This window comes from Molossus molossus, unplaced genomic scaffold (genome assembly GCF_014108415.1).
Source record: "Molossus molossus isolate mMolMol1 unplaced genomic scaffold, mMolMol1.p scaffold_m16_p_18, whole genome shotgun sequence".
NCBI lineage: Eukaryota > Metazoa > Chordata > Mammalia > Chiroptera > Molossidae > Molossus > Molossus molossus.
The window spans coordinates 39956082-40019433 of NW_023425353.1; the positions used below are offsets into that span (position 1 = coordinate 39956082).

The 63352-nt window shown below is 43.6% G+C and overlaps 2 protein-coding genes across 3 annotated transcripts; one reads left to right on the plus strand and one right to left on the minus strand.

Annotated features, from left to right (window-relative positions):
* Positions 1–10237: 10237 nt before the first annotated feature.
* DPH3 (diphthamide biosynthesis 3) lies at positions 10238–20813 on the minus strand. The gene is made up of 3 exons (XM_036267147.1): positions 20615–20813; positions 19998–20072; positions 10238–10711 (listed from the first exon to the last, which is right to left on the minus strand). The coding sequence occupies exons 1-3, from the start codon at positions 20720–20722 to the stop codon at positions 10646–10648; spliced, it is 249 nt and encodes an 82-aa protein (XP_036123040.1). The 5' UTR covers positions 20723–20813; the 3' UTR covers positions 10238–10645.
* Positions 20814–21109: 296 nt separating this feature from the next.
* OXNAD1 (oxidoreductase NAD binding domain containing 1) lies at positions 21110–59144 on the plus strand. 2 transcript variants are annotated; one of them, XM_036267504.1, is made up of 9 exons: positions 21110–21399; positions 27180–27335; positions 29350–29483; positions 29754–29817; positions 42642–42748; positions 50095–50236; positions 56832–57074; positions 57819–57927; positions 58610–59144. In XM_036267504.1, exons 3-9 carry the CDS (start codon positions 29374–29376, stop codon positions 58762–58764), a joined length of 930 nt encoding a protein of 309 aa, XP_036123397.1. In that variant the 5' UTR covers positions 21110–21399; positions 27180–27335; positions 29350–29373; the 3' UTR covers positions 58765–59144. The 2 variants fall into 2 exon arrangements, with proteins under 2 accessions (XP_036123397.1, XP_036123395.1); XM_036267502.1 differs by having other exon boundaries at positions 29366–29483.
* The last annotated feature ends 4208 nt before the right edge of the window (positions 59145–63352 follow it).

The window sequence follows — 63352 nt, forward strand, 5'->3', positions numbered from 1 at the left end:
CAGGAATGTCGGATCTCAAGGCCCTTGTCCTGCACATCCAGCGGCTGCTGCCCTGAGACGTAAACCTGGCGCCATCTAGCGGCAGAGCCGCAGCGGGCACCAGGTCCGCGCACAGCGATGTTACAGCTTGTGCAACCTGACCTAGCAAGCAGGCTTGTCTGTGATCCACCCTTTCTCACGACCCACGACCAACAAAAGGCAGCAAAAGCTAATGGTACCGTAGATACAAAAGAAGAACATAGTGCCAGGAAGTTTCAGGAAACTTCGGGGAGGGGGGGGTCAACGGAGGATAAAGGGGCGGGGTGGGGTGGGGGTGGGGCATCTGTAATACTTCAACAATAGAGATAAATTAAAAAAACAAAACAAAACAGTGGACTGGACTGCTGGGCCGCCTGATGGGGTGAAGTGATTCAGACAGAGGAAACTCCTGTTCCATTTTAAGCACCACCAAACTTGAGTGTCACCACACACCTACTGAAGGTTCCAGCGACCACTTTAAACACCCCTTGTATGAAAGATGAGGTGGGCATAGGCATCAACGTGGAGCTGTTCGTAGCATCTAATCTCTAATTCGGAAACCTCTATTATGGGGCTTATCACGTTTCATTGCAATTGTTGATTTAAGAAACAAACACACTTTCTCTGGCTACAGGTGTGAGTTCTTGGAGATCAGTGTCTGCTTCCATGTCCCCTAACATCAGTCTCGTATGGCGCCAGGCACAAGGCAAGAGTGTGGGGAATAAGAGCGTGCAGGGTCCACAGTTTCATGGGGAGAGCTGGGGGCAGCATCATGCAGACTCCACCACAAGCCGGCAACCAGACGGTTGGTGTACATTTTTCAGAAAGTTATAAACTATGACTCTCATTCAAATTATAGTGAGCATGCGCCAAGGATTTATTTAACTCATTAAAGAGGGAATCAGCAGAATGGTAAAGCCATTTTAAGGAAGAATAGGAGAGACTGGAACATACAGTTAGTGAAAGAAAGGATGTTGCCTTCCAACAAAGAAAAATAAATAAATAGCCTTGGCTGGTTTTGCTCAGCGGTTAGAGCATCGGCCTGCGGTCCACAGAGACCCGGGTTCGGTTCCCACTAAGGGCGCGTACCTCAGTTGCAGTTTGTCCCCGGCCCTGGATGGTCATGTGGATGGCAGCCACTCGATGTGTCCCTTTCACATCGATGTTTCTCTCTCTCTCCCCCTCCCACTCTATCTGAACAAAAAATGGAAAAATGTCCTCGGGTGAGGATAAATAAATAAATAAAGTACCTCTTGCTCCCCAAAGGAAGAAATAATGTTGAAATAAGGTTGCAAAATTATAGGTCTTACAGGACAATGAAAACTTTGGAAACTATATTTCCTGGTGGATAGAAACTGTTTGCTTTGGTAGCAGGCTAAAATCACCTGGAACATATTATTCTTCTATAAATTAAAGTCTAACTGCATAGAGTCTGAGGCCTAATCAATAATAAACTGTAAGCCAAACAGAGACACATTTCTCTAGAGATTGAGAGTGTCCTTGGGCAGTCCTGCAGGACAATGATCTAGTGTGATATTGAAAGGACATGTTGCCATCCTTTTGCCATATTTCCTGGTTTTCGATTATTTTTCTTAGCAGTGCCATTGCTGGATGAGTCCTGAGATGTTTCCAGAACAACCTGAAATCCTCATGCTGCAGAAAGCACCTGAGACCTTCAGTGTTGTATATGAGGGATCTGAGGATGAGACCGTTGTCATCAGAGAATTGGAACTGTGCTAGGGGACTCGGTTTAGAGCTCCTCTCCCTCAGCACAAGAGTCCCCGGGCATTCAGTCCAGTCCCCTCCAAATTCCCAGGAGTGTCCCCCCACCCAGTCTTTTCCTCATTTCCTACCCCCACTCTACCCTCCCTCATACTCTGCCCCTCCACACACGCTTGGTGCCCTGGCTCCTTCACTGACTTCCCTACACGTCCAGGGGTGTCTAAGTAGCTCACCCCCTCCCCTGCCTCACCTGCCAGCTGCCCCCCTCAACCCTGGGAAGACCACCAAAGGTTAATTCTCGAGAATTTAAAAGCTACATGTAGCTAGTGGCTACCACGTTGGACAATACAGCTCCAGAACGCAAACGCCCCACTAGGTGCATTTCACGATGTCATCGAGGCCAGTAACCAGGGGTCCATGTTTGCCTCAGACCTCAGAGTGAAGGTCCTGCACATGTCAGCTGTCCGGGCATTCGCATTAAGTAGGCTGCCCCCTTGGGAAAGAGAAAAAGGGGCCCAGAGAGGTTTGGGCTACACATGCCCTTCTGCGAGCTGGCATGCACTGAGGCTGCCAACACCGCCTAGTGGGGCTCTGGCTCCCCCTACAGGCCCTGGCGCTGTCAGTTCACAACCATCCTAGAGAGTGGTCCCTTCTCTTCCTCCTCCCAGCCCAGAGCACAGCAGCCTATCCAGTCTCTCCTTCAGGCAAGCCGGGGCAGCTTCATAGAATAGAAACAGTCATTGCCTGCTCCAGGTCACGCCAGAAAGGAGCTGAGAGAGACCTTCGAAATTATTTCTTCAAACCCTCCTGCTTTACAGTGGAGAGACCAAGGCCTGGAGAGGTGACCAGCAGCGTCCTTGGCCTCTTTGTGCAGGGCCCGGACCCACTGAGCCCACAGATGGCGCAGGAGCACGTGTGCAGGAGACGAAAATCAGAGCCATCTGGCCGAGGTCAGGTACTCCTTCTGCCTCGTTATGTCCATGCAGTAATTCCTTAAAATTAATGATGAGGAAAGGGTACGTTTGGCAAAGGGAACAAAGTTTCCAATCATTTCACTGCCAACGCATACATTTGGGTCACTTATGGGTAAAAGAAAAAAAAAAATCCATCCCGTTCTTAAAGATTCTCTGTAATAGAATTCTATATTTTTATATCGTCCCTTGCACAGAGATCAGCCCCAACTCTCATAAACAAATATTCTTGGAGCATATTTACTGATTGAATGACACTGCTTATTCATCTTTGGGTGAGAGTATACAAATAATCTTAATAATTTTCCAAGCAGAAAGTCCTTCTTCATGTCTAACTTTCCTGATCCCCCTCCCCTAACACAGCATGGTGTGGAGAGGGCTCAGCTATGCCAGATGGACAAGTCAGGAGTAGGCCACATTTTGCTAGGAATATAGAAGCTATATTTGGCAGACTTATTCAAGGTGCAAAGTTCCAAGTTTCAGCTATGGCCATGCAGATCCCATCAGACTTGAAGTGAGAGCGCTCCCCTGATTTGAAACAGTCTAGCTATAAACTGCTGGGTACCACTGAAATGTATCAGCACATTAGATGCAATAAAAACACCCAGAATGAATCCTCTCAAAGTTTCAGCCACCTGGAAACAGACATGTCAGAAAGGTGGGTAGTCGAGGCTTCATGGGCATTACACCTCACTTTTAATGACACCGTCTGAGCATCTGGCCCCATTTCTTTCTATAATTAGAGCTAATACATATCCTCAAGTCGATATTTTTGACAGATTTTGGAAATATTAACATATTATTACTAGAGTTACGTGGTTCTGAATTTGAATACGAAAAACATAGCCAAAACCTTGCTCATCTCAAAAAAGCAAAGGTAGCAAAAATGAATCCATGGGACTGTTGCCTGCTGTTTGGCCAGCAAGATGAGAGTGGCCGACGTGTTTTAATGTTTCACCTTTTTTTTTATCACTTGGAAAGTTTTTCAGTTATTCGAACACTGCCACAGAAGGGAAAAAAGGGATTTGGAGTCAAGAGTATTGGATTGAGATGCCACGCGTGCCACTTCGTGACTGGGGCGGTGAGATTACTTTTCGGAAACATTCACCCCTTTCCTCCCCACGATAGGAGAACTGTATTTCCCTGCCCTGTTGATGCTGGGCTCAGCCACGTGACTCGTTTCGGCCAAGGGGAGGTCGGCAGACATGATGCCAGCACAGACTTGACAAGTGCCTGCTCAGTGGGAAACTGGTTCTCGCACTTTTGTCCTGGCTAGTCCTGTGGTCTGAGAAGGAAGGGAGACATGGGGCCAGACCCAGACCCAGCCACCCAGTCAAACCCAGCCAGGATCGGCCAGCCCCTGCTGAACCCCACACACATAAGAGAATTTTTAAACGACTGCTGTTTTCAGTTTCGGGGTAGTTTGTGATGAAATGCCACCTGATTGACACATTGACAGAGACTGGGTTTCAGTTAACACGGGGGCTAAGAATAGCAGCATTAACAGTGCGATCTAAATGATGCCATGCTATTATCCCTTTACCTGTTTAAGAACAAGTAGAGTGTCCAACCCCTGCCTTGGTGACAATTTAGTTAAGCTCGGACTACAGAATATTTTCCAGAATTCCTTTCCCTGTGTGGTTCTGGGTTAGCTTTGACCACCAGACCACCAGAGGAATTTTTTGCGAGATTTGGAAGACAGAAGCAAAGCAGCATTTTATATGCTCTGAAGGTTGGAGCAGGACACTAGGAACAGCAGTGCCTACCCACATTGTTGCTGATCTGCTGGCTTGCCTTGTTCCGGGCCATGTACTTATTTATGCACCTCCGAGGGGAAGAGCACCATCTTTTCCTGGAAGTCACCCACAGCTTCAAGGTTGGAGGTGGTGAGAGACAGAGGTAGGTTTCAGTTTGTATTTTCTCTTGTTCACACCAAGCTTTCCTGTCCAACTACCAGTTCGGCTGCCCTATGGCTACTTTAGGCTCAACGTCAGATACAGAGATAATAGCCTCGCCCTAATGCCACCAGTGGCTCCCACAACCGTGCAACATTTAGTCCTTAAAACAAACCCTTCATTCTCTATCACTCATGGTTCTTCTCTGGACTGGACTCCGACACATATGGCTGGGTCCATTGTTGTCTTAACCTTTAAATTCAGGCAAGTTCCCCAGACCATAATCTTGAGGCATTTCTGATGGAGCAAGAAATATGTAAGATTAAGTTATTGTTCATTGAGTCTTTATTATGTGCAAACACTCTTCTGCTTTAATGTGTTATCTCACTTAATCTTATTAAATGGTCCAATTCCCCATCCAGGCCGGTTCACTCTTGCCATCATTACCAATTGGTAGTTCAGAGACACCTGCTAGCTATATAATATTCCAAGTTCTTCCATTTGGGATTGTGGACTTGGACGCAATGCCCTCTGGGGTTTCTCTGGGTGGCCTATGTTGCCCTCATATAAAGAGCCTGAATCACAGATAGTGCCTGTTAAGAGTTTCTTTCTCCTTCTTCCCCACCCTCAACCTTGGCATTCATCTTTGTCCAAAGGTACATCCTTTGACCCTACCCAAGAACTCAGTTCCCCTCTAAGGCTGAAGTCTGGCCCTAAATCTTTGCCTAGTGACTGGGTCCTGCTGCCATGGTTAGGTCTCAGATAGGAACTGCTTGTCCACCTCAGGCCCAAGTGTTGACCCTCCTGGACTAAAGCAGTGCCACCTATGGGGATGCCCCCCCCTTACTAGACATTCACCCCTAACTGAGAGCCACTTCATGTCGAACCTCTTGCCCCATCCAATACCCTTCATTTGCCATTTAGGACTGATGTAGCTGCCCACCTGTGCCCCTGCACCCTGCACTGTTAGCCAGGTCAGTTTTCCAGCGTTTATCCTGGTCTCCAGAAGCAGGTGCTATAACAGGCCTTGCCAGGTTGTGCAACGATTAAATTTGCTGGGGCATCTAACCAAAATCCTCAAGTGGATTTGGAGGTTTTTCAGTATCAATAACTGGTAATTTTGTGCTCCATCAACTTGGCTAAGCTGGAACGGTGTTTCCCAGCATGCTCTTCCCTACATGGTTCTGGGTTACAGTTGGCTAAGAGAGAGAGAGCTGTGCAACATTTGGAAGGCAGAAAGGAAGCAGCAGCTGTGACTCTGAAGGTCACTGAGGTTAGAGGTGGTGAGACAGAGGGGGTGGTGCCAGTTGTTAACGTCTCCTCTCTTTCCTGCTGCAAGGCCAGTTCTACGGCCAACAGCAAACGCTGCTCCTCACCAGTGCTTGGCTGTGAACCTTCCAGGCCTCTCCCCGGGCCGCTCCCTGGTTTGCACTCCCGCAGCTGGATGTGCCCAGCTCCGCTTGCCCAGCTCGAACTCCTGCACCAGCACCAGGGCTTGGAGAAGACTGGTTAGCAGTGTTTCTTCCCTAATTTTAGGGGCGACCAGCTTTCTTTTGAAAATGCTAACACGTTTTCCTAGAATTAGACCAGTATCAAATCAGAATTCTACCAGGAATTGTTTCTTTTTCTGAGTCCTAGGTCTCTTCTGCAAGTCCGTGGAGAAGGGTGGGGGTCCGCTGCCCCTCCTCTGTGAGCTGGGGATAGTATTTTGGACTGATTTCTTTTTATATGTCCTGTGTTTCAAACCCTTAACAAGGAAGAGTTGGGAAAATAGTTTCCAACTCAAATACGTAATGAGCAATTTGTTTGGTAGGAAGTAGGGAATGGCAGGCATCCTCAAACGGAGTTAGAGAAATCCTAATTACTTACACCTGCAGAAGCTGTCCCTTTCGCGAGGTGTGTAATTAGCAGTCAGAGTGAGCTGGAGAAGTATGATTGCATTTAAATACGGGGCGCAGCCCAGAGGCTGCCCATAGCGGAGCTCTCCCACTGTGTTCATTAGCCCAGTTCTCCGGTCCCTTTAAGGCTGACTGCATGACTGAACACAAAGTGTGTGGCCAACAGAGCCCACACACTGTCCTCCAGGCAAAGCAGGTGTGACTACTTAAAAAAAAAAAAAAAAGTCCTTTTCATTTTGTAATTATGAATTTTGTTTTTCTAGCCCCGTTGTTCTCAGCTTTGGCTGCACATTAGAATCACCAGGGAGATTCTTTTCAAATCCCGATGCCCAAGCTGTACCTAGACCAATTAAATTAGACTCTCTCTGGGGTAGCAACAGTTTCAAAGTTCCCCCAGGTGATTCCAGCGTGCTGCCAACTTTGAAAACCAGTTCTAGACCAGTGGTTCCAAACTATAGTTGCATCGGAATCATCTGGCTTGTTAAAACCCACCCCCAGAGATACTCAGTAAGGTGTGTGTGTGGGGGGGTGTCCAATACTTTCCACTTCTCATACTTATTCTAAGAATGCGATCAATGCTCAAAACAATGTTGAATTCCTTTTGATATTAATCTTTTTCTGCACATATGACAGGCATTGTGCTGAGTTTTTTATAGCCATTGCCTCATTTAATCATTTTCACAAAGCTTTCCTTCTCATCCTTCAGGTGTCAGAAACAGTGCCAACCTGGGACCTCTTCTGTCGACCCTTTACAAAGGTACCTGCCGCAGTCACCAGCACATCACCTGGTTTGTTTTCGTCCAGGCTCTTACCACAGTCTGTGATCTCATTTCTTTCCTCCGCCAGTTGCACGTAAGCTCCAGGAAGGCAGAAACCCTGCTCACCTGCACCTTGTGCCTAGAGGACAACAGGCACTCAGCAAACACTTGCTGAATGAATGAATCCAGAGCCACCCTAGGAAAGTGGTACCTGGTATTTCACAGACCAGGACATAGAAATACAAAGACTAAGTGACTTGTCCAAGAGCATAGTGGAGGAACTGACTCAAACCATCCAGGCTGGGCTTTCAAACCACTGCAAGAATTGAGTAAAAGATTAAGTCTTACTCCCCAGCAATAAACTGAATTACCTAACAATATCATCTTTGCCTTACTGTCACATGATTCAAAATTGTATTTTCTTTTTCAAATAACAGTAAAAATCCAGAGCCCAAATCCATGTGGGGCTGTAGAAACAGTGGCAATTTCTTTCCTATTTAAAAACTTTGCTGTTTATACCAGAAACCTTACAATGCCCCAAAGCAGGTTAAAAATTTCCCCCTCATAAAGATTACATCAAAACCTTTTAATACAAAATATTGGTATTTAGTGGAAGAAAAACAACATGAAAACAAAGGGATTTGAATGATCTGACTTTATTGAATATGCCAATACAATTATTCTGGTAATAAATTAATATATACAGTTACAAAAATGTTGAGTTTCTCAGAAAATGCTTCTGAATGTGTAAATGAATTAGAATCATTTACACAGTTGACTTTATAATTTTCAAACTCAGAAGTGTGGAAACATCAATTACTGAAGCAGAATGGAATCTCCTTCTCTTACAATCATGATTTAGTTTTGAGTTTATTAAGGTTTCAGTGATCATTCAGCTCCTGCAAGAAGCCTGATGTTCCAGTTTAAAATGCACCTGACCCAGTCTCCTAAGCGTACAGTTCAAGGATCCACTGGCCTGGCCAAAGACTACACAGCTCGTAAAAGACAGAGGCTGAATTACAAATCGGTTCTCAGAGGTGCTCCAGAAATGTCTGTTGAATTAAATAAGGCACATTTATCACACAGAACTCTCATCATGTCTGATAGACCCTAGTTTTACTTTCTGCTTAACAGAAATTTAAATTAAATCCTGATGTGTTCTTTTGTAGTTAACAAATTTAGTGACTCGGTTGCTTTGGAAACAAAATCGTTCCCATGATTGCAGCTTATCACTAATCACTGATTGCCATTTATGCTTCTTTTCCCCTGAAACGTTTGGACTCGGGCCACTTTTCTCCCCGCTCGTCAGCGCTCCCAGACCTGTATCGAGGGTCTCTGTCCTTGTTTGAAATTCACCATGAACCGAGGGAGCTAATATCATCGATATCTACAAAGCCATCAACATTTGCACGTGGGGCAGCCTTTCTTTGCAGCTCATTTCTAATCAAGTCAGCACCTGCTCTGTTCATCTGAGCCATCACTGATTCCAAAGCAAGTGTGGATGACTTCTGGGGTGTCAGTGTCCCAAACAGCAATGAGATTTCTCATCACATCAAGAATATGTCATATAATACTTCATGTAATGTACCAAGTACTTCCGGCACACATTTTTGATGATTTATGTCTCAGCTAATGGCTGCACATAGCCATTCTGCTGGCAGGCAAAAAAAAAAAAAAAAAAAAGCCCACTGTTTTAATTTAAATAGCAATGAGTGTGTGCTGCACGTTTATCAATCAGTAATAGAAATGTTCACATTTTGGCAGGAATTTTTCTCTTTCCTTGTAGGAGCCATTCCCCAAGCAACCTGCCAGACAGTGTTTTTGTTTTTGTTGGGAAAACAAAAAACAAAAAACAACCGTATACACAGAGCAAAACTGTGTATATAAAGGGAATTTTTGAATTTGCATGTGATTTTAATTTCTTGCTACTCTCAGATGCAGCAAAGGAAGACTGATAGCATATCTTTACACATTTCTTTTTCTCCAGGGCAACATTTCTCTGTAAGAGTGAATGTTTGGCTTGCCTGCAACTTATAGAGGCTTATTAGATGTGCTCTCGGGGGCATATTTATTTAGAACAGGCATCTCATTTTCAAGTTCTTCCTCAGCAAATACAAGACTTGTAAAAGCTTTATCTTTAGGAGCAGTGAGTTGATTTCATGGGAATGCCGACAGCTCTGCCGCTGGCTATGAAGACGTGACATTAACCCCCACCTAGAATAGTTTTATTAGTCATGTGTACAAGTAATAGACAAGAACCTAGATACAGAAATACTATTTGCTCTGATCTGGCAACAATCAAGCATTTAATTTACTAAGCTGCCACGTTTTTCTATCATTCTGTTGCCCATTTCACTTCCTTGGGCTGTTTTTCTTTTTGTCTTGTCCAATTTACAAGGAACATGCAGAATATTGATAAGGGAACTCCACATTCTCTGACCATTTCACTTTTTGATTTTTCTTTCTTTCTCACTAACTTGTAGCTCTGGAAAAAACTGTGAGCTCAGTGTATTTTCTCTCTAATACCATGACCAGAACTGAAAGCATGAAGTACAATGGAAAACACATGCTTAACGAAACAGGACATTCTAACAACGGCCAGACCCAGAAGATGGGCTGGAAGTAGGGACTGAACATGCAGTAATAACAAGGCAACTCATTTTCTTAAGTTCAGAATAGCAAAGCTGATGTCAAATGTCAACAAGGGCTAATTTTAATCATCTTAATAACCAATTAAAAAAGAAAATCTTTTTTATTTTATTTAAAAATTTTTCTTATTCCTCACCTGAGGACATTTTTCTATTTATTATCAGACAGAGTAGGAAGGAGGGAGAGAGGGACAGAGAGAAACATAGATGTGATAGAGCCACATCGACTGGTTGCCTCCCACACAACCCAACCAGGGCCAGGGATGAACTGCAACCGAGGTACATGCCCTTGACCAGTATTGAACCCGAGACTCACTGGTCCGCAGGCCAATGCTCTAACCGCTGAGCCAAACTGGCCAGGGCAAAAATCTCTTTTTTAAATATAGGAATCCTAATGACTTTGAGGTAGATGATGCTGTTATCAGATAATAAAGTAATTAGGCATAAGACATAAAAATAACAAAACTGGAGGAATTAAAGCACTGATGAAAAGGTCTTTAAATTCACAAGGAAAATTAAGAACACTTTTTCCAATGCAAAGTTCTAAGCACAAAATGCAGGTACGTCATGTCATGGACTTGCTTCTTTAACTGGAGAACTCGGAGCCGATGGGAAGAATCCAGAGCAACAAACTACAAGATGGTTGTCCCCATGAGGAAGCCAGTAACTGTGCCTCTGATCTTTCCAGCTTAGCTCAGCCCCAAATATTCAGGATTTGGAGTCAGAAAGTCTCTCCTAGCATTTAACTAATTCTTTGTTGGTGGAAGGGGCTGGGACTGTTTCTCCACACATAAACTGCTCCTACGAAAGAAGAGAAAATCACATTAACCACTGAGTGTGTCACAAATGCATCAGTATCAAACTTTCATCTTGTTACAGAATCAATCCAGCTGTTTTTCCATTGCTATACCACTTCATCCTTGTTCAGAGAGTCAAGGACAGCATCAGAATTATAAACTTAAAAATATATCCGTTTTTAGTCACAGATTCATATTTAATATAGAGCACTTTATCTTATAAACAAACATGCCTATCTTCACTACAGAGCACCTACCTCTCAGAAATCACATTTACAAAGACACTGTCACATCTTTTAAGTTTCTGTATTAATTACTGTTTACACTAAAATTTCTCTACTTCAGTATCTGGCCATTCAAATGCCTGTCACCTTCAAAATTATTTCTTCTTCCAACTAAAAGGGATAGTTCTTTATGTGTTCCCCAACAGAGATAATCTGCAATGTTAGCTACTCTGTAAATAAAGTTCAATCTCGGATTATTTATCCTGGCTTACGTCAGCTACCACAAGAAATTTCTGCCTCCTAGGTTGCTCTCACCCCCTGCAATCTGACCCCATGAGGATCAGCCTATTATGTCCCGTTCCCGTCCTTCTCTCACTCCTGCCAGCACCTGGAATCCTCCCACTGTGCTCCTTGGAATTTACGGTCCATCAGCAGCAGCACCATGCCCCACATTCTTTTCTTGAGAAGAAAATGGTTCTCAAAGTGAAGGGGTGGTGGGCAGTGGTGTTGATTTTGTCTCCAGGGGACATTTAGCAAGGTCTGGAGACATGCTGGATTGACACAGCTGGGGTGTGGGGTGCTAATGCACAGAACAGCCGTGTACAACAAAGAGTTATTCAGCCTCAAATGTCCACAATGCTGAGGTTGACAAGGGGATGCCCTAGGGTCACCATTTCTCACGTAACCCCCCCCCCCCCCCCCGTGATGCTGTGTTCTTTCGGAGCCCCAGCACCACTGAGGCTAGAGGAGGGGCTGGTTGCTCCTTTCTGCCACTGCTCTCCTTCCCTCTCAAAAACCCACCAATCTGATTCTTATGACATGAGGCTATGTCATCACTACTCCTCTCTGTTGCTGTCATCTACTCCCCTTGGGTCCCTCATCCGAACCCTTCTGGGATCTCCAGTGTATCTACCTACCACTTTTTCACTGCCCCTCACTCCCTTAATGTTTTCTTTACCTAATTTAAATTCCATAGTAAATAAATTACACAGTCAATTACATAATCACTCTTCTCTCCTTCCTATTCACTTGGCAAGAACAGAACCTGGTTAAATCTAACCATCTGTGTCTACATTCACCCACGTAGTTGAAGGTCTACCATCTACACCCTCTTTCGATCCTCTATCACAACCAGTCACTACTCCATGTCTCCGCTCCCCTTTGCAACAAACTCGCTGAAAAAACCGTCTACGCTTATTGCCTCCTATTCTTCTCTCATTCTCTCCAGCAAGTTTTCCACCAATCAGGCCCTATCTCCATTACTCCACTAAAACTGCTCTCATCACCATCACAAGTAGCCTCCTTGTTAAAGCCAACAAATTTCCAGTTATCTTTCTATGGGTGGCACCCCACAAGGTGGATCATTTCCTCCACCTTTTCTCATCTGGCTTCCAGGAAAGGACACTGATGGTTTTCCTCCTCCCTCTGCGGTTGCCCCTTTTCACCCAGCTTTGCTGATTCCTTGCTTCCCTCCCTGACATTTTAATGTTGGAGTGGTCCAGGGCTCAGTCCTTTCTTTTGTCCATCTCTGCTACATTCAGTCCTGGTGACCTCACCCAATCTCTCGGCTCTAAATGCTGACTATCTGCTGATAACTCTCACATTTATAGCACCAACTGATCACTCTTTGAACTCTGTACCTGCATCTCCAAGTGCCTTCTCACCAGCTCCACTTGGATGAAAATCAACCTCTTGCCTATCTGGCTCAGCGGTCGTCAGCTCGTGGACCAGAGAGGCCCGAGTTCGGTTCCTGCTAAGGACATGTACCTCAGTTGCAGTTTGTCCCCGGCCCCAATTGGGGTCATGTGGGTGGCAACCAGTTGATGTGTCTCTCTCATGTTGATGCTTCTCTCTCTCTTCCTCCCTCCCGCTCTATCTGAAGACAAATGCAAAAATGGCCTTGGGTGAGAATAAAAATGAAAAAAGAAAATCGACCTCTTAACTATAGTATGTCCAACTCCTGCTCCTGTACCTGTAGTCACCTTCCCCTCAGGTGAATCCTTAAAGTTATGTAGGCCACAAATGTTAAAATCATCCTTGACTCTTCTCGTAGCCTATATCCAATCAGTAAGAAATCTTTATCCTTTAAAGTATATCCAGAATCCAACCACTTACCATCTCCACTGCTGCAGCTTAGTCCAAGCTACCCATCCCTTCTTTTGATTAGTCTGACAGCCTCCTTCCTGGTTTTCCTATCTCTATCCTTGCTCCTTCGTAGTCTACTCTAAATATAGCAACCAGAACCCTCTTTTAAAACCTGAGTTGCATCATGGCACTCCTTTGTTCTAGAATCCTCCAATGGTTCTCTATATCACTCCCAGGAAAAGCTGAAGTCCTTAGTGTGGCCCACAAACACCTCTGTGATCTGCCCCACTCCACTAATTCATTTTTGACAATTCTCACCCTCATTGACTCTGCTCTGGTCACACTGGTCTCCTTGCTGTTCCTTGATAAAACCAAGCATGTTTCTGCCTTGAGGCTTCTTCACTGAACGTTCCCTTTGCCAGACTGCTCTTACCTCTAATATGTACAGGTTCACTCCCTCACCTCACTCAATCTTGGCTCAGTAAGGCCTGTCATGATCACTCTATTTAAAATATTAACCTCTTAGATTCCAAAATGGTGGTGGAGTGAATGGAAGCTACACAGACCATCACCCAGGACCAAACTGGAATTACAACGAAAATAAAGACAAATCGTTGGAAAAAGCAACAGAAAAGGAGCTTGCGAGGACCATATAACCAGGGACACGGAACTGATCCTGGTAGAATTGTGGAGGGACGAGAGGGGGGCTGGGAGCCCCAGACAGCAGCAGTCTTAGCTGTGAGCAGCGCTCTTAGCTGTGAGCAGCGCTCTTGGGGTTAAAATTCCAAGCCCGCTCCACAGTGCAGAGGGCTGGGTCAGAAGCTAAAATAGCCACAGCCACTCACCTTGGGCTCTGGCAGAGGGAGGGTGGACTGGACTGGAACTGTGCAGGGACACTCGGGATTTGGAGGGCGCTCAGAACTTTTGCTGAGGTCGGTGGCCATTTACTTCTTCCCAGGGCTCTGGGGAGAGGCAGCTTTGGAGATTCAACCCCACCAGGCGGGCCATTGAAATGCAAACTGAGGCTCATTAACAACCAGCATCTGCCCCACCCTTGAGAAATCCTCTTACACTGGACACCTGAGGGAGTTTTGCATTTAAGTGAGAACTCAAGGCTCTTCAAGTACCCAGACTAATAACCTCTAGGCAAAAAACTGAGGGATAAAAGAACTGTTCCTGGGCTTGCAAATCTACCCAGGAAAGAACCCAAACAGGCCCACACCAAGACACATAGTAATTAAAATGCCAAAAGTTAAAGACAAAGAGAGAATCCTAAAGGCTACAACAGATAAGCAACAGGTTACCTACCAAAGGAACCCCTATATGGCTATCAGCTAACTTCTCAACAGAAACACTACAGGCCAGAAGGGAATGGCATGAAGTAATCAAGGTCATGAAAAACAAGGATCTGAATCCAAGACTACTCTATCCAGCAAAGCTGTCATTCAAAATAGAAGGTCAAATAAAGAGCTTCCCAGACAAAAGAAGGCCAAGGGAATACATTAGCACCAAACCAGCACTGCAATAAATGTTAAAAGGACTGCTGTAATTAGAAGAAATAGGAAGAAAAATATAACCACACTAAACAAAAAATGGCAATAAATAAGTACATATCAATAATCACCTTAAATGTAAATGGACTGAATGCTCCAATAAAAAGACATAGAGTAGCTGATTGAATAAGAAAGTATGACTCACATATATGTTGTTTACAAGAGACCCACCTCACAACAAAAGACTCAAATAGGTTGAAAGTGAAGGGATGGAAAAAAATCTTCCAAGCAAACAGAAAGGAAAAAAAAGCTGGGGTAGCAATGCTCATATCTGATAAAACAGATTTCAAAATGAAGGCCATGACTAGTGACAAAGAAGGTCAATAGATAATATTGAAAGCATTTATCCAACAGAAAGATATAACCTTGGCAAACATATATGTACCCAATATAAGAGCACCAAAATATATTAAAAATCTTCTGGAGGACTTCAAAGGAGAAATCAACAGTAATACAATCATAGCAGGGGACTTCAATACCCCGTTGACATCACTGGATAGATCCTCTAGAGAAAAAATTAACAAGGAAACAGAGACTCTAAATGAAGCACTAGACCAAATGCATTTAATTGATATCTACAGAGAATTATACCCCAAAACTACAGAATTCACATTCTTCTCAAGTGCACACGGGACATTCTCAAAGACAGACCACATGTTAGGACACAAACTAAATCTCTACAAGTTCAAGAAGACTGAAATCAGCCCTGGCCGGTTTGGCTCAGTGGTTAGAGCGTCGGCCTGCGATCCTGAGAGACTCGGGTTCGGTTCCCGCTAAGGGCGCGTACCTTGGTTGCAGTTTGTCCCCGGCCCTGGTCGGTTGTACGGGTGGCAGCCACTCGATGTGTTCCTTTCACGTCGATGTTTCTCTCTCTCTCTGTTCCTCTCTCTCCCTCCCACTCTACCTGAACAAAAAATGGAAAAATGTCCTCGGGTGAGGATAAAAAAAAAAAGAAGACTGAAATCATATCAAGCATCTTCTCAGATCACAATGGCATGAAACTAGAAATCGATTGCAACAAGAACATGCAAAGACATTGGAACACATGGAGGCTGAATAGCATGTTATTAAACAATGAATGGGTTACTGAGGAGATCAAGGAAAAAATTAAAAACTTCCTGGAAACCAATGAAAATGAACACACAACAACACAAAATCTATGGGATGCAGCAAAAGCAGTTCTGAGAGGGAAGTTCATAGCACTACAGGCTTACCTCATGAAACAAGAACAATTTCTAATAGATTATCTAACCTCACAACTGAAAAAACTAGAAAGCAAACAAAAAGAAAACCCCAGAACAAATAGAAGGAAGGAAATAGTAAAGATCAGAGCAGAAATAAATGACATAGAGACCAAGAAACAATTTAAAGGATCAATGAAACAAAGAGCTGGTTTTTCAAAATGATAAACAAGTTTGATGGACCCTTAGCTAGACTCACTAGGAAACAAAGACAGAGAACACAAATACACAAAATCAGAAATGAAAGAGAAATAATAACTCATACCACAGAAATACAAAGGATCGTTAACAAATACTATGAACAATTATATGGCAACAAATTGGACAATCTAAGCGAAATAGACAAATTTCTAGAAACACACAGTCTCCCAAAACTGGACTGGGAAGAGAGAAAACTTGAACAGACCAATAATAACTAAGGAAATTGAAGATGTAATCAAGACTCTCCCAGCAAACAAAAGCCCAGGACCAGATGGCTTCATGGGGGAGTTTCACCGAACATTCAAAAAAGAACTAACACCCATTCTCCTCAAACTATTTCAAAAAATTCAAGAAGAAGGAAGACTTCCAAACTCATTTTTATGAGGCCAGCATAATTCTAATTCCAAAACTAGAAAAAGACCCTACAAAGAAAGAAAACTACAGGCCAATATCCCTGATGAACATAGATGTCAAAATCCTGAACAAAATACTAGCAAATTGGATCCAGCAATACATCAAAAAAATTATTCACCATGACCAAGTGGGATTCATCCCAGGGATGCAAAGCTGGTACAATATTCGCAAATCAATAAATGTGATACACCACATAAACAAAATGAAAGATAAAAACCACATGATCATATCAATAGACACTGAAAAAGCATTCAACAAAATCCAGCACCTATTTCTGATAAAAACGTTCAGCAATGTGGGAATAGAGGGATAGATAATAAAAGCCATATATGAAAGACCTACAGCCAACATCATACTCAATGGGCAAAAACGAAAAGCATTTCCCTTAAGAACAGGAACAAACCCTGGCCAGTTTAGCTCAGTGGTTGGCGCGTCGGACAGCGGTCCAGAGGGACCCAGGTTCGGTTCCTGCTAAGGGCATGTACCTCGGTTGCGGTTTGTCCCCTGCCCTGGTTGGGTCGTGAGGGTGGCGGCCACTCAGTGTGTCTCTCTCACATCAATGTTTCTTTCTCTCTTCCACTCTCTCTCTCTCTCTCCCCCTCCCACTCTATGTGAACAAAAGGTGGAAAAATGTCCTCGGGTGAGGATTACAAAAAAAAAAAAAGAACAGGAACAAGACAGGGATGCCCACTTTCCGCCACTCTTATTTTACATAGTACTGGAAGCCTTAGCCACAGCAATCAGACATGAAGAAAAAATAAAAGGAATCCAAATTGAAAAAGAGGAAGTGACACTGTCATTATTCGCAGATGACATGATATTACACGTAGAAAACCCTAAAGACTCCATCAAAAATCTACTAGACTTAATAAATGAATTTGGCAAAGTAGCAGGATACAAAATTAATGTCAGGAAATCGACAGCATTCTTATACACCAATGATGAACTCACAGAAAGAGAAACTGAAAAAACAATCCCATTTACCATCGTGGCAAAAAAACTAAGATACCCAGTAATAAACTTAACCAAAGAAGTAAAGGACCTATTTGCAGAAAACTACAGGGCATTGAAAAAAGAAATAGAGGAAGATATAAAAAAGTGGAAGCACATATCTCGTTCATGGATTGGAAGAATTAACATCATTAAAATGTCCATACTACCCAAAGCAATCTATAGATTCAATGCAATCCCCATCAAAATACCAACGACATACTTCACAGAACTAGAACAAATACTTCAAAAGTTCATATGGAACCAAAAAAGACCCCGAATAGCCAAAGCAATCTTGAAAAAGAAGGACAAAGTAGGTGGGATCACAATACCGGATAGCAGGTCATACTACAAAGCTACTGTAAATCAAAACAGCCTGGTACTGGCACAAGAACAGGCATATAGACCAGTGGAACAGAACAGAGAACCTGGAAATTGACCCAAGATATTATGCTCAATTAATATTTGACAAAGGTGGCAAGAGCATACAGTGGAGTAAGGACAGCCTCTTTAATAAATGGTGTTAGAAAATTGGACAGCTACATGCAAAAAAATGAAACTAGATCATCAACTTACACCATACACAAAAATAAACTCAAAATGGATAAAAGACTTAAATGTGACTTGTCAATCCATAAAAATCCTAGAAGAAAATGTAGGCAACAAAATTTCAGACATCATACTCAGCAGAATTTCCACTGATACATCACCTAAGGCCAGAGAAACAAAGGAAAAAATGAACACATGGGACTACATCAAACTAAAAAGCTTCTGCACAGCAAAAGAAACAACCATCAAAATGGAAAGGGATTCCACTATATGGGAGACCATACTTGCAAATGATGCACCAGATAAGGGGTTCATTTCCAAAATATACAGAATGCTCATACAACTCAACAAAAGGAAGACAAAGAACCCAATTAAAAAATGGGTAGAGGAACTAAATAGACACATCTCCAAACAGGACATACAAATGGCTAAGAGACATATGAAGAAATGCTCAACACCACTAATCATCAGAGAGATGCAAATTAAAACAACAATGAGGTATCACCTGTCAGATTGGCCTCCATCAACAAATCTTCTAACAAGTGCTGGCAAGGGTGTGGAGAAAAGGGGGCTGTAGTACACTGCTGGTGGGAATGCAGACGGGTGCAGCCACTATGGAAAACACTATGATGTTACCTCAAAAAATTAAAAATTGAACTTCCATTTGACCCAGTGATCCCACTTCTAGGAATATACCCTAGGAAGCCTGAAACACCAATCGGAAAGAATATATGTATCCCCACGTTCATAGCAGCACTATTTACAATAGCTAAGATCTGGAAACAGCACAAGTGTTCATTAGTAGACGAGTGGATAAAAAAGCTGTGGTACATATACACAATGGAGTACTATGCAGCTATAAGAAAGAAAGATCTCTTATCCTTTGAGACGATATGCAGGGACCTGGAGAGTATTATCCTAAGTGAAACAAGCCAAACAGAGAAAGAGAAATATCACATGATCTCACTTATTTGTGGACTATAATGAATATAACAGTCTGAGTAACAAGGTAGACCCAGAGACGTGGATGTAGGGTACAGACTGCCAACCCTCAGAAGAGGGGGTGGGGGGGAGATAAACCACAGAACTCATATGCATATATGCATAACCGATGGACATCGACAAAGCTGGGGATGGGGTGGGGGGGAACGGGGAGGAGGGTGTCAATGGGGAAAAAAGGAGAAACATTCATAACAAAAGTAAATTAATAAAAATAAATAAAAACATTAACCTCTTCCCATACCAGCATTCCTGATCTTCCTTACCATTCTTTTTTGTTCCAGAACACACTTTAATACAATAATCAGCAAACTTCTACAGTATAGTCTAAATTATCACCTGCTTCTCTCATGAGGCTAAGTGCCTTGTTCCCTCCTTCCCTATAATCATTTTATCGAGGTCATCCTTAAAAATGTCAAACAGTTTTATGTCAATTATATCTCAAAAAGAAAAAAGAATGTTAAGCTTCTTACTTAAGACTATTCTAAGTAGTGACCAAGAGCTGGGATAGACAGTAATAACATTTATTTAGTTTTCTATTTTCAATATCCCTGCGGGGAAAATAACAGGGGTTCAACTAAAGACTAAAATAAAATTGTAAAGTCACAACTATGATTATATCTCAAATAAAATGCAGAATTCTATATATAAGCCAGGTGAGAAATACTATACAATTGTTCCCTTCAAAATACATCTAGGTGCTCAGAACAATTTTAATCACTTAGTAAATAAAGGAGGAATATCATCTAAGTAGCCTTTGTGATTATTTCTTTTATTTAATAAGTAATTAATAATTTTCATTAGAGAGCAATTTTCTTTATTGCCCTGTCTAAAGCTAAAATCAGTTAATTTGAGCTTTAAAACTTTTAATTACAACACGGCTGTTTATTAACGGTTTTTAAAAGTAGTTTTAAAAAAACAGTATTTACCTAACACAGTTAGAAAACATTCTCCTGCACTCACATATTATAGACAGACTGCTCTAGGTTCTTGCACCACAACCCTTCCCCACCTTTTAAAATTGGACCCCTTACTTTGTCATAAATCACTTTTATAATGAGAGAGCAGCTTGGACACGTTGCCACGTCTTCCCCATTCTCCAGATCTTCCTATAACAAAATCAAACACCGTGAAATCAGCATTGCCTTCCCTTTGCAAACGCCTCCTCCCAAGCCCTCCCACCCCTACGGGCAAGCTCCTTTGTGGCTGGCCTCCCCACAAGGTATGTGAGGGCCAAAGGGGCCTTCCCATACAAGTGCCAACCCCAATTTTCCCTGGGAGTGTCACTTGGGGGAAATACCCTGAAAGATCAGTCAAGGTTCAGTCTCCTCAAAACCTCTGGGAAGACAAAAACGGGTCCCTTCCTTCAAAGAAGTATCCCAGGGAGGTGGACCCGAAGGGGGACGCTAAGTAGGGGAGGGTGGCAAGAAGTCCGATGCACCCACTCCCTGCTTCCCCACGCCCAGGCCTGACTGAAGGCCGGAACGGAATGCCCACTGAGAGCTGAGAATATCAAATTTGGGGGGATTCACAAACAGGATAAAAAGGGCGTGGATGACTTGAGCGGCGTGGGCTACGGAACGGCGGAAGGAACACGCCAGAGCGAAACGCGCCAGCTCCAGCGAGCAGCCGGGCGGGACACTGAAGTTACCTTGGTGATGCAGAAGTTATCGCCACAAGGGCAGGGGTAGAAATACGACTCCAGGTCCTCGTCATATTGGAAGTCCTCGATTTCCACCTCATCGTGAAACACCGCCATGGTACTGGGGCCCGACGAGAGCCTCCACCGGCCGAAACCGACCGGGTCGGTCTAACTTCGCGGACGCCGGCTCCAGCTGGGTGTTGTCACCACGCACCGGCGCAGGAACTTCCGCTTCCGGCGCCTCGACTATGACGCTACTGCAGGCTTGGAGGCCAAATGGGTGACCCGATAGTGGTCACCATGGAGATGACTGAGATGGGTTAGGGAGACTGCGGATGAGCATGCTCGCGGCTCAGGCGTGTCTTGCCTGCGCCGCCCATTGGATGGAAGTGACCAATAGAATGTGAGGTTCGCTCGCGCAGCTGTCACGTCACGTCAGGGACACCGGAAGCTTCCGGGCACCGGCGGCGGAGTTTGGCTCCGTTCTGGTGGATAGGTGCTCGCAGTGTCGGCGGCGCGGAGGCGTGTCAGTGCGGCTGTGGTTGCCGGGCCCCAAGTCGGTGGAGCTTAGGCCTTAAGCAGACCTCACTGCAGGCCGCCGCACGGCTGGGTGGCACAGCCTGGGCCCTCGCGCCCCGGGGGGAAGGACCGCAGCTCAGCTGCTCAGCCTTCTCGATCTCTCTGCCTTCCCGGCGACCAACGAAAAGCTCCCTTGGAATTTCGATTCTCCGGGTGACCTTGAACTCTCAGAGAGACGCCTAAGCTTGCAGTTCTGGCCGCACTCGGCTGTTCAGGTATATCCCCGCCTTTTCACTACCCCAGATTATCTTCAAATGCCCTACATTGTGTCGCCGAAAGGACCAAGACCTGGGAGCTCTAGTCCTGTTTGCCAAGCATATGACATTATTTACTACAGTGATTTGTAATAACTAGTAACCTTTTATTATAAGGGAGTTTGCTTTGTGCCCGGCATTGCGCCAAGTGTAATTCTTCCATCAACCTTGGGAGTTTAGATGTTATTCCATATTATTAATCTTCAAACTGAGATACAAAGAGTTGGGTATCTTGACCAAAATCATGCACCTAGGAAATGAAGAGCTTGTCTGTCCCCAAAGCCTGAGAACACATTACTTGTATGAACCACAGTTCATATATGAAAGGAATGGATAGCATCGACAAGCAGAGTTATTACTATAAAGCCTCTTTATACCTTGAAGTGAAATGCAAATAAAAGGTGCTTTGCCCTGGAACAGTGCTAGTGCCTGTATTAGTACAACCGGATTCCATGCGGGGTAGTGTTTCATTACTAGGTATTAATTCAGATCTTGGTAGAGAAGGAATGCAGTGCAGTGAAAAAAAAAAAAAGCAGATCTGGGTCCAGACCCTGACTGTTGTAGCACTGGCAACTGGATATTTAAATTCTTTGGGCCTTATTTCTTTTTCTGACTAAAACAGGGTTGGGTTAGAGATTATTTACAAGATCCCTTTCAGATCTAACATTCTACTTTGTGGGAATTATGAGTGTTACTTGGTTCAGCAGTCACATATCACATGTACCGTACCTAGTTTATTTTTACATAGTACATATACATAATACTCACATATGTTCATGTCCCTATGCATATTTATGTATACACACTCAAATGTTTGCATGAAGTTACCAGTTTTGTGCACACTGAAATGAAGTTTCACCTAGGTTTGCCCTTTCAAGGCTTGAAAATCTGAAGGCAGAGGAGTCTGGGAGAAAATCCAGAGGTTACATTAAAGGAGTTTATAGAAGATTATTTCAAAGGCCTCCGGAACAGTCCACTTTGCATAGTTGGAGATCTACCCAGAAGTTAAGAAACATTTTTAAACCTTTTGAGGGTTAACTGTGATGATACTGCTCTGTCTGAGCAAAGGAGAAATTCCAGCAAAGCCCACTTAGCCCAGTGGCTGCTCCCTGTATCTCTGTAAACACACATTACTTCCCAGATAGCCTCTTGGAGACAACAGGCGGGGGGAGAATCTCCAGTGCCTGTTCTGTAGTCTCAGTGAGCATTTTGAGGTTAGGAACCATCACTTGTTCTTCAGTGCTTCTGAGAATAAGTACCTAAAAGTTAAAGATGAACCATTTTTGAATGTACAGAAGTGGGTGCAGTCATACTTGTTTCATGTAAATATAAATTAGTAGACCTTTTAAAAAGCAATTTGTATCAATCAAAAACAATTCTCTGGGGAATCTTAAAATCTGAGGTTAGGCCCTGGCCGGTTTGGCTCAGCGGTTAGAGCGTCAGCCCGCGGACCAGAGAGACCCAGGTTTGGTTCCCGCTAAGGGCACGTACCTTGGTTGCAGTTTGTCCCCTGCCCCACTGGGCCGTGTGGATGGCAACCACTCGATGTGTCTCTCTCACATCGATGTTTCTCTCTCTCTCCCTCCCACTCTACCTGAACGAAAAAAAAAAAAGAAAGAAGATAAATGCAAAAATGTCATCAGGCGAGGATAAAAATAAAAAATCTGAGATTAGTAGTCCTAACAGTTACAGGGGTTCGGGATAATTAAAAAAATTTTTCTTTGTAATTTTCCAACTTTCCTTTGAATATGTATTACCTAAAATGGAAGAAAAAAAACTAATGAAACAATAATAACTGACACTAGGTGCCAGGCACTGTACTAAGTAGTTTACATGCATTGTTTCATTATAACAGCCCAATAAGGTATAGGTATCATTAATACCATCTTCAGAATTGGGAAACTTGAGGTTTGGGGACTAAGGAGACTTGCCTAAGGAGCAAAGCTGGTAAGTGGCAGTAGCTATGGTGAGAACTCAGATCTGTCTGACCCCAGAATGTAGGCTTTTCATAACTCTAATATGATCTGTGATATGATAGTGTTGAAGCAGAGCTAGATTAAACAGGTAGCCCTGGAGCTCTGCGGACTGCTGAGGTTTTCACTAGAGCAGTGCTGGTTCCCTAGAGACCTAGATTTCAGTGTCTCCTTGGCCTTCCATACTGTTGTCATACTATTGTCTGTTGGCCATACCCCTTGTCTGGCCAGAGGTGACTCCCCCTATGCTTCTTCCCAGTTTGGAGTTCATATTGTGCTGAGGAAAATAAGACCATAGCCAAACATGTGATGCAGGTGGGGTTTTTTTGTTTTGTTTTTTTACTTTCCCCAGCATTTTTTTTTTTTTTATCCTCATCCAAGGACATTTTTGCATTTATCTTCAGATAGAGCAGGAGGGAGAGTGGGAGGAAGAGAGAGAGAAACATCGATGTGAGAGAGACACATCTGGTTGCCACCCACACGACTGCAACCCGTGCCAGGGATAAACTGCAACCGAGGCACCTGCCCTTAGTCACTAAGTGGGAACCAGACCTGGGTCTCTCTGGTTCGTAGGTCGGTGCTCTAACCGTTGAGCCGAACCAGCCAGGGCTCTCCAGCATTTTTAAGTAAAACATTACAATGACTATTAAACTTTATATTTATTCTTAAAAGGATTGGGTACATTCTGTAATGAGATATCTTTGGACCCCAAAACCATGACAAAAGCAGATTTACTAGTCACTGTAGGATCATTTGGGATCACAAATATATGACTGAAAAAACATTTTTTTTTTTCTTTATTGATTTTATAGAGAGGAAGGGAGAGGGAGAGAGAGAGAGAGAAATATCGATGAGTGAGAACATTGATTGTCTGCCTCCTGCATGACCCCCACTGGGCATTTGGCCCACAACCTGGGCATGTGCCCTGACCAGAAATTGAACCAGTGACTTCTTGGTGCATGGGTTGATGATCAACCATTGAGCCTCACCGGCTGGGCAAATATTTTTTTTAACAACACTAGTGGTCTGGAAAATAACAATGACCAAAATTCTTAACATAAGATTGAACTTAGAAATAAGTCACAATTATATCATAGAAACTCTATTTTATGAGTACTATAATATATTCAGGTTAAGGGGAATTGTTTATTAGTAGTATCAAATCACTACCTCTTGAGATTGACAGGGAGCCCCTGCATTTGGTTCAGTGTTTGTAACACTCTTGCTTGCCAGGTACTTCCATAGACATTTATTTCTTTCAGCAGTCCAATGAAGTGGCGTTGGCATTCCCATTTAAAAATGGTAAGAGGTGCCCTGGCAAGTTTGGCTCAGCAGTTAGAACGTCGGCCCGAGGACCAAAGAGTCGTGGGTTTGATTCCAGTCAAGGGCATGTACCTCGGTTGTGGTTTGGTCCCCAACCCTGGTCGAGGTTGTGCAGGAGACAGCCAATCGATGAGTCTCTCTCACATATTTTTCTCTCCCTCCCTCCCCCATCTTCTCTTTTCTCCCTCCCTCTCCCTCCTTCTCTCCTTCCCACTCTTTCTGAAGATAAATGGGAAAATATCCTCAGCTGAGGATTTAAAAAAAAGATTAAGAGGTGACTGGCCCAACATCAAAAAGCAGGAATGAGTCAGATCTGAGTCCAGGTTCACAGATTCCAAGTCAAGCACTCTTGATATAGCTTGTAGGCCACTAGGGTTCCCTTACCAAATGCCAGAAACTCCTTTGCTGCTTCAGTGGTACCTGGAATTCTAAATCAACAGGTGTCATGATATTTCTGTGAATTCACTGTATTGCAGGGCATTAATGATCTTTGAGGCATTCTTGCTTCTTCTCTTTCTCTCGCTACTCTCTCACGTCATCCAACCTATGACCAAATTTTAGGGTTTTGAATTCTAAAATAAATTTTATGTTCATCTACTCTGTCATTTCTGTAGCTTAATCCTACTCTAATCTTAGACTAGAGCCTTCTAACTGAACTTCCTGCGTTGACTCTTGCCCCTCTATGATCAGTTCTTCACATAGCAGCCTGAATGATCCTTTAACATAAATTTGATCATGTCCCTCACCAGGTTTATTCAGACCATTCAGTTGCTTCCCATTGACCTTAGAATAAAACCCATACCCTTACTATGGCCTGATGTGATCTGGCATGTCTGCCTGCTTGACTTCACCAGTGTGACTGTAATTGGACCTCTGCCCAAGATGCTCTGCTCTTAATGTCTACTTGGCTGCCTCCTTCTTATCATTCAGGTTTCAGCTCATGTCTGTTGAGAGAGACCTTTCTTGATATGCCCCCATCCACCCCACTACTCTTTGTGTGTGTGTGTGTATTGATTTTAGAGAGAGAGAGAGAAGAAGGGAATACACCCTAACCAGAGATCGAACCCACAACCTTGGCATATCGGGATGAAGCTCTAACCAAGTGAGCTACCCTGCCAGAGCTCTACTCTTTATTTCTTTTATCACACTCACTGTAGTCAGTAATTGTTTAGTCAGTTGTCTGTTTACTTTTATCTGTCACACACTATAATATAAGCTTCATGAGGGCAAAGACCTTGTGTCTGGGTCTTTATTGTGTCTCCATGGGCTAAAATAGTGCCTGGTACTCCAGTAATTGTTTAATCAATTGAGTGTACTTATTGAACAGAAACCAGTGTAGTTCGTTTTAAGTCTTAAATTTAATCTGCTGCTTGTAGTATTTTTTTACTACTTAAATTGATATGTTTTATTTAGCATTTATGACAGTTTTCTGTTTCAGAAGTAGAGTTATTTAAGGGTTTTTTTGGTGCGATAAGACCTATGAGGATACAAACATTTACAGAATATTTTTGTTTGTATGGTTTTAGAAATTATTAAATATATGTTAATATTACATAGTTAATTAAATTGAATATATGAAACCATTGGACATGTTTCAAAAAATAGGTGTGTGTGTGTATGTGTTTGTGTGTTTAATACCTTATTGCTTTGAAAGTCACTTTCAATACAATTTGATAAAAAAAATACCCTTTCTTTACCAGTAGGTGGCACTCTTGGTCATGGTTATTATTACAAAACAAGAATTTTAGAATTTTAAAGAGAACAGCTTTTAAACATTAACATTTCATTGTTTTTCAGTTCATTTGAGCAGTAGACTATTCAGACAGCATAATCACTAGAAACTATCTTATGTGAGGACTATTTTAGCAACAGTTGTCTAAAACATTGAGCAGAATAATGTTTTCACATTACATTTTATTAGGGGACTTGGCTTTAAATGACACTGTATCATTCCAGCCATTGGTCTGGTCTTTCATAGGGTGGAATCAGAAAAGTGGGAAAAAAACAATCAGAAAAGTCCTGGTCAGTGTTTCTCTGTAGCTTAATCCCACGCATCAAGAGTCTCAGGTTCGATTCCTGGTTGAGGATGTGTGCCTGGGTTTCAGGTTAAATCCCTGGCCCAGCGGGGCTCATGTAGGAGGCAATTGAAATGTCTCAAATCAGTGTTTCCCTTCCTTCCTCCCTACCTTCATTCTATCTAAAATCTACGGAAAAATATCCTCGGGTGAGGATGAACAAACAAACAAACAATCTGAAAAAACAATAAGAGGAAAGAAGAGTAGAAAGATGAAAGGAAGACTTGAGGAAAGGGGAAAGTGAGAGCGGTGTTGCTGTGAGGTGATGCCTGCTGATTGTAACAAGCCTTTTCTTTTGCAGCTCGAAGATAGCAGTGCTTTTAACAGTTTTCCAAAACATTGTTCTTATGTGTTGTCTCTGCCATTGTAGGAACTTTGTGAGAATTTCAGTATATGGAAACACTGTCCAGTTCCAACCAGTGTGTATCCAAAGGTCTCAGTATAATACCAGGACCAAAATACTGCATATCAGTCAGCCAGCCAGCCGTATACTTAATGACTCCTAAAAATCTCATGGACTTCTAAAGTAAGTTTCTTTCGATGATTAATACACCATTTTTGGGTTAGCATATTTAAAGGAGAGAAACTACATTTAGTAGTCTTGCATAAGTTAACAGGCATTAAACTTTATTCATGTACTCAAGAGAAAAATAGTGAATAGCATTTATCCACAGTGATGCTACATCATACTATGGCAAGAAATAGATCCTTTACCTTATCTAAAGATTAGTTATGAAGCAGTGGCTTTTTAATACGATTTGATTATAACCGAATAAATTACATATGACATGTTACCTCCTGATTGATTTACTTTTATTTATTTTCTGTCTCTATCTTCTAAAATCTGAGCTCCTCGAGAAGGTCTTTGTTTTGTTAATGTCTGTGTTCTCAGTGCCTGACACATAATGGGCTCTTCATAAATATTTGTCAAATGAAAGCCTGAATGAAAGAGTATGGAGTACAACAGAAGCACATCTAGCTTGAATATTTTTCTAACACTACATTTATTACAATTAATTTATGTAGTGCTTTCCAAAGAGCTTAGAAAAAAAGGGTGTTCACATACATCGTCACTGATTCTCAAGCTAAGATAGGCAATATAACGTTAAAAGTGGCCAACTTAGGCAAAGAAATATTTAAAAATTGGCTGAGGAAAACAGAATGGTAGGAACTAAAAAATACATCATCTGACTCCCAATCAGTGCTTTTCCTGATAGACAAATAGTTTTTAGACTTTGAAACATTGGGAACCTTCATAGACACAGACAATAGCATGGTGATTACCAGAGGGAAAAGGAGTGGAGGGGAAGTAGAAGAAGGTATAGGGAGGATAAGGGGTGATGGAAGGGGATTTGGGGTGGTGAACACACAATGCAGTATACAGATGATGTATTATGGAACTGTACACCTGAAACCTATATAATTTTACTAACCAATGTCACCTCAATAAATTCAATAAAAAAGAAAAAAGAAAGAAATGTTGGGAACCTTTCTGGGTTTTTGTTTTTTAAACATTTTATTCAACTATAACTAACAAACAGAAAAGTACAGAAATCCTAAGAGGACAGCTTGGTTAATTTTTTTAAAATTAGGACAATTTTTTTTAGAGCAGTTTTAGGTTCCTAGCAAAATTGAGGGGTAAGTACAGAGATTTCCCATATATCCGCTGCCCCTACACATGCATAGCCTCGCCCATTATCAACATCCCCCACTAGAGTGGTACAGTGGTTACAGCTGATGAACCTGCACTGACACATCATTATCACTCAGTCCATAGTTTCTGTCATGGTTCGCTCTTGGTGTTGGACATTCTATGGGTTTGGACAAATGTATAACAGTATGCATCCATCACTATGGTATCATACAGAGTATTTTTACTGCTCTAAAAATCCTTGATAATTTGATGAACTTTTACAAAATGAGAATCCCCATGCAGTCAGCATTCAGATTAAGAAATAGCATTGTCACTGCTACTTCGCAAGGGTAACTGCTAGCTTGATCTCTAGCTTCACAGAATAATTTCGTCTGTTTCTGTACTTTATGTTACTGGGTCCACAGACTGTGTGCTTTTTTGAGTGGCTGCTGTCATGCTCTTCATTCACTGTGATGTTGGTAGAAGTCACTGTTACCACATGTAGTTGCAATGTGTTCTTGTTGCTGTGAACCTTGCACTTTATCTAATAAGAAATATTAAAGACTTACGAGGTGCTCTTTGGTTGGAGTACAGTTATCAGACAGTTAGGAAATCTACTCTCCTGTGATAGTGTAAGCTTAGTCACGTGAACTTGGTCAGAGATTTTGGAAACTAAGAGACAACGTGAATATTTGGTGGCATCAGTGATTACATACATATGTACCGTGGAGATCAGTTGAATCAACTCTAGATAGTGGCAGACATTTTGTCAGGGTGAATTAGGCCCTTAATTGCTTTGCCATTAGATCAGCTTATAACAGCGCCAACAAAAATCTAAACTCTTCTTCACTGGTCCCTAAAATAGTTTGATATTTCTCTACTTTTTCTTAACATATTTTATTTTCAGTTTTCTTTTTGCCCAGGAAGCACCATGGCCTATGCTGCTGTCTTGACTGCGGGGTTATTTCGAGGCTCTGTCTGCTCCCAGGCTGCTTTGTCAAGAGCGATACCTAGGGCTTTGCGCCACCTTACTCTCACCAGGTGAGTCATCAGCCTTCAGTGTCATTTGAAGTTGATTGTCAAAGAGACCTGACCTGCTGGTGGTCATGGCATAACATAGCATACTGCTTAAGTGTGCATGGCATCAGTAAATCGTCCAACTTTAGTTAGATGTGCGAATTTTCATCGATCATTTTGTACGGTCCATAATGTTATATTGTATTTTGGATGTCATGATATTACAGGGGAAACTAATTTAGTTCTTTCGTATGAGGATAATACTTAATAACCTAATTTTACCCTCTGTTGTAGCATAATGAAATCCAAAAGGAAAACTGATCACTTGGAGAAAACTGCAAATGCCGTTCGACAGGAGGTGTGTATCTTGGGGCTGTGGCAGGCTTTTCTCGGTGGGACAGTTTGCACACAGTTGTGACTGCCTGTGGAGAAGGCACTAGGTGAGCTTTGTGCCTTCCAAGGATCATCAGGGAATGTTTGTTATTTTTCTGTTTAGAATTTTTCTGCACAGGACATGTGGCAACTGATTTGCAAAGATCACAGTGAAATACTCAGATTTTTCCCATTAAATTTGGAATGACTAGATTAATTTTTTGATGAAGGAAATAGAGCAGCAGTTGAGGGAACTGTCCTCGCAGGTGTGACGTGTAGGGTTACATTTTAGGGCCAGAACTTTTAGAACCCACATTTTATGAATAGCTTACCTTTCCTTTTTTCCCCTTATTTATTAGTTTATTTATTTTTGACACCATGTCTCAAAGTCCTTGTTCTTATCCCTACTTAGAACAACTCCTTATTTCATCAAGGGAGAAAGCACTAACATCTGAGAAAGGAAGGTGGACGAGCTCTTATTTGCGCTGATTTTCCCACCATACTCTCACTAGAGAAAGCTAATCCACCAGCCGAAGGGGTCGAGGGCTGGGAAATAAGGATCCTCACCCTTTCCCTCAGTGAGTAACCACCTTTTCTTTTAAAAACTTAAGTTGGATATTTGTTTTGCTTTCTGAGTGATTCTTTACATATATGGATATATTTAGTTTAGTATTATAAGTTAAAAATCTGTTTCATATCAGGAAGGATTTATACAGTTCTTTGAGCATGGTCAGAAATTGTATTGTTGAAGTAGTTTAATTTCTAGTCATAGTAGCAAGACACTCTTTAATGTGAAAGAGTGTTGTTTAGGCCCCACTTTTCAAACTGGTTCTATTTTCAGAAAATTGCTTTGGGACTGAGGGTGGTGTGCTTGTGGATTCAGCTTTAAGCCAATGTGTATTTGAGACATTTGTGTAAAATTACTTCAACATAATAGATTTGTGGATGTGTGGGAAAATACTTTTCCCACTGATGATAAATCTGAATACTTTTTGGGGGGGAGTGTTTGTTTAGCACACAAAAGTGCTGATTCTGTAAATGTGAGATTTGTTAGAATTTCCTTTTTAAAAAGCGAAACCTTGCCAGTTTAAAGAAAAGTGGTTTGACAGTTTTGGACTAGATATACTCTTTTCTGTTATATTTTTGAGAGAGGTAGAACTAGAGCAGAATTTGGCAGATTTTCTGTAAAGGGCCAAACAGTCTAAGTATTTTTGGCTTCATGGGCCAGTCTTAGCCCCAACTATAAAATTCTGCCTTTACAGTGTGAAAACAGCCACAGTCACACACATAAACAAACCGGTGTGGCTGGGTTTCCATAAAATATTCTTTGTCAGGGCACCCAGATATGGACTGTGGGTCGTAGTGTGCCAGTCTCCAAATTAGAATAGTCATCTCAGGATTTTACAGGACAGAATTATTGAGACTTTTGGTGAAGGGGATTATTTAGAGCCAATTTTAGGAAAACTGCACAGAAAGTTAATGTAAACTCTAATCGTGTGATTAAAAAGTTGAGAACTTTTAATGCCTAGAAGTCAGAAAATTGTAGGGCTAATTTGACCAGGGTTTTACCTTGGCGGAAGAATTTTCCAGTTGCAGCTCTTCTCCTTCTGTTTCTAATTTCCACTTCTTTTCCAAACAGAATAAGAACTGAGAACTGGGAAGAGCTGGATAAAGCTAGATGATGTCCTACCTCAATAGAATAAGATCACCAGGGGCTCGCCCCAGTCCAGCCTTGGACTTGTTGAAATGGACAGCACCTCATGTTGGGCCATAACAGAACTGGCCCATACGTGGTCTTGTCTACCACTCTTGGCTTTAATTTGTGTTGCAAGTATAGTTTACAGAACTCCCCAATATGCCATTTGCTCTTCAGTTCAAGTCTGTGTGGTAGTCTAAGGATAGGATGACAGCTACATTTTACAAAAGAGGAAACAGAACCTAGGAGATAACCAGTGGCTTCTCCCAGGGCCAGAGGGAAGTGACAGCCCAAGTCTGTGATTCTTAAGCCAAAGGACCCTGTTGCCCCGCTTGGGTGCATAAAGAATGGAGCACTCTCCCACCCAGAAACCTCCTTTCCTTTCCTATAGAGAACTTAGCGAATGAGCATATTGTAATGTTGATTCTTCTTACTTGAGACTGTAAATATAACCAGTCTGGAGTCCTGCTGATGCAGGAAACTGAGCTCTGAATGGAAAGACATTTGACTGTTTGTGTTGAGTTCACAATTTTTTCTAAGGGTCAAAAGAATAAGCAGTCTGGGTAACCTTAGAAATGTCAAGGAGATAAGAGTAGAAATACTGTAATGTAGTAAGGATTGTTCAGGCAAGACTAAGTTTTCACTGGGGAGTCACTGTGTGCTTGGCTTGGTGGAGGGCTGGCCCGCTGAGCAAGATACGCCCTGTTCTTCAGTTTGATGGGAGAGTCTGGTAATAAAAGAAGTTTTTAAATTACTGATTTTATGCAGTCCTTTGGAAATATGCTAGACAGTGGGCTAGGTCCTGGGGTAACAGCATTGAAAATGTTAGATAAGATTCCTTATCTCAGATTTGCGTGGGACTCTGATCAGAAGAAAGTGATTGTGTGCACATAATTGATTTTGGGAAAACCACTAATCCTTTTTCAGTTGTACTAGTTTGCTTTTTTTAGAAGCCTATGCCTTATCCTACAGATGCCTATGTGTGTTGTTATCTTTTTGTTTACAAAGCACTTGGTTATACAGTAAGTTGTTACTTGATCCTCACAGCCACCCTGGGAGGGAGGTGTAGGGATCCTTATCCCCATTTCACAGATGAGGAAATGAAGACTTCAGAGATTTGGGCGGTGTGACCCTGCCTCCTGATTTGCCTGGGGTGGTCCTGGCTTATGCCTCTTGTCCTGGTGGAATTATCAATAGTACCCCTTTTCACTCCCACAAATATCCTGTTTTAGATGATAAATTAAGTTGTCAGCCCAAGTTTAAAGGACTTGGCTTAAACTCAAATCTTTGGTATCAAATTGATTTTTCTTCCTACTACAACAAAAGAATGTGTCACTTAATTTAGACAAAGTTTAATTGAACGATACAATGGAAGATAAATGCCACATAGCCTCATCTCTGTTCCAAATCAAAATTTCACTTAAGTGCACTGGGCGTAAGAAAAGGGGTAGTTAGTAGCTGGTATAGCAGTTAGCTAACGATGTCAAATTGCTGAGCACCTGTGGCGGAGACTTTTGGGGACTGCATGGGTCCCAGTGCTGATTGTTGAGTGCTAATTATCTGCTTGACTTAATGATTTTGCTGAGGCCTGGGTTTGAGTAGGATGGGCTGCTTAGCTGAAAAGCTGGCCTGCGCCTCAAGTATAACCCTTACAGTTCTCCGTTAGTCAGTCATCACCTGCACATGTTGGGGACATTGTAGCTGGAGTGGCCTTCTTCAGCTTGGCGTGGAAGAGGGGCATCTTTGTAATACGGACTGCTTCCCAGTAGTGGGACACCTAATTTGCTTTGATCATCAGAGTCTGTGGTCAGAGAGCCTTTTAGAGATGATCCAGCCTGGGGCGAGCAGTGCTTGGCATCCCGGCCTCATGAAGATCTGACAGAGCAGAGAGTGGTGGGGAGAAGACTCAGGCACCCACCACCCAGAGGTAGCTGTAGGGCTTGTGAAGGGCCTGGCCCCAGTCTCTTGGAGAAACTCCTGGGGAGGTGTAGTCCTGGCCCTGGCAGCTGGTCTCTGGCTCCTCAGGTGCACAGCTCACCCTGCTGAGTAAAGGGAGGGAGCCTGGCTGGGGGAAGGCTCAGCTTTACAGTGCTGTAGCCTAGTATCCAACACAGTGCCAACATAGCATAGGCACTTGGCACAGTTTCACTGAGTAGAATAAACAGTGTTAATCCCTCCTGACGACCGAACTGCCTTGGACGAGTCACTTTGTAAAGTAGCAGCAGTGAAGATGAGCTGATAATACAGGTGGACTCTATCATTCTATACAGATACAGCTGTGAAAACTGAGGACTTGCCTGTACTGCTATTTCTTAACTATGCCCAGAACTTAACTTGGTGTCTAAATGTGTAGTGTCGGTGCTTTTCACTGACACCTTCTGTTCAATAATGTAAATGATCCAAGAGGCAAGGTTTTTTCCCATTCCCCCCAGGGGATCCATCGGAGGAAGTGTTTTATTTCACATTCAGCAGGCGTGCGGATGCGTGCTGTATGCCCAGCCCTGCTGTAGGTGCAGGGGATACTGCAGCTTCATTCTGGTGCAGATAAATCAGAGATTGTCAGGTGTCATATAACTATGAAGGAAGTAAAACGGTAATGGTGGGGGTAGGGGTGCTATTTTATTTTATTTATTAAAATTTGTTTTTCTTTATTGATTTTAGAGAGAGAGGAAGGGAGAGGGAGAGAGGGATAGAAACATTGATGAGAGAGAACATCGATTGGCTGCCTCCTGCATGCCCCCCACTGGGGATTGGGCCCACAACCTGGGCATGTGCCCTGACCAGGAATCGAACCAGCAACCTTGTGGTGCATAGGTCTGATGCTCAACCACTGAGCCACATCAGCTGGGCTGGGGGTGCTATTTTAAATGGGCGTGTAACATTTGAGCTGAGATTTGAATATGGAAAGAGCAGACAGGTGCACAGCATGCCTGGCAGAGGGACTGGCAAGAGCCAGGCTTTGGTCAGGAATGAGCTTGGCGTGTTCAGAGGAAGGTGGTAGAGTGAGAGGGTAGTCAGGGCCCAGGGTGTATACATTGTGGGCTTGGATAAGGAGTTGGAATTTTATTCTAAGGGTGATGGATGATTTTAAGCAGGGAAATGACATATGATTTACACTTTAATGGGTCATCTGTTTGCTTGGTAGAGCACTGGGTTGTTGTGCTTTGACACCCGGCTGGAGGCTTCCGACAGTCCCAGGAGAGGCGATGGTGGCTTAGAGTGCGCTGTGTGTTGGGGATGGAGAGCAGTGGGTGGACCTGGGTCAGACGCAGGGCTGATGGGATTCACAGATTGAGGTGAGGGTACAGCTAGTGAGAGGAGAGAAACCAAGAGATTTCTAGCTTTGGGACTGAACACTCGGGGTAGATGATGGTGGCATTCATTTGCTAGCATGGAGAAGACCGAGTGTGGAGGAGGGAAAGTAAAGAGCTCAACTTTGGAGTAATCTGGCGTGGGAAGGTGGGAAGTGGATGGAGTTACAGATGAAACAAGATTAGCTCTGAGTTGTATCAACTCATACCAACTGTTGAATCTGGGGCATGGGTTCAGGGAAGTTCTTCATACTATTTTTATTAGTTTTGCGTATGTTTGAAATTTTCCATAATAATAAAAGAGGAAGAAGTTGAGGGAGATAAAAGTGTCTGTGTTGGATGTGGTTTGAAATGGAAATTCAGATCAGCAGCTGGATGTGTGAGTTTGGAATTCACTGCTGGAAATAAAAGGTTTAAACTGTGTAGAGATTAAGGGAAGAGGCCCGGGCCTCAGCCCTGGGGCGTGTGGACATTTGGAGGTTAAGCAGAAGAAAGGCCAGGGCAGGAGCGGGGGAGGAGTGGCCAGTGGGCCAGAGGGAAATCAGCAGGGTGTTGCTTCAGGGGGAGGCAGGGGCCACCTGTGCTGGATGCTGCTGAGAAGTCATCACGGGATTTAGCAAAGGGTGGGTGACCAGGGTGACTGGCTTCCGTCCCTTGCTGAGGGTGCGAGCCTGGCTGTGTTGTGTTGGGAAGAGAATGGGAGATAAGAAAGTGGAGCCAGAAACAGTTTTACTTGAATGTGAGCAGAGAAATGGGGTGATAGCTTGATTAAGGGAGAGGCTTATTTCGATTGCTGTGTTTTGAGAAGCACGGTGGCCAAGTGCCTGGGTTCCGGTACCTGCTTTGCCACTTCCTGAAAGCTGTGGGACCTCGAGGTCTCTCACATGTAGAATGGGGTTATTACTGCTCCTTGCCTTCTACAGTTTTTTAAAATCATCACTTGAGGATATTTTTCTGTTTATCTTTGGATAGAGTGGGAGGGAGAAGAAGAGAGAAACATCGACTGGTTACCTCCTGCACAACCCCGACCAGGGTCGGGGATGAACCACAACCGAGGTACATGCCCTTGACCGGAATCGAACCCGCAACTTATTGGTCTGCAGGCCAATGCTCTAACCGCTGAGCCAAACCAGCCAGGGTGCCTTCTACAGTTTTTGTGGAGATTGAATGGATTACAGTATGTGAGGCGCCTGGAGCATGGTAAGCTCTCCATGTAGGTGTTTGCTCCTGGTGGTTGAGGTGGAAGAGCCGCGTGCTTGCGTGCGTCCTCGTGGACAGGGGAGCAGGGTGATGGACGAGAGGGTGCTCGCTCGAGTGCAGGCTGGGAAGGCGGGAGGAGATCAGCCCAGCTGGACAGGTTAGCCTTTGGTAGGAGCAAGGACAATTCATTGGCCAGGATGTAGCGTTGACAGGCATAAACCACTTGAGAAGTTGTACAGTTGGCAGAATTCTGTGCTCTTTCCATGTCAGTTAATCACTTCAGTAAAACCATATCTTTTAATCAAGCTCCTACTCATCAGATTGGTCTTCTGCCACAGTTGAACTTATGTGTCTGGGCCTTGCTGTCCTTATATGTAAAATGACATACCATTTTTTGATGCTCACTCCATTTTTCTTCAACTCTGAAATTCCCTGTGCCCTCTTTTGTTTCAGGTCATCACTAATCTTGGCTTTGTCTAAACTTTTAAGCCAACAAAAGAATGAATGGGAATGAACAGAGGAAGCCAGTCAGGTTTCCCAAAGAAAGACCTATTTCCTGTACAGAGACTGTTGTAGCAGCAGTAACATCAAGATATCCTATATAAAACCGGCTTTTCAAGTCAGTGTGATGGAATTTCCTTTTAGATGCTGACTTCGTCAAACCATTAAAAATGTGTGCTAGTAAAAGTTGGCAAATGTATTGTTATTTTATTGAACAGTAGAAGAGTCTAAATGTTATTTTATGGAAAACTTCATTTCCTGCCATGTGTTTTAACTTAGGGCATGGCTAGTTGAGGTTTCAGTTGCGAAATCTTTTGATCTGTTAAGTATGAGAATAAGTACAAATGTTAAAACATAAAATTTCTGCATCATGTTTTACTTATTCAATCAAAGTAAAGAAAAAAAAATGGCATACGACAAGGGCCGTGATTACAGATCTTAATCATGTGAAACCAGTTTCAGAATAAAATAAAGATGCGGCCTTCAGAAAGGATTTGCTCATGTTTTTAATCCACATTGCTAGGAATCTTTATATAGTGTACAGTATTTGTAATAACTAAATAAAATAAAGCATTAGGAGGGAGGCATGTCTTTAAAAATCATGAATTATACAAGATACGGTATGTGACCAATTCTAGCAGTTTTGCCCAGATTATGAGACCTCATAGCAACAGGTGTAGGTATATTGCTGTGTGAATTAATACCAATAGGCTTAAAACTTCTGGTAACATTTTTGATCATAGAGACTATCCCAATGAAAAAAGGACTTTTCACTAGAAACTGGAGTTTCTTTCCCTTCTTCATTGATTTTATATTTGGACATTGACAAATGATTGGTGATTTCATTTCATGTAGACTAGCATGTGATTGTGAAGCATGCTTCCATGTTTCAGTTGGAATTCTCTGTTCCTCTTCCTCCTCCCCTGCAGTGATTATGAATGTTGTTTTTTCCGCTACCAGGTGACTCTGGGATGTGTTTAAAGCTTACACGTATCTAGTTTTGTTCAAGAATCTGACAGTTGCCAGTTAAGCTGTTATAAATGAAATAATCTAGCCCTTGGCTGTGTTTCTGCAGATTATTATATTGAAATAAAACAATGAATGTTTACAAAAGAAACGTTTCTTTTCTGTAAACCTAAGAAAAATGAGCATAATAATGTAAGGGAGAGCCCTCTGATGATTCTTACTGAATGTGTGGCAAACAGAATTGACTCCTGTTCTGCTGAGGATTAGCCTGCCTTCCTGACCTCTCCCACAGTTTTGAACATGAATCTAGATTTTCTGTAGTGGTTTCTTCCCTCCACCCAACATTTTTTTAAGCAACAAAAGGCTCCCGAACTTTTACTAACTTTTGTTCTAGAAACCAATTTTAAGTGACTTTAAGTTAGAGTTTTTGTTTTTGTTTTTAATCCTCATCCGAGGACATTTTTGCATTTATCTTCAGATAGAGCAGGAGGGAGAGAAGGGGGAAGAGAGAGAAACATCGATGTGAGAGAGACACATTGACTAGTTGCCACCCACACAACCCCAACCAGGGCCGGAGACAAACTGCAACCGAGGTACGTGTCCTTAGCGGGAACCGAACCCGGGACTCTCTGGTCCGCAGGCCGACTCTCTGACCGCTGAGCCAAACCCCCCAGGGCGAGTGTTTATTTATTCTGCAAATATTTGCTGAATCTTACTGTGTGTTAGGCCTAGGAAGTTGATATAGATGTAAATTCTACCCAATACCTTATCTCAGGAGGCTTGTGGTCTGTGTGGTCGAAAAGACAAGTTGATGAGTATATTTACATTACTATGTGCTAAGTATGATAATACAAGCACAAACATTTTGTGGGTAGAGCTGAGAGGATGGAGGGAAGAGGAAGGTCTCAGGTGGAGGGTGAGGGGTCAGTACCAGAGCAGGGCCTGAAAGGGTGGGGGAGAGGTTGATGGACAGCACCGAGCGCGTGCTGCATGCCGAGTGACCTCGGTTTGAGGAGGTCAGCAAGTGTGAGATGCTTTTGAGGACCAGCCAGTTTTCCAGTTTGGCAGGTAAACCAGTGAAACAGGGATCCAGGAGGAGCTAAAGCTGATGAGTTACAAAAGCCTTTTAGCGGTTTTTAATCTTTGTAGTTGAGTGTTAGAGAGCCCTGAAAGGTTTTTGAGCTGGAGAGGAACTCGGTGAGGTCAGAACATGAAGAGTATTTCTCTGTTGGCTGCTTTGAGTGACACAGGGAGGAGGTTAAGGCAGAAGTTCAAGTGAAAAGAAAGAATCTTGGCTTAGGATGGTGGTGGGTGCACAGAGGGAGGAGAAGTCGCGAGCCGAATTCATGGAACCTGGCCGCGTTAGTGACATAACGCCTGTAAGAGTCAAAGGCTGTGTGTGTGTGTGTGTGTGTGTGTGTGTGTGTGTGTGTGTACATCAACTGAGAACGGATTTGACTTTATTGAGGCCAGAATGGGTCTGGAATTGAAATCGTGGTGATGGAAAGCAGCTGATTTTGTGGGGCCCTTTGAGGGCTGGAGAAGCCTCCAACTCTGCATCTCCAGTACCGGGCGCACCCTGCTCAAGAAATACTCGTGAGTGAACATGGTGGATTTAGTTGTACACACGAATGAATTTATCCTTGGGATAGGACTATCAGATGATTAAGGGCCAAGTAGACCTGGGTTCGAATCCTGACTCGCCATTCCTGAGTCATCTTGAGCAAGTTACTGAATCTTTCAGTTTCCTTGACTGCAGAGAGGAGGATAATAGCACTGTCTCTTGGGATACAATATGATTATTCATTCTAGCTGAATGTACTAATGCACAGAAAACATTTAATCCAGCATCTGGTATACACCTGAGAGAATGCTTCTCGGACATCGGCTGTTGAGGCTCACAGGGGAATGGAATTGTGAGCCTGTTACTGGCAGAAAAGTAATGATGAGTTTGGGTGGGGGTTAGTAGATTTGGGAATACATGAGAGCCTCCACCAAGAGGGGGGAGAGGGAGGTAAAGGAGGGGCAGGAGGGGACCTGAAGAGTTCACCGTCATCTGTCCCAGGCAAGGAGAATGCCGCAGGATGGAAAAGAAGTGAAGTATGAAATTCAGGGAGATTAGGGAAGGTGAGAACTGCGGCTGGACATTGAATTTGTTCAGGAAGACATCCAGCCTTGGAGGGAGAGTTGTAGGGGAGCAGCAGCTAGGTTACGTGTGGTTACAGAGCATCAAGGGAAAGGGAAGACCTGTCGGATAAGGAAGTATCAGTGGAGGCAGGGATTTAAGGCAAGATTTCTCAAGTAGCTTAAAGGCAGTGTGCCTTTTCCACTTTTCTAGCTAAGTAATTGATAGGATGAGGTTCAGAGACCACCATACCTCACGTCCTTACTGTCATCCATGACACTGGTTCCCCTGGGGGTGTGCAGTGCCCAGACTCTAGGTCCTGGGTGGCAGCGCCGGTGTGATGGCATATACAATAATAAATGAAACACCCTGACAGTTTTGCCCAGTGGTTAGAGTGTTGGCCTGTGGACCAATGAGTCACGGGTTTGATTCTGGTCAAGGGTACGTCCCCGGCCCTGGTTGGGTCCTGCGGGAGGCAACCAATTGATGTATCTCTCTCCCTCCCTCCAACTCTATCTGATGATAAATAGAAAAATGTCCTTGGGTGAGGATTAAAAAATAATAATAATAAATGAATAACGTGTAATGTGTAATGTAATGAATAAATACTAATACAGTCATTGTAACGAATGCAATAAGATACATTGAAACTGAAATTTAATGAGTAAGTACGTACTTACTGTGGACCAGCAGCGGTATAAAGTGCTTTGCATATCCTATCTCATTTAATCCTCCCAACAACTCTATGAGTTATTGTTGTTATTCTTACTTTACAGCTCAGGGGGCCTAGGTAACATGCCCAGTCACATAGCTTGTAAGTGGTGGAGCCAGGATTAAATAGCAGGAAGTCTAGATAGAGAGCCCAGGCTGTTAATAGCCATACTCTTCTGCTTCCTTTAATTTTGTTGCTGAATTGTTTAGGATGAGCAAATGGCATTAGATACCATGTCTGAATAAACAGGTCTAGAGCAGCGGTTCTCAACCTTCCTAATGCCACAACCCTTTAATACAGTTCCTCACGTTGTGGTGACCCCCAACCATAAAATTACTTTCGTTGCTACTTCATAACTGTAATTTTGTTTTCCGATGGTCTTAGGCGGCCCCTGTGAAAAGGTCATTCCACCCCCAAAGGGGTCGCGACCCACAGGTTGAGAACCGCTGGTCTAGAGTGAGAAGAAATGAACAGGAAGGAACAGGTGGGAGCTGATGAAGCAGTTTTCAGAGAAGGGTAGGCAGGACAAGGATCAAAAGTGCATGTTGTTCAGCTGGTGTGGCTCAGTGGATTGAGCATCGCCCCATGGACTGAGAGGTCCGGTTCAATACCCCATCTGGGCACATGCCAGGTTGTGGGCTCGATCCCCAGTAGGGGGCATGCAGGAGGCAGCCAATTGGTGTGTCTCTCTCACATCGATGTTTCTATCTCTCTCTCTTTTCCTCTCTCTATAAAAAAAATTAATAACATTTTTTTTTTTTTATCCTCACCCGAGGACATTTTTCCATTTTTTGTTCAGGTAGAGTGGGAGGGAGAGAGAGGAACAGAGAGAGAAAGAGAAACATCAACGTGAAAGGGACACATCGAGTGACTGCCACCCACATGACCCAACCAGGGCCGGGGACAAACTGCAACCGAGGTACGTGCCCTTAGCGGGAACCGAACCCAAGTCTCTCAGGACTGCAGGCTGACGCTCTAACCGCTGAGCCAAACCGGCCAGGGCAATAAAAACATTTTTTAAAAGTGCATGTAGAGGGTCAGTAGCAGAAAGTCACCCCCCTTGCCCTCAAGGAGAGGAGAAAGAGAAGATTGGCAAAGTACTGAGTAAGAGGGGCAAGGGATTTTACAGGACCAAGAGAAAGGTGGAAAGTTTTATTTTGAGATGGTGAGGGACACCAACATCTATCTTGAGTATTTTCCAGAGATTAAGAATGGTCCCCTACTGATAGTTTGATGAGACCTAGTCCTGTTGGAGAAAAAGGACTGCATGAGCTAGAATTAGGGAGGTTTATTGACCTTGAACAGATTTCCAGGGACCCCTTTGGTGGAGTCCTGAAGGTGATACCATCCAAGGAGAAGGACTTAAGTTTGGTCACCTGCTACCGATTAGATTTGCTGCTGGAAGTGGAGTTGCACAGCAACAAGATGCTGAAGAAAGAGTCATGCTGGCTTTTTCCACTGCTGTGAAGATTCCCCAGGTTTAGGGAGGAAGAGAAACCCACAGGCAGAGACATGAAGATTACAGGAAGTAGAGGCACTGTGAGGGGGTAGGGCATGTGTGGCACTTAACCGAAGAGTGCCTGACTCAGACCAGACCCTCATTTCAACAGTGCTTCTGAACCACCTGTTGTGAAGGGCTGTTGTTTTAAGGTTGTGAATTGTTTATATTTTGTCAAATATAATAAAAAATGAATTAGAAAAATAAATTTAAAACAAAACAAAGACAGGAGTATAAACCCAATCTGTTTGCTGTTATTAGATTCAACAGATACATAATTTACTCTGCAATTGCTAAAATAAAGTTTCTAAGTGCTTGCTTTTAATTTCTGAAATTCGCTTGTCAGGGACTACTTGCAGGTTTAGAACAAACACAGGCTGCCAGCTAACACTGGGTCTCACTTTGGGTAGGTCATACTCAGAGAATGTAGACACCAGGCAGGTGGTTTACAGGGCTCCAGTTCCCTGAGCAGTTCTCAGTGCCCAGCCCAGTGCATGGCATGTTCTAGACACGCAACAAATAAGTGCTTGTTAAGTAGTCCCTATAAGAGAGAGATGATTCTTGTATGCAGAGTAAAATTCAATTCGTATTTTAGCAAGTCTCTCAAAAATAAAATAGTTAAAATTTGTTCACCTGGTGGTAGGCTGGATTCTAAAGCAAACTGTGCTTTATCTTGTTTGAAATTTTTAAAAACCACATCTTTGTAAATTTTCAAAAAAACCTGAGTTACCAGAAAGCCACAGTTTGTTCCTCGCGTTGCGTGCACACTAACCTCAGCCACAGTTCATCTTTTGACTCAAGGTCGTGTCAGCAGCTAAGGTGTGTGGAATAGCCAATGAGTCACCCACCGTGAAGAGGCTCCGCCTGCTTGTTGCTGATCAAGATTTTTCTTTTAAAGCTGGCCAGTGGTAAGTGGCTTTTCTGTATCCTAAGTGTTGTGTGTGCTTAAGAAGATGCCATCAGACAGAAGGGCTTATTTTTCTTTCTGGAAAGGACTTCTGTGGCCCACTGTTTCTGCTGAGGGGTGGGAATCCTAGACCATAACCGTTCAGGGTGAGCCTTCTTTGGCATGGGGAATCAGATCTCCTTCCTAGCCTCAGAGTTCACCTCAGTTTTGAGCCCATGACCCTCTTAGTTATGTATGACAATTGCTGCCTTGAGTTTTTCCAATTGAAACAAAGCAGCTAGTTCTTGTCCGTGGACCTGACAACTCTGATAATTCCATTCTGTAGGATGGTTGCTAATAAAATACTCTCCAGTAATCTATTCTTGAGTTACGTGTTACTGGGGATTGATACGTTTTCAGAAATTAGCCCTGGCCACTTTGGCTCAGCGGTTGAGCGTCGGCCTGCGTCCGGAGAGTCCCGGGTTCGGTTCCCGGTAGGGGCACATACCACAAAAAAAAAAATTAGTGTTCCTCATGTCAAATACAAAGGAAACACAGCAGTCTGAAAAGAAGAATAACCAGTATGTCATGGAGCTGACCAGCTTCTCAGCTGAATTCCTGCATCACTGCTATCTGTCTGGGTTGAGTTTATTATCAGGACCCCATGCAGGCCTAGCGCACACCTTTCTCACGAGTCTGCCCCAGAGCTCAGAGGACAGTCAGTGTGCCCACAGGGTAATAGCCCAGCTGTCTGTCCCCTCTGCCTGCGAACGGCCTCACGGAGCTGCAGTTCCAGTTGAATTGTAAATAAAGCAACGTGTATTTCCTTCGGAAAGGTGTGTTTGGGTGTATGTTTCCTTTATTTAAATAAAGCATTCACTTCTAGATGAATTTCTGGCATGTCAGTCTTGGTAGTATTTCTTAGGAGTCACTCGACTAATTTTGGCAGTCCATCTGGAAATGTGGTTTTGTTAGAAGGAGGATGTGTGATAATAGCAAGTGTGATAATAGCAAGAGTTAGCAGTCTTGTGTTAATAGTTTGCCTTTGAATTTAGACTAGAAAACAAGATGCTGATTGCAATAATTTGCGTTTGTGAAGCAATTTACTGCAATCTTTGCACATGTTCAGTGATACATATTAAATGCATTTGGGCTGTTTTGGGGGGTGGGGTGGGCAACATTTTTGCCCTTTCAAAATAGTTTAGCAGTTATTACATTGAAAAAAGAAACTTTAATTGTAATGATCTGTCTTTCCATATTTCCCTTCTGTGGCAGTGTCTGTGTCCCGTGCACAGCATTCTCTTTGCCTTCAACTCTGAATTGTGCCAAGACTGTCCCCAGTCCCCAGTCCCCTGCTTAGAAAAAGCCTGTGCATTGGTTTACAATGCTCTGTCAGCCCTTGCAAACTGTGGTTACCTGATGAGGAAAATGTCATCCTTCTCTAGTGATACGTATAGAAATAGGGTCCCATTGTGATCTCATGATAAAACTATTCAGGGTTGGTGCTCCATACCCCATATCAGTGAATGGATTCAGTCATGTCACTGAAGTTAGGACTGGATTTAGGATGTGCCTGACAGATTTCAGCTTCAGAGGACAGATGGGGTGGCCATCTCTGGCTGGTCAGCGATGACCCTTTTCCTGCCAGGTTCCTCAACACTCATTCCTGGCACCTGGATCCTCCTCTTTTAAAAGCTTGCTCCCTTAGCACCGACTCACTGCACGGCTCTGGGGGCTGTGCGTTCCTTTGGATCTTTGACTTCATGGTGGCAGAACGGCCATTTGCTTAGGTTGGTGTCCGCTCCCTCAGTGCTGTTGCTGGGATGGCTTGCGCTCTGGGCTCTTGTAGATCATCGCCCGGTGGTAACCTCCATGTGGTACTGTGGGGAAGAGGGCACGGTAGGGAGAGGGTGCAGGTGTGGCTGCTGTGCGGTTGTGTAGGTAGGGGACCGGAGCGCAGTGCTGCTGAGAGATAAGGAGATGATTGCTCTTGGGCCTGTCCTTGGGTGGGGGATTGTGCCATGATCTCACATCTCTGAATTCTTGACCTCCTCTGATAGCTGTCAAACTCTGACGAGGAGGCTCCAGACCCACCTCAGTGCTCTGGAGCTCTGGGCACAGATCCCAGATAGACACCTGCAACGTAGGCCAGAGATTGGCCTCCAGGGCTCTTTCCGTGTTGCACTGTGCTCTTACTGGGCCCTCAGAGGAACCAGTTCCAAGAACTCAAGTAATTCAACCCAGAGAGAGGCCAAAAGAGGAAACTGCCTCAAAACCATTTTTCACATGAGCAGGGCTAAACCTTTTGGGTTCTCTTACCAGTAGGTCCACCACTTCACATCTAACCGTTCCCCCCAAAAAGATTTAAAAAAAAATAAAACAGTGGCCTTATTAGATAACATGCTGGAGCTAAGAAAGAATCTGTGCTAAGTACAGTATTTCCAGACACATCTCAAATGAGGAGCATATTCTCTCTCTCTCTGCCAAGCAGATGTTTTCATAGCCCACTTAATTGTATTTATTTGTTAATTTTCCTCATCAGGATGAGTTAATTGAGGGCAGGAACCAAGACACTTGACTTCCAGCATGAGCCACAGTGGTGTGCAAGGTAGTCAGGGGCCGGCTGTGGCGTTTGCACTAGAATGAGTGGGGGGCTCGAGGACTGGAGCTGAGGACCGGAGCGTTCTGGGATCTCATAGTTAAGCATCGTCATCTGGCCGCGGTTTGTGTGCCAGCTGTGTGCTGGGCACTAGGGCTGCATCTGGGCAGGACAGGGCTGCCTGGTGTGTCACAGCTGGAGATGGATGTGTGTGGTTCACTACAGAATTGGGCTCTTTCTCTTAGTTCTTCTTATACTCAGGCATCTGGAAGTGCAGTAGGTGCCTCACCTCCTGGCTCCAAGTGTGCTAATCGTGCAAAGTTGTGTGTGTGTTTAAAACATTTTTTTCTTGGACAGGTATTTTATTAACTATGTATTGTGCTTATTTTCTTAAATCCATTCGGGTAAGGTCTTTATGTCATTTGAATTCTTCTGTAGCATTTAATGGAGTCTTTTCTAAAAGTGTGGTTTAGAAGAGGGATTTCCTTTCACTCACCTGAGAATGGTCTTTAGCAGCATCAAGCAGCAGAGGGCGCTATAATTCAGGAGATGAAGCTGCAAAAGTAGCTCATTGATGTCTATGTTTTTCAACATGGAAGCTGTGGAGATGCCATATACTTCCTGTAAAAGCATATAGCATCTGTGTTAATAAATGCTGTCATCTTTTAAATTTTTTACCTGGTCTAAAATTAAAGGGAAATGAAGGTACTCATGGGAAACAGTCAAGTAAATATAGGTGGAAGTAGGCTAGGGAGCTTTTCTGGAGTACGTCCAGTCCAGAACAGGTTTTTTAAGACTAAAAAAATGACCGGATCTTTAAGGTCATTGATAAAAAGAGAACATCTTTTAAGGCTGTAGATCAAATCAGGAGAGAACATTGTGTGCTTTTCATGTAAGCATGCTGGTAGGAAAACAACTGGGAGAAAATGATACTTTTGCTTTTTCATGGCTGAGAACTTCCAGATTGGACGTTTATGTTTCCTAGACATGGAGATGAGAAGGTTTTGTGGTCCCAGGTTCCAATATATTTTTCTTTCCTTGGTATGAGACTGGGTTTGTTGCATTTCCTAGGACCCCACCAAAAAAGTGTTTCTGTGGCACAGAATTATTGAAAGCTTAAAACTTCCAAGAGTTCTAGACTATAGGAGTGTGGTTAGAAGAAAAGAAAGAAACGTGAGACTTCTGAAACTTAAGGCCACGTCGGCCTGATTAGTTTGTCAGATGCCAGTGAAAGAGTTTTCATTGCTATTTTTTCCACCTTTTAAATCTCTTTTATTCAGATACTCTTTACATATTATAAAATTCACCTATTTAAGTATAAAATTCACCCACTTAAAATGGTTTTTAGTATATTCACAGAATTGTACACCATGAGCACAATCAAATTCAGAATGTTCTCATCATCCCAAAAAAGAAACCCCGTATGTACCAGTTATCGTTGACTTCCCTTAGACAGCTACTGTTCTACTTTCTGTACTTGTGGATTTGCCTGTTCTGGACATTTTACATCAGTAGAATTATACAATATGTGGTCTCTACTATGACTGGCTTCTTTCACTTAACATAATTTCAGTGTTCATTTATGTTGTAGCATGTATCAGTACTTCATTCCATTGTATGGTTATGCCACATTTTATTTATACATTCATCAGGTGATGAACATTTAGGTTGTTGTCACTTTTAGGCTATTATCAGTAATGCTACTATGAACATTTGTGTACATATTTTTGAGACGTATGTTTTCATTTCTCTTGGATATATCCTGGGAGTGGAATTGTTGGTCATATGATAACTCTGTAACATTTTCAGGTACTGCCAAACTGTTTTCCAAAGTGGTTATGCCTTTTCACAGTCTTATGGCAGTGTATAAGGGTTCCAATTTCTCCAGATCCTCACTAATACTTGCTATTGTCTTTTTGATTAGCCATCCATCCTGGTGAGCATGAAGTGATAGTTCATTGTGATTTTAATTTGAATTTCCCTGATAACTTATGATGTTAAGCACCTCTTAAGGTGTTTTATTAGTCATTTTTTATATCTTCTTTGGAGAAATATTTATAAAAATCCTTGGCCCATTTTTAAATTTCAGTTGTCTTTTTATTGCTGAGTTATAAGAATTCTTTACATATTTTGTATACAAGTCCCTTATCAGATACCTGATTTGAAAATATTTTCTTATATTCTGTCAGTTATCTTTTAATTTTCTTTTTTTTCCCCTAACACAATAAGTTTATTGAGAAAGTCACAGAGGTAGAAGAAGTGAGCCAGCTGGGCTGCGTGGACTCAGCAAACAAGTTACAGAGGCAAAAGAAGGGCCCTTGGGGCTTAGGAGAAAGGAGGCAGAAGACACACCCCTAAGGAAAGAAGTGGAGCAAGGTGCGGGAGTGCGCTAGAGAGAGGGCATACTCTTAGTTTTCTTGATGGGATCATTTATAGCACAAAGTTTTCAATTTTGATTCAGTCTATTTTCTCTATTTTTTCTATTTGACTTTTGTGTTTTGATGTCTAAGTAACTATTGCCATGAAGAGTTACTCCTGTGTAAGTCTTCTAAGAGTTTATCATTTTAATTCTTACATTTAAGTCTGTGAGCCATTTTGAGTTAATTTTTGTTTATGGTGTGAGGTAGGGTCAAACTTTTTATTTTATTTTATTTTTATTTATTTATTTTATCCTCACCCAAGGACATTTTTTGCATCTATCTTCAAGTAGAGAGGGAGGAAGAGAGAGGGAGAAACATTGACGTGAGAGACACACATCGAGTGGTCACCACCCACACGACCCCAACCGGGGCAGGGGACAAACTGCAACCGAGGTACGTCCCTTAGTGGGAACCGGACCTGGGATTCTCTGGTTCATGGGCCAACGCTCTAACTGCCAAGCCAGACCGGCTAGGGCAGGGTCAAACTCTTTATATGTGGATATTCAGTTGTCTCAGCACCATTTGTTGAAAAGACTATTCTTTTGCCATTGAATTGTGTCAGTACTGATGTTGAAAATCAGCTACCGTAAACTTAAGCATTTATTTCTGGACTCTCAATTCTTCTTCCTTAATTTATATGCTGTTCTTATGCCAGTATTACTATAGCTTTATAGTAAGTTTTGATGATTCTGGGTTCCTCGAATGTTCATATTAATTTTGTGATCAACCTGTCAATTTCTACAAAGAAACCAGCTGGGTTTTGATAGGTATTGCATTGAATCTGGAGATCACTCTGGGGAGTATTGCTATCTTAACATTTAAAGACTCTCAATACATGAACATGAGATGTCTTTCCATTTACTTAGATCTTTGATTTTTCAACAACGTTTTGTGGTTTTCATTGTATAAGTCTTATGTTTCTTTTGTTAAATTTATTCCTAATTATTTTATTCTTTTTTATGCTATTACAAATAGAATTATTTTTCTTAATTTCACATTTAGATTGTTTGTTGCTGGTGTATAGAAATACAATTGATTTTTGTTATTGATCTTGTATCCTGCAACCTCACTTCACTTGTTAGTTGTATTGTGTTCATAGTAAATTCCTTAGGGTTTTTTATATACAACATCATGTCATCTGCAACTTCTTTCTCTTTTTCTCCAAGCTGGATGCCTTATATTTGAGACTGCCTAAATACCTCGGTTAGAACCTCTAGTCCAATGTTGGGTAGAAGTGGTGGGAGCGAACATTCTGTCTCGTTTCATTCTTTTTTTTTTTTTTTTTTATCCTCACCCGAGGATATTTTTCCATATTTTTGTACAGATAGAGTGGGAGGGAGAGAGAGGAAGGGAGAGAGAGAGAGAAACATCGATGTGAAAGGAACACATCGAGTGGCTGCCACCCGCACGACCAACCAGGGCCGGGGACAAACTGCAACCAAGGCACATGCCCTTAGCGGGAACCGAACCCGGGTCTCTCCGGACCGCAGGCCGACGCTCTAACCGCTGAGCCAAACCGGCCAGGGCTCGTTTCATTCTTAAGGGAGCACTTTCAGCCTTTCGCCTTTAAAGATGGTATTAGCTGTGGATATTTTGTAGATGCCCTTTATCAGGTCAAGTAAGTTCCCATTTATACCTACTTTGTTGAGTATTTTTATTATGTAGGATGTTGAATTTTTTCAAGTGTCTTTTCTGCATCTATTGAGATGACCATGTTGGTTCTGTCTTTTATTCTACTAAGTGGTATATTTCATTGATTGGTTTTCAGATGTTAAACCAGCCTTGTATTTCTGGAATTTTTGCATCTATATTCACAAGAAATATTGATCTATAGTGTCTTTTCTTGTGATATTTTTCTCTGATTTTGGTATCAGAGTAATAGTAGTACTGGCCTCATTGAATGAGTTGGGAAGTGTTCTTTTCTTTTTTTGAAGAGTTTGTGGAAGATTAGTATCAATTATTCTTTAAATGTTTGGTGGAATTCACTAGTGAACCTGTGCTTTGTGGGAAGTTTTAAAATTAGTAATTCATTTAGTTTGCTATGGGTCTGTTCAGATTTTCTATTTCTTTTTGAGTCCAATTTTGTAGTTTATGTCTTTCTGGGGGATGTGTTCATTTCATCTAAGTTGTCTAATTTTTGGTCAAACAGTTATTCATAGAATTCCTTTATAATCCTTTATTTTTGTAAGGTTGACAGTGATGTCCCATCTTTCATTCTTGATTTTAGTAAATTTATCTTTTCTTTGTTTTATTTTCTTAGTTTAGCTAAAAGTTTCTCAGTTTTGTTTATCTTGCTGCCCACTTTTAAAATTGCTTCAACAGTAACAATTTATTTGTCTTTCCTTCTAGGGTCGATTTCTTTATCCCAGGAGTCTCTGTGGTTGGTGGGTTCTCGATATGCTCCAGCCCTGGACTGCTAGAACAAGAGAGAGTGATAGAATTGGCAGTGAAATATACGAACCACCCGCCTGCTCTGTGGATTCACAATCAGGTGAGCAAATCTCTGTTTAAACCTGTAAATTAGGGCATGTCTGCCTCCCACAACATTTGTGTTCAGCTCACTTAATCTAAGAAATCTAGGCTTGAGTGAGAAGAGTATGTGCTCACAAGGAGCTCCCTTGCACCCAGAATTCAGACTCCAAAAGGCCGAAGAAGCAGCATCTTGTTGATGTATTAAAGATATCTTCAAGATACTTTGAGATCTGGAAATAACTTCTGGGTCACCAAACAGTATTTAGTTGAATACTACTATAGGAGTAAAATGTTTTACATTATATGGTAAGGTTTTGAAAGTGGGCTCTTTGTATGTGTTGTAAATGGTAAATCTATATATCAGGTTATTTTGTCCTAATCATCCTAAATAAGGGGAATTAAACGATCATTCTTTCATTATTTGGAGGGAACACAGTTCCTGATTGCGTATTGCTCATGCGCAGAGCTGAGCACCGCTGAATCTGTGGTGCCATTGCTTCTCCGTTCCAGGCTCCAGAGAGCTCGTCACACGGGTTCTGAGAGGGAATCCATGTTTGCTGCTAATACCTCGTGCTTCCTCATCGGGTGCAAACACGGGCCGACATCAGCTGCGTGTTCATTCCCTGCTGGGACTCTGACAGCAGAGAAGGAGCTCAGAGCAGATCAGTTATTTGTCATCTTAGTTTTTGACCCTTGTGCTATTTTTATTGCCATCCCTTTACTTCTTGACTCTGCCTACTTTATTTGCCAATGACCCATGGCTTTCCAGGCTTTTTCTTACCCCTTTTTTACAAAACAGGAATGTACCAGTACAGATATTGTAGATATAGATAAACTGACTTTAAAATTTATATCAAAGAGCAGAGGAACTCGAATAGCTAAAACAGTTTTTTTTTTTTTTAATTTTTTTTTTATCCTCGCCCGAGGACATTTTTCCATTTTTTGTTCAGGTAGAGTGGGAGGGAGAGAGAGGAACAGAGAGAGAGAGAGAAACATCGACATGATAGGAACACATCGAGCGGCTGCCACCCGCACAACCGACCAGGGCCGGGGACAAACCGCAACCGAAGTACGTGCCCTTAGCAGGAACCGAACCCGGGTCTCTCAGGACCGCAGGCCGACGCTCTAACCGCTGAACCAAACCGGCCAGGGCGCTAAAACAGTTTTGAAAAAGACTAAAGTGGGAGGAATCGTATTACTCAAATTTAAGAGGAAAATAAAGCAACAGTAACTAGAACAGTGTGGCATTGGTAAAGGGATAGACACACAGATCAATGGAACAGAAGCAAGAGTTCAGGAATACACTGGCATACATCTGCCATTGATTTTGACAAAAGTGTTAAAGAAATTCAATGGCGCTCTGGCCTGTTTGGCTCAGCGGTTAGAGCGTCGGCCCACAGACCGGAGAGACCCAGGTTTGGTTCCCACTAAGGGCATGTACCTTGGTTGCAGTTTGTCCCTGCTTCAGTTGGGGTCGTGAGGGTGGCAGCCAGTCGATGTATCTTTCTCACATCAATGTCCCCCCGCCCCCCATCTGAAGATAAATGCTAAAATGTCCTTGGGTGAGGATAAAAAAAAAAAATTCAATGGAGAAAGGATAACCTTTACAATAACAAATAGTGATGGAACAATTGTCTATCCATATACAAAAAAAGAACCTTTCGTACTTTATATTCAAGATTAAATCAAAGTAGGTTGTAGATCTAAGTATAAAACATGAAACTCTACAAGTTTTAGAAGAAGCATAGGAAATATTCTGAACTTGAGGGTGGGCAAAGATTTCTTAGACATGACACCAAAAGCAAGATCCATAAACGTTTAATAGATAGACTTAATCAAAGTTTAAAACTTTTTAATGCAAAAGACACTATTAACAATTTAAAAAATACAAGCTACAGACCAGGAGAAAGTATGTGCAGTTTAGATATGCAGCAAAGGACTTGTATCCAGAATATGTAAAGAACTAAAAAATCAGCCAAAACAACAAACCATTTAAAAATGGTGAAAGGATTGAAGAGACACTTTACTAAAAAGGATATAAAGATGACAAATAAACAATGGAAAAATGTTTAACGTCTTTTAACATAAATTATTAGGGAAATGCAGAGTAAAACCATATATAGTGGGATATCTCTCCAGACCAATTAGAGTGACCTAAATTGAAAATACTGATAATGCCAAGTGCTGACAAGATTGTGGAGCATTTGTAACTGTTACATTGCTAACAGGAATGCAAGGTACTATAGCCATTCTGGAAACATTTTGGCAGTTTCATATGAAATTAAATATACACTTACCATAGGACCCAACAATACCACTCCTGGGTATTTTACTAGAAATATGAAAGCTGTGCTCATATAAAAGCCTATGGATGGCCCTGGCCAGTTTGGCTTAGTGGTTGGATCTTCGGCCCGCGGACCAATGAGTTGCGGGTTCGATTCAGGTCAAGGGCACGGACCTCAGTTGCAGTTCGTCCCTGGCTCTGGCCGGGGTCATGCAGGAGGCAACCTGTGTCTCTCTCACATCGATGTTTCTCTCTCCCTCTCTCCCTCTCTTTCCCTCCTCCCACTCTACCTGAAGAAAAATAGAAAAATATCCTTGGGTGAGGATTAAAAAAAGAAAAAAGCCTACATATGAACGTTTATAGCAGTTCTGTTCTTAATTATAAAAAACTGGAAACACCCCAAATGTCCCTCAGTAGGTGAATGGATAAACAAACTGATACTTTCATACACTGTGTTGTTATTCAGCAGTAAAAACAGATGAACTGTTTATTGATGGCACACAACCTGGCTGAATCTCAGAGGCATCATGGTGAGCAAAAGAGGCCAGGCTCAAAGGTTATGTACTGTATAATCCCATTCATGTCACATTCTGGAAAGTACAACAACAAAAACAGATCCGTGGTTGACGGGGGAGGGGCAGGGAAGGGTGTGAGCATAAAGGGATAGCACAAGGGAGTTTTTTGGGGTCGAGGGAACTGTTCTATATCTTGATTCTGGTGGTGGTTACACAGATCTGTGTATGTGTTAAAATTCATAGAACTGTACCAAAAGAAGTTGCACTGTAATAAAAAAAGATAATGTGAAAAATAAAGGATTTTAAATCTGGAGCGGCATAAAAATGTATGTACTCCTTATGGCTTACATGTCAAGTTGTGTCTGTTCAGAGTAACCCCTAGTGGCTTGCCTTGGCATTTCCACTGTAAGCGTATCCTGCCACATTTTTATCCTCTGACCTGAGTCCTTTTTTCGGTGTGACCTCAGCTGCGACATTCGTTTTTAGATTATCTTTGCATTTTCACCCATTACTATCTCTAGGCTACATCCAAAGTCTCTAAAATATGCTGCAGGGATGGGAGCAGCTAAGGTGTTCACGTGCCCCAAGGTCCCTGTTTAAAAGGAGCTTAGCTGTCCCGGCTCCTGGTGCCAAGAGCCCCTCGGTTGTCGGCCTCCCACGTGACCTGACCTGGTCCTGGTCCATAGCTCCCTGCTTGGTTTCATGCCTCATTGGCATTTCAGTGAAGGAACTTGTTCTCGGAGGCTGTAGAAAATCTCCAAGTGGCATTGCTTGAATGCACATCCTAATTGTGGTGCTTGCTCCACTCTGCCCAGTGGGAGTTGCAGACGGCCTTTATGAAGTCAGATTTTTCTTGGAACCGTTCTCAGGTGGCCGTTCCTTCTGAGCATTTGTCTTATTAAGCTATTAGAGTGGACAATGGAGGCACGTGAGTGTCTGGGTGGCAGCAGGCTGCTCTGCTGGGACGCGGCATAAAGTGCCATAAATGTCTTCCTTTATTGTATCTGCCTTGGCTCAAACTCCTGGCAGGGTAAAGGGTTCTAGACAGCTATTGTGCATCTGCTCCAGTTGCTGTGGAAAAGTGTCTATTTCACAAGTAGAAAATCTATACCCAGATTAGATACATTGCTATGTAATTGGAGGTAATACCCTTTCACTCACTTCCACACTCCGCTATACAGGCTGCGGGTCTCGTGTTCCTGCTCCCCTGGCAGTTTTTATTGATCAACAAAAGACAAAGATGGCTTTTGATTCTTTCCAGATGCTAGCAAATTCGAAGATAGATCTCCTGAAGATTATTTTGTCACTAAGGAGACAACAGGCTTCTTGAGTATTATCTTTCCCTGGAGCATGTTTTCTTGCCAACTTTAGGATAGAAAATACCGTGGTTTCTAAAAACAATAACCTGAAGACTTTGTTTGTTGTCATTGCTAAGCACGCTGAAGATGGCCATTGGAGAAAATTATTTTTCTCATCTCTTAGTCTCTTTCCCTCTTAGACTCTCAGAAGTGGAGATCAATGGACAGGCACAGAGAGGGGAGGCCAGGTACAGAGATGAAATTCACTGTCATCGTTAGGCAGGGACTCTTGTATCATCAATTCTACTTTCGGGACTTGAAGGAATATTTTAAAGCAGTTTGGTAGCCAGTCCAGTGATCCCTACATTTCAGTTACGCCCAACAGAATGCTCCCTTGCTGCTAATTTCTTTTGTCAAAAATGAAAGTCACTTATCCATATTTAAACTAGTTCAGATGTTCTTCTTTCCTGTCAGAGAAGGCTTTCCATTCATTTAACAGTTCTTTACCGAAAAGGACCTGTTTTGTGAATTCAAATAATTTTTTCTTTTTTTTTCTTTTTCCTCTAAGGTGAATTGTCCTGTAAGTTGTAGACCCCAAATTAAATTCGTGTCGGCAGCGTGGCCGAGGCTGAGAGCCGGGGTCTGGTCCTCTAGAGAAGCCCGTGGTACACGATTGCTTCTGAGCAGAGAGTCCTTTAGTTGGTTTATGTCAGGAACATGGAACAAACCTGTTTTCTTAATGCACATTTCTTTGTTTCTAGATTCTGTTTTTATTGACAGGAAAGAAGGGAGCAGGCACCCCAGCACTTTTTCTCAGACAGCCACAGTGACCCCAATACCCTCTTCTGTGGAGCCTAATTCCAGCAGGGAGACCCCCGCAGCGTGTCGTGTGTGCCCACCACGGCCTGTGGGGAGCAGGACAGGTGCAAAGGGACTCGCTGGGTTTCGTAGGGACTGTGATTAAAATTCAGTCGTCTGCCCCCTGGATTACTGCATTTTCCTTCAAACTAGATGTCCGCACCCCTGTCAGCCAATGGCCCCTTTCTGCAACTATCCTGAAATGAATCCCAAGTTAATGTAATCATATGAAATTTTTTTTAATAACATAATTCTCCAAGCGTAATACAAAGGAGAAATAAAGGAAAATGATTCATAACCAAAGACTACTTCGTACAGAAATGGTTGCGCTTATCTAGCTGGAAGATAGAATGAAGTAGTCAGAGGTCCGTCCCTCAGTCTGAAAATGCAGGTGGCACAGGTTGGTGGATGTTGACAGAAGCCCCACACGCTCGTGTTACCACCTGGGACGTCGTTTTCCTGAACAGTGAGCATGCGTGGTAAAGTTCTGAGCACAGCAGAGTACAGGCCACATGGTGGGTACAGTCTCAGAAATTCAGACTATGTTAGATCCATGGAAAAAAACCCCACAAAAATCTTGGAGTTTTTGGTAAAATGAGTTAGAACATAACTTCAGATCATTACAAACCAGTTTCCACCTATACGTGTATGTCTCATGGGTCGTTCAGAAGCCTGCCGGACAGTCCTGTGCATCGCCCATAATGCTGTACTACTAGCCCGGCTCCCTGAGTTTTAAAAAAAAGCTCTGATTTGTAGCATTTGCTGGTTTCTGCTGTAGACACGGCCACAGTGGCTCATTTCAAACCAGCAGTAGAAGCTGGCTCTCAGAGTTCCTGCACACGGAACCGCAGCGCGGCTGCCCAGCTGCGGACCACTGGTAGCTGCCCAGGTCGTCAGGCCCTGCCCTCTAAGTGCCCGCTGGCTTCTCCAGATCATTGTGACAATAAAAAGGTGTCGCTGCAAGTTTCCAAAACAACCCCCTCGGGTATTCTCATCCCTGTGGAGAACCAGGGCATTCGGCTGTAATCGTATTTCTGGTGTAAGTGACTTCACGGAACAATAGGTGCTTTACGTGGGTGGGTGTATGTAATGCTCACCCCCTGGTGTGAAGCCTCAGGCTTCCTGTTCTTGCTGCTCCAGGGAGTAGGAACAGCGCTGGCCACTGGCCTCAGTCTGGGGAGCAGTCTGACTGCCCTGCTGGGAGGGAGCCCCTGGCATCCGCACTCGCGCTGATGGTCCAGGGCGGCCATTCAGGGACACTCCCTGTCCTGCTTCTCAGCTCCACGGCTCTGATCAGAACAGGAGCGCCACTCAGAAGAGGAAACTCACACCAGAGAGCTGTCCGCTGTGCCTCTCTTCACAGCCCAGGTCCTCACCTACTCGGTTAACCAATGGCAGGGTTGTTTGGGCGAGTCTCCTTTCCTCCGAACCCGAGCGGCTGTGCAGTGTAGGCCACAGAGGCAGGGGAGCAAGTGGCCTGTCTCATGGACAAGTGGAGTCAATTCACAGGGGCCTGGGAAACGAGAACAGACTGTAAAAAACAGTCCTAAATACGGATAAAAATGCCCAAGGTAGACACGGCCAGTTTTACTAAAGAGGAACATTTGGTTTAAGTCCTGCCTTACCAAGGACTCAAGGATCTTTTCTTTCCTGCCTTAGTGTGCACTTGACTCTGAAGTGGCGGTGAGAGTGGGTGGAGAGTTCTTCTTCGACCCTCAGCCTGCAGCCGCTGCGGGGAACCTCGTGCTGATCGCGGGGGGAGTCGGCATTAACCCCCTGCTTTCCATCCTGAGGCACTCGGCGGACCTCCTCAGGGAGCGGGCAGACACGGGGAGAGGATGGGAGACAGGGACGATAACACTGCTCTACAGCGCAAAGAACACCAGCGAGCTCCTGTTCAAGGTAAGGGAGAAGCATGTTTCGTAGCTTGCTGTGAGCAAGCGTGCCGTGGTATTAATTGTCCACGGAACTTGCCTCTCTCAGTCCTGTTTTCTCTGCAGTCGTTCAAACAAAGGGCCTGACAAGTCTTAATCTAATGTTCAAATAAGAATTAGCCAGCACATCTTATCAGGGCAATTAAAACAGCTAGTGTTGAGGAGGCTCCCGGATAGGGTAGGTCTGGTGGCTTGAACTTGGAGGTGGATGGACAGAAAAGTCTCCAAGGCCCTGAGACGCACAAGTGGGCTCGTGTGTCACAGGAGTAGGTGAGGCGTATGTGGTGGGGACCAGGCTGGGTAAATGAAACCCCCATTCAGTTGCATCTGTTGAAACTAAGTACATTTGATGGCGAGGGCTTTCACTGGATTGCTTTGCAGCTGCAAGAATGAACAAAAGAACAGAAACAGTTAAAAAGACAGAACTGGTCAGTGCCACTGCTGCTTAATTGCCAAGGCTTGAGAAAAAGGAAAAAGAAAAAACTCCTGGAGAGTTAGTAATATGCTTGTTAGCATATTCAGACTTCAATTAAAGCCAAACAGCGCTCTGTGCTCTGAATGCTCTGGCCCGCCAGGCTGCAGACAGTCTCCGTGAGCGGAGAGCAACGCGCAGACGCGTGCAGGGTGGGCGGCGGGTTCGGCATCAGTGGTCGTGCACATCTGTTTTGATTTTTTAAAATTGTAGTGTGACCAAATATGTTTGACGTTCCAGAAAAATATCCTCGATTTAGTCAATGAATTTCCTAAGAAGATTGCATGCAGTTTTCATGTTACAAAGCAGACTACACAAATCAGTGCAGAACTCAAGCCATATATCACGGGTGAGTCCCCTAAAAATATTTTGACTATCTCCACATAGTTATTTGGTGGACATGCCAGTCGGTTGAGTGTAGATGCTTTATTGTTCGGAGTTGCTGGCTGGGAACGTCACTACCTGGGGAATTGAGAGGTGATTTATCATGGACAAATAAGGAGAGATTAAGTTGGATATATTTATTATATACAGTTTTTCTACTGCCCATATTAAAAGTTTATTTCCCACATTTTTTTAGGGGGCCTTTGCATCACCACTGTAGTATGCATGCAAAGAATTTATATTCCAGCCTGGCTGACTCGATGCCATTTGCCATTAATGGTAATTTAAATTGCTTGCGGTTTCCCCTGCCTGGAAGGATTTTTCACAAAACAGTTTCTTTACTTTGCTGGAGGCAGTTTTGAATCTTTCCCAAAGAGCAGTAAGTTCACTGCCTCTGTGTGAGAGGGCATTCCGGTCCCCTTCCCATCACTTCCCCCTTCACTTGCCCTAAGTTTAGGGGCCCCTGAGGTGCGCCGTGCTGGGCTCTGGCCCCCGGTGCCAGCAGGAGCCGCTGTGTGAATGACCCAAGACTAGACTCAAGAGCTGAGGTTACTGCAGGTAAACACTTGCTGGGTTGTGCTTAGTCCTTCCTCGTCTCAATTCCAACATGCCTGGCCTAATTTGGCATCTATTCTGTTTCTTGGTAGAAGGAAGAATAACGGAGAAGGAGATAAGAGATCACATTTCAAGAGAGACTTTGTTCTATATTTGTGGCCCACCTCCGATGACAGACTTCTTCTCCAAGCTACTAGAAAACAGCCATGTTCCCAGAGAACACATTTGCTTTGAGAAGTGGTGGTAGGGAGCAGGCACAGGCAGAGCGGAGAGGCTGTGAGCTGTTCCCGGCCAGGCAGAGATGCCGCATTACGTGATCTGTGGCACGATGAGCTGCTCTGCCCAGCCTTCTTTTTCTAAGGCTGTGAGCTGAGTGACCTGCTGGAGAGCGAAAGAAGAACCAGCTGACAAGACTTAGATGATAAACTTTTTACAAAGACTTTATTGATTGAACTATATTTTATTCTCCTGACTTTCTTTTATTAGTAACTGTTTGATGACCTCATGATGTACCTTGAATTGATCAATACAGATTTTCTTTCCCCTGAGGGAACAAAAAGACATATTTAAGCATATGAAAATGTGGTTTTGTGTGTGAAATGTAGGCTATCTTTAAATTATTTGACAGCAGCCTGTATATCTTATATTCAATAAACTTATCATTCAAACACGTTCGTAATCACGTCACTCTGAAATTCTTTATACTTGATGTCTAGTTGACCTTATCGTGGCTGCGGCCTTGCTTCTTCAGACCGTCGAGGTCGGGTTTGGAAACAAATTGTTAGGAGACTGCTTTGGGGAATTGAATATCCAGCGTATTTGCTTAATGTTAATGAATATCCGAAGTATGTATCCTGACTGATTGTTAGTTTCTTCTCAAATGAAACCCTGTCTGTGTCGGGTCCTGGCTGCCTGCCTGCCTTACGCTACATGTGGGAAGTGGCTTCTAGTTGGGGACAAAGGCGTTGGGGACCGCTGTGTTTCACGTTGAATCTGCCTTCAGTGGCTGGCTGGCTGGCTGTAGAAATGTGCTTAGGACTGATAGGGGGTATGGAGCCGTTCCCAATTCCTGCTCCCCAGCCTTTTATTCCGCTCCTTTGCCAGCGTCGTTCTGGCAGCAGCAGCCCCTCAGCATCTACTTGTTGAAGCAAGTGATGTCCAGCGCCTTGCTAAGCCCGGGGTGGGCAGGCAGTCCCCAGGGCAGCGAGAGAGAGAGGTGCAGCCTCGTCCCCGGGCTGCTCTGGGGACACTGCGAGAAAGCAGACTCTAGTTCTTTTTTCTTTCTGGCACATGCCCCTAGCGGGAACCGAACCCGGGACTCTCTGGTCCGCAGGCCGACACTCCAACCGCTGAGCCAAACTGGCCAGAGCCAGACTCTAGTTCTTTTTTTTTTATTTTCACCCGAGGACATTTTTCCATTATTTGTTCAGATAGAGTGGGAGGGAGAGAGGAAGAGAGAGAACGAGAAACATCGACGTGAAAGGGACACATCGAGTGTCTGCCACCTGTACAACCCAACCAGGGCCGGGGACAAACTGCAACCGAAGTACGTGCCCCTAGCGGGAACCGAACCTGGGTCTCTCTGGACTGCAGGCCGACGCTCTAACCGCTGAGCCAAACCGGTCAGGGCCAGACTCCAGTTCTTATCCTTGTTTAGATTTTTTTAAATCCAGAAGAAATCAATGGGCTGAAGCCAGGCCGTCCTCCCTGACGAGCAGTCTTGGCCGAAGCCTGTCTGCTTGGCGAACACTGAGGACAGGCGTCTGAGGGGACAGGTCAGTGCTGGAGACCCAGGAGCTCCAGGCCATGGATTCCGTCCTCCAGCCGACGAGAAGACAGGTGGCCCTGTCGCCTCTGACTGCAGGCCTCCCAGCACCGAGGGCTGAACCTCAGCATTGGCCATGGACCTGACGACGGCTGGTGTCACCGTCCAGCCTCCACCGTTTTGAATTTTGTCAAGTTTTAAGCAGAGATCATTTGTCAACGATTTCCTTTTCTTTCTGCAGTTGCAGTTGACGTTCAATATTATTTTATGTTCGTTTCGGGCGTACAGCATAGTGTTAGACGTTTATGTAATTTACGAAGTAATCCCTCCAGTAAGTGTAGTACCCACCTGGCACCACACCCAGTTATTACAGTATTACTGACAGCATTCCCCGTGCTGTACTTGACGTCCCGTGACGGTTTTGTAACTGCCAATTTGTACTTCTTAATCCCCTCACCTTTTCATCCAGCCCCCCCATCTGGCAACCATCAATTTCTTCTCTGCGTTTCGAGTCTGTTTCTGTTTTGTTTGTCTATTTATTTTGTTTTTTAGATTCCACATATAAGTAAAACACACGTTTTCTTGTCTTTCTGTCTGACTTATTTCACTCAGCATGATACCCTCTAGGTTCAATTCCAGAGAGGAATTCAGTGGGAGGAAGGGCCGCTGACCAGATGGGAATGTCGGCGTCCATTCAGGGCAGTGATCATCACCGGTTCAGGGGGAGGGGACAGGACAGGCTCCGGCTGCTGTAAGGAGCCCCAACTCATCAGCTGCCCACAGAGAGTCCAGGCCGAGGGCTGGGCTGTCGGCTGAGGACGGGAGCGCAGGACCACAGCACAGGGAGGGTCAGGGATGCGGGAGCTGCAGGGCAGTTCTGCCCACTGGCAAAGGCAGCTGGCGGGAGGGGACGAGGTGTGGAGGAGGTGGCCCCTCGGGCCTTCATGCGCTGGGAGTGGAGGTGAGGGCGAGCACCTTCCGTGTGGCGTGGGAGTGCCGCCCGCTGCTCCGTCCACCCAGCACTGCAGCCTGTGCGCCTGCTGGTGGCACAGAGCGAGGGCCACCTGTCCCGGAGATCCCAGCTCTGCCCACCACCATGCCGGTGACTCACCGTCACCATCTGTAAACTGCTGAGATGGGCCAGGTTGTGACCTTCTCAACCTGCGTGGACTGTAGTTCCGTCCAGCCCCGTGGTTTCTGGTCCTGAGTGCCGAACAGTAGTTCTGGTCTGCTGGCCGAGAATGTCCTGTTGCCCGTGCTAACCGGGCCCGTCAGCATCTCCTTGGGACTCACACCGAGCTACCTCCAGCAGGGCGCCTTGGAAATGGCAGCGTGTGTCTGAGAATGCAGACGGAGAGCCCTTGAGCCGGGTTCAAATCTCACCTATGCCACTTCCCAGGGAGATGACCTTGAGCAAGTCACTGTACTGAATTGTTATATATAACTCAGAGTTCTATTTACACACAGTGTGGACACACTTGTACCTGCACGTAAAATAAAGATGATACCACCTGCCCCATAGGGCTGTTATGAGGATGAAATGTGACCAGATGTCTAAAGTGCTTGGCAGAGCGCTGCCCGCGTAGGTGGTGAATGTGCTGTTCCTTGTCCTGTTCGGAAAGGATTGCGAGAGGCTGGATGGCTTAGGTTTCGTTCACTAACCTGCAACCTTCCTGTGGGTAGGACCCCACCTTGTTCAGCGCTGTGCTTGGCACATATTAGGGTCTTCATAGATATTTCTTACAGGGTGAAGGGGCCTGCCCAGGGCTGATGAGCGGTGAAAGGAATTTGTAAGGGCCCTTCGGAGTCTATGAGTTCGTGAAAAGATGTTTCTTCTTGCCCTGGCCAGTTTGGCTCAGCAGTTGGAGCGTTGGCCTGCGGACCAGAGTCCCGGGTTCGGTTCCCGCTAGGGGCACATACCAAAAAAAATAATAATGTTTCCTCCTGTGACCTGAGACCCTTTTACAGTCTACTCAAGAGATAGGTTAAGCTGATGTATATCTTTCTAAAATTTTAAGAGTTAGTATGAGTACCAGCGCCCACCAGAAAATGGATCAAATACCAGGTCTTTCCTGAATAGTCCACCATCGTAGGGGCCCTCTGGGGGCGAGAGCACTTCCTCACCAACGGCGTCTGAAGGAACATCAGGCTCTGAGATAAGGGTGTTTCCTGGGATCCTGGTTTGAGTCGGTGGCTCCTTCTTTAAAAAGGAAATCTTATGAAAGTTTTCAAAGATGCACCAAAGTAGAGAAGGCAGCAAAATAAGCTCCCGGGATCCATTACCCAATGTCAGTAATTAGCAACATTCTGGTGTTTAATTTTGTCTTCCTTCAGCTTCTTGGTGTTTGTTGTTGCCTGGTGTATTTTGGAGCCAATTCTAGACATTGTATCATGTCACTTGTTCTTCACTGTGTGTCTCCAACAGATATGTCACCTCCACATGACCCCAGGGCCAACCTCGTACTCCACACAGGTAACAGTGACTCCTTCATACCGACTCAGACCTTTCTGTGTTGTTTCCCCATTGCCTTAACGGCCACACCTTGCCTTTGGTTGATATGTCTCTTAGGTTCTGTTACTCAAGGACACCTTCACTCCACTGCGCGTGCACTCGCACACACACACACACACACACACACACACGCTTTTTGTCCCCATCATGTATTGCAGAAGCTGAGTCACTTGTCCTTACAGACTTTCCCACATTTTGAACCCAGGTTACTGTATCCTCATGGTGTCATTTGACATGATCCTGTGTCCTCCATATCATGTAAATTGGTCATTAGACCTAGACCTTATTGAGATTCAGATTCAAAATTTTTTTGGTTTTTTTTTGCAAGACTACATTATAAGTGGTGTCGTGTGCTTCCTGTTCATGGATGAGAGGGCACATCGTGTCTGACTGTCTTTTAGTATTGTTAAGATTGATCAGTGGGTTTAACTTTTGTCAGCCTGGTCCATCCAATACAAAGTTCTCTGTCAACCTTTCACCTAATTATTTCAGGAGCTGTTGATCATTGCTATACCTACTATATCATAAGGATTAATTGTCCATTTCTGTGGTGGTCTT

Coding starts and splice junctions, on each gene's coding strand:
- DPH3 (XM_036267147.1), bottom strand. CDS start 20,722: ATGGCGGTGTTTCACGATGAGGTGGAAATCGAGGACTTCCAATATGAC. Junction 20,073..20,614: donor ATAACTTCTGCATCACCAAG/GTAACTTCAGTG, acceptor ATTTTGTTATAG/GAAGATCTGGAGAATGGGGA. Junction 10,712..19,997: donor TAAAAGTGATTTATGACAAA/GTAAGGGGTCCA, acceptor CTTCTTTCGTAG/GAGCAGTTTATGTGTGGAGA.
- OXNAD1 (XM_036267504.1), top strand. CDS start 29,374: ATGGCCTATGCTGCTGTCTTGACTGCGGGGTTATTTCGAGGCTCTGTC. Junction 29,818..42,641: donor CAAATGCCGTTCGACAGGAG/GTGTGTATCTTG, acceptor TTTTGACTCAAG/GTCGTGTCAGCAGCTAAGGT. Junction 57,928..58,609: donor ACTCAAGCCATATATCACGG/GTGAGTCCCCTA, acceptor GTTTCTTGGTAG/AAGGAAGAATAACGGAGAAG.